The sequence below is a fragment of the Triturus cristatus genome, chromosome 8, assembly GCF_964204655.1.
Source record: "Triturus cristatus chromosome 8, aTriCri1.1, whole genome shotgun sequence".
Lineage (NCBI taxonomy): Eukaryota > Metazoa > Chordata > Amphibia > Caudata > Salamandridae > Triturus > Triturus cristatus.
The window spans coordinates 1,061,492,329-1,061,564,417 of record NC_140591.1 but is presented as its reverse complement, the minus strand read 5'-3'; positions in this window follow the sequence as shown (position 1 = coordinate 1,061,564,417).

Genomic DNA, 72,089 nt, shown 5'->3' with positions numbered 1-72,089 from the left:
CATTCAATTCATATAAGATGAACTTATGACTATGTAATCACAAAATGTTCAGTGCAAAATCAATATTTAAACATAGGCAACCAATACAATCTCTGTATCCGTTTATCTTCACGTTGTCTCAATGCTTGTGGGTTACCTTCCTTCAAATGGGGGGCTAGTATGTCAATTCCAAACAATTTCAATTTTATAGTGTTTTGACCTTCTTCATAATGAAATCTGATGCCTAATTCATACCTATGTTAATGCTTTGGAATTTTACAGTGTACACGTCCAGTGAACACACTGTGCATTGACCATGGAGAGTGACAAAGTTGCAAACGTTTATATATACTGTATACATTCAAAAAATGTTACAAAATGTAATTTAGAATGTTCTTCATAAATTGCTTTTAAGTTATGCACCTACTTGCACCTGATCAACATAAACAACCTTTAAATATGGAAGGAAGCAACATATTCAAATGAGTCTTTAATAGTTTTTATCAGTGAATGTGATGTGTGGGCGAACTTGTAATATTAAATAGCTGCCCATGTCAAACAGATTACAATTATTTTCCTCTGTTTACCTGATATCCTGATACCAATAGTTACATTTTACTACACTACACAGCAATCAATTAGTGGAATATCAAGCAAGCTAATCATGTGAGTTCATCTCTGAGATGTTTTCCTTTCAGCATTTCAATACATTTAACTCTATGTTTAAGCAGCTTATGATCATACCCACGATCCAAAAATCTAATCAAGGTCACTTCACTTTCAAGATCAATTTTTTGTGTGCTACAATTTCACTCTGCATATATCCATTCACCATAATGTGTGGTTCTCTCTAGTGTGGAATGACAACTATGAGTGGTGTGAAGTCTGCAGTTTCTTTACCAGAAATGGTTGCTACATGACAGTTTCCTTCCCTTATCTGTTTCAGATTAAGACAATTCAGAAAAGATTGTCAAAAAGTGCATGGTCAGACAAATATTGAGATTGCTGTTTTTTTTATATATTCACAAATTCAAGTAAGAATGGCTGCTGCTTTAAACAACAAAAATTTAATCATTTACCTATATAGCCAAAGATAGACATTTTCTCAGAATTGGTACAAGGCAAATGCTAGGCTTTCAGGGAATACTTTTCTATTTATGATATTACATTTCCTGAAAAGTTTCCTATAGTAGAAATTGTTGCTCTACCTTTAGTAAGGCTTATACATTTGCATTAACATGTAGCCATTCTCATTTGTTTTTATTTACAATGAGCCTATGCCCTGCCAGTTAAGCAAGACCATTTTACACCACCTCACTAGTCTATGTACAAAATATGGATCTTTTCATAATTTCTCATATGTAATGGGGTCTGCTAAATGTCTAGTTGTCTCCTGAATAAAATCTGTCCATCTGGAAAAAAAACAGATTACCACACTCAGCCGTTGCCTTTACGACTAAAAAAAAGTATGGTTCTTTTTTAAATCTTGTAATTGGTACCACTCTTTAGTGGGAAAATTAACCAAGACTTTGCTGTTGACCTCACTCATATCAGAAATGACATCACAGTGGTATCACTGAAAGTGTCAACAAATCTGCTATGACAGCTCAGGCACGCAGTACTGGATTTAACTGAAAACCAGGCCTGTGCCAAGAATGTACTGGGCTTAACCGAAAATTTCTCAATTCGCCCATTCTTTCAGCTGGATTTGTCTTTCCTTCTACAAAACCTCCCCCTTCAAGATAAAGGGCACAAACTTTACACACACTTCTGCAAATTTGAAAGGATCTCATCAATGATTTCCCTTTTTTTGCAGCCCTTTTCCACTGTGCATTTTAAATTAAATAATACAGATGGCAGGTTTCTACTCAACTTCTGTATTCCTGTTTCAGGTTGTTGAACTTGAGCTAAGTATCCTTTTCCCTGCCTATAACCAAAAGAGTTGTCAAACCAACGACCTATCCTTGGTTCTCAGTCTTGTTTGGGCTGGTGTTCTCGTGGTGGGATGGAAGGGGCCAACAGTCCTTCCCCTCCTCATCTTTGCCATCCTCATCCTGTGCTTTACCACTATTATCGGTGGGAACCAAACCAGTTCACTGTTTGGATTTTTGTGCATCAGGAAGAGGTGCTTCTCCCACGTGCGTAACGAAACTTGAGGGGGGCCCCCTGTAAAGTACATGGAGAGGGCACCCCATGCTAAGTAACTAGTCAGGTGCTCTTCAGCCAGGGGCCCGCTGCCTGTACACAGTGCCCGAGGGGGACCCCAGGAGTTCTGCCACCCTTCTTTCCCCACACTGCAGGGGCTGCAGGAGCTATTTTTACGCCACTGGCTTCTCCTCCATCTTCAGGTGTGTCCTAAAGTCAGCCTCTTACTATCCTTACTAGCCTATTGACATCATCTGTGAGTTTGAATCAAAAGTTGGTCGCACTCTGCTCGTCACACCAGCAAGTTGCCCCAAGGAACTGTGGTCAATGTAGTGGCGACGGCGAGTACGCCTATGCCACGATGTATGTAGAAAAGTATGTGTCGCATTAGCCATCCCTGGACACGTGTTTCGAGGTAGTTGCCTTTCGTCAGCAGGGAGCAGGTCAGTGTAAAGGGGTGCCGCGTGGACTGCCAAAATGTAATTAAAACAGGTAGAGTACCTCTCATGGCGCGCAGGTGCAGGTCCAAGGCTCGTCAGCCCGTTGGCTCAAGGGAGCCGTAATAAATGAATCAAAAGTTGGTCGCACTCTGCTCGTCACACCAGCAAGTTGCCCCAAGGAACTGTGGTCAATGTAGTGGCGACGGCGAGTACGCCTATGCCACGATGTATGTAGAAAAGTATGTGTCGCATTAGCCATCCCTGGACACGTGTTTCGAGGTAGTTGCCTCTCGTCAGCAGGGAGCAGGTCAGTGTAAAGGGGTGCCGCGTGGACTGCCAAAATGTAATTAAAACAGGTAGAGTACCTCTCATGGCGCGCAGGTGCAGGTCCAAGGCTCGTCAGCCCGTTGGCTCAAGGGAGCCGTAATAAATGAATCAAAAGTTGGTCGCACTCTGCTCGTCACACCAGCAAGTTGCCCCAAGGAACTGTGGTCAATGTAGTGGCGACGGCGAGTACGCCTATGCCACGATGTATGTAGAAAAGTATGTGTCGCATTAGCCATCCCTGGACACGTGTTTCGAGGTAGTTGCCTCTCGTCAGCAGGGAGCAGGTCAGTGTAAAGGGGTGTCGCGTGGACTGCCAAAATGTAATTAAAACAGGTAGAGTACCTCTCATGGCGCGCAGGTGCAGGTCCAAGGCTCGTCAGCCCGTTGGCTCAAGGGAGCCGTAATAAATGAATCAAAAGTTGGTCGCACTCTGCTCGTCACACCAGCAAGTTGCCCCAAGGAACTGTGGTCAATGTAGTGGCGACGGCGAGTACGCCTATGCCACGATGTATGTAGAAAAGTATGTGTCGCATTAGCCATCCCTGGACACGTGTTTCGAGGTAGTTGCCTCTCGTCAGCAGGGAGCAGGTCAGTGTAAAGGGGTGCCGCGTGGACTGCCAAAATGTAATTAAAACAGGTAGAGTACCTCTCATGGCGCGCAGGTGCAGGTCCAAGGCTCGTCAGCCCGTTGGCTCAAGGGAGCCGTAATAAATGAATCAAAAGTTGGTCGCACTCTGCTCGTCACACCAGCAAGTTGCCCCAAGGAACTGTGGACCAACTTGTGTTCAAATTATTACGGCTCCCGTGAGCTATCGGGCTGACGAGCCCTGGTTCTGCACCTGCGCGCCATGAGAGGTATTTGACCTGTTTTAATTACATTTTGGCAGTCCACTCGGCACCCCTTTACATTGTCCTGCTCCCTGCTGACGAGAGGCAACTACCTCGAAACACGTGTCCAGGGATGGCTAAATGCAACACATACTTTTTTCTTTTTACACATCGTGGCATAGGCGTACCCGCCGTCGCCACTACATTCACCACAGTCCTTTGGGGCAACTTGCTGGTGTGACGAGCAGTGTGCGACCAACTTGTGTTCAAATTATTACGGCTCCCGTGAGCTATCGGGCTGACGAGCCCTGGTTCTGCACCTGCGCGCCATGAGAGGTATTTGACCTGTTTTAATTACATTTTGGCAGTCCACTCGGCACCCCTTTACATTGTCCTGCTCCCTGCTGACGAGAGGCAACTACCTCGAAACACGTGTCCAGGGATGGCTAAATGCAACACATACTTTTTTCTTTTTACACATCGTGGCATAGGCGTACCCGCCGTCGCCACTACATTCACCACAGTCCTTTGGGGCAACTTGCTGGTGTGACGAGCAGTGTGCGACCAACTTGTGTTCAAATTATTACGGCTCCCGTGAGCTATCGGGCTGACGAGCCCTGGTTCTGCACCTGCGCGCCATGAGAGGTATTTGACCTGTTTTAATTACATTTTGGCAGTCCACTCGGCACCCCTTTACATTGTCCTGCTCCCTGCTGACGAGAGGCAACTACCTCGAAACACGTGTCCAGGGATGGCTAAATGCAACACATACTTTTTTCTTTTTACACATCGTGGCATAGGCGTACCCGCCGTCGCCACTACATTCACCACAGTCCTTTGGGGCAACTTGCTGGTGTGACGAGCAGTGTGCGACCAACTTGTGTTCAAATTATTACGGCTCCCGTGAGCTATCGGGCTGACGAGCCCTGGTTCTGCACCTGCGCGCCATGAGAGGTATTTGACCTGTTTTAATTACATTTTGGCAGTCCACTCGGCACCCCTTTACATTGTCCTGCTCCCTGCTGACGAGAGGCAACTACCTCGAAACACGTGTCCAGGGATGGCTAAATGCAACACATACTTTTTTCTTTTTACACATCGTGGCATAGGCGTACCCGCCGTCGCCACTACATTCACCACAGTCCTTTGGGGCAACTTGCTGGTGTGACGAGCAGTGTGCGACCAACTTGTGTTCAAATCATCTGTGAGTTCACCTTTCTCTTCTGGCTGACTTCTTTTTCCTTGCTGGCCTCTCTTTATTGATGGTGTTCTACACCAAAGCATGCTTCTCCTTCTTGGCAGCACTCCTCTCCATGGTGACCTCAGTCCATTAGGAAAGCCTATTCTCCTTCTTTGCATCTACAGAGGTTGATGCTCCTATGTGAATTCCCTGAGTCCCTTCCTGCTGTGGGTCTTGGACAGTATGGTATCCCTCCCAAAAATGTTGAGTCTGTGTTCTTTTTAGCTACTAAGAAAAGGGAAAGTATAAGGGAAATATTAACAAGGGCTTTATCTCCGCTTTTTTGGCTTAAAAAAACAAAAAAGCAGAAATAAAACTATCGCCCTATTTACAAGAGAGTGCTAACATGCATAATCGCATGTTAGCACCTTTTTTCCAGACGCCTCCCTTTGCGTCTCTAATGAGATGCAAAGTGGGCGTCACTGGGCGTACCCTAATGGACTACCTTGTAAAATATCGCTGATGTTCACATCGCGATATTTACAAGGCAGCCCACAGGATTTCAGCAGATGTTAGATTTTGACGAAAACTGTGGTTTTCGCCAAAATCTAACGTCTGCTAAAATCCTGACTTAGCTATCCCTAACATAGGGGGTGGATTATGCTGATACGACCACAGGGTCGAATCAGCAAGGTTATTGCCGTTTTGCAGGGAACATCATTGGAAAACCAGCGATGTTCCCTGCAAAACGGCGATTTCCCCGCTATCGCAGGAATTTTTATCGCCTTGTAGATACGCGTTGCTAATAACGCGATATCTCCGCGATAAAAACCTGCGATAGCCGGCGTTAATAAAATGAGCGCTAAGCGCGTTTTGCGATAGTTATCACAAAGTGTTGCTAATATGCCCCTGAGTGTGTTACCTCTTAAATGCCACTGTCTGTTCATTTGGTTTAGTAGAGCTTTACAGGAGTTGGGGTGTTCTTTGAGGTGGAGAAATATGTTTTTTTATGTTGGGTTATATTTTGCTCTAAGATAATGTTGGCATTTGGTTGCAGGAAAATGGTATATTAAAAAAGATAAGGAAAAAAATTATATTTTTGAGAAATAGAAGGCTGTGATTCTTCTCTAGAAAAGGAAGATCTAGTGCGCCAGAAGATACTGGGATTGTAAGATTTTAGACAGATGGTCAAGATCCTTAGTAATGTGGTTTACGTGTTGTGTCAACACTGTAGTTGAAATTGCCTAGTACAGTTACATCATTGGTGTCTATGGACTAGAAATAGAGACTGAATGGAAAGGGTGAGATGACAGGCGAAGGGTAAAGGGTGGCGTGGTAAAGTGTTCGTGGATAATTCTGATGTGATTAGAAATGAGTTGGAAGGAGATATATTTGCAGTTGAACCCAAAGAGAGTAGCGAGGTACAGCCAGGTACCTTCAGTACAAACCTTAGGTTATGTACCGCGCGCTCCTCTTTACACTATTGCTCTTTCGGGAGACCACAAATAGGAATGTTTGGGACAATGGCCATCAGCTTTGCCTGCATGCAGGATCAATGAATAGCCCCTCAACTCAAGTTGTATGATTTAAATTCACTAGAGAGATGACTTGCAATATTATTTAAAGTTCAAGTACATCAGCGTTGTAATTTTGGTATCTTCATTTGCCGAATTGCCGCCGGTCACGCAACAGCTATTACATTACAAAAAAATATATACTAAAATTGCAGTTTAGACTAATTCTTTCACTGTGCCATATGTTGTAGTTGAAGGAAAAAAACACACTGAGGTTAATTCAACAATTGTTAAGTGCCCGATTATTTGCAAAACATTTAGAAAACATATTTCTGGCATTACTGAACTGCATATCATTGTTTCTGGTCACATGCACGAAATGAAATGATCTATAAATGGTAGAAGGGGATTTCTGCAAAATACTATTTCTTTACATTCCCAAGTAATGGGGTAGCACACGGGATCCGGCAAAGCTTAATTATTTAAATATGCAAAGCAAGACTTAACAGAATAACTATTCGCAGGGCGCAGCCCTTCCACACATTCTGGTAGATTTTCTCAATAAAAGTGGAAAATAACACATTTGGCAGAGTACAGATTGTTGTTTTTTTAAAGAAAAAATGAAAGAACATACGTTCGCGCAAGGAGGATACCTTTCTTAGGCTAACACATATTTGTGGATGCTAATTAAGGTATCATGCGTGCAAGATTGCATATTGCATTTTTTATGTTTTAAATAAAACAGTTCTTTCCATCTGTCCAACTCAGCATTCTTTCTGTGTTTTGACAGACACCATTTCGGTGCCATACCGATTGTTAGGGTCAAATACTGCAAATACAAACAAAGCCATGTGAGCTACTTAAAATACATTTCTCCATTTGTTTTGAAGCTGGGTTACTTTTACACATGTTTTTCTGATACGTATTTATTAATACCGCTTGAAACGTTTATTTTAGATATACATTTTTGCAGTCAACCATACGCTGACGCTTTAAAGTCTTCTTTAAAGTCTCCTTTCGCTCGTAATAATTGTAAGAATATGTGTTATTATCAATTACTATTAATATATTAATCGAACTGTAACTTTGTCTACCAGAGTGAATGCCATTTCGCGGTTGATAGGATCAGCGCCGCGAGGAAAATAGTAAGCGCTACATTGAGTGAATGGTAAAAAAATGTGTGTGGTAACCAGTCGCATGACGACGATGTCATAGGTTGCACTTGACTAAAATTGGCTTTTTTTGCGCTGCTAAACATTACACAAGCAACACAGAGGAACATTGTGCTGTGCAACATTTGTATCCGAATCCCACTCTCCTGAGATAAATTTCTGTGCAGCACAAAGGCCCAGATGTAGACCAGGAACAAGGATAATTTCACAGAAATGTCACGCTACGTGCGGGATTATCACGCAATATTCCGCTTGCCAATTGTTGGTGGCTGGTATCATTTAGTGCTAGGATTTCATACGAAGCCAGGTAATGATACTTTTGTTTATCTAGATTTCTGTGACTGTCAGGGGTCTCTGTGCTGTTCCTGCCACTTTGTATTTGTTATCGACAAAGCCATCAAGAGTTGCGACGTTTATGGCATAAAAAATATTTTGCACGGGAAAGTTGTTTCATGCTGTAGTTTGTGTCACGTTCTGTCGCTTTTCTCTTCTTCCCAAATAATATTTAATCATTAAGACTTTTTTCTAGCCCTACTTTTGTCGGATTCTCAACCAAATAAGTGGCATATTGCTGTGTTATAAAAACTCTTCTCTTGTTTGAGAGACCCTTGATACAGTTTGCTATCAAAGAGCCCAGCAATCAGACACATAAGCATGATGTCAGCAGGGACTGTATCTTTAATGTTCTTATTCTTATTAACAGCATGAAATCTCAGCCACTAAGAAGTTATTCATCTATCCATAGGAGGTGCGGCGTTGGAGTGCTTGTTGGGCCTCCGTAAGCGCAGAACAGCGCAAAAGGTTCAGTTGTGCTTCCTAGATTTGGCGCTCTTAGTAGCGAAAAGATCCACCACCATGCGCTGGAAATCAGCTAAAGCTTTTTCATTACATACATGGCACAGTGAACTGATCAGGTGGGCAAGAGCAGAAAGCGCAGCCTTGCGTACAGAGGAGGCCAGGGGACTCCAGAAAACCCAATATCCTTTGAGTGGGACACAACACTGGAGGCCCTTAAAGGAAGAAATCCAGATGACATACCGGATGCTCCACCTTCATAGTGAGCTGAAACAAGTTGTAGGCAAGCGGGAACACAGTATGATAACGGGAGGAGGACCCGTTAGGCGGACCGAGGCTCTGCCTCAATCAGGAGGTTGGAATGGGACGTAAATTTGACTTATGAGCCTATGTAATCAGAGCCCGGGGGAGGGTGGAATAGGGATGGGGGGAGTTGATGGGTCGAAGTTTAAATTACTGTCATATATATTGTTGATGTACCTTCGCGCAATGATGTGTACCATATTTGGGGTCCCGAGTCGGGTTGATCAAAATGTGTGGTATTGTTATCTGTCTGCGGACTCCACATAACTGATACATAATGCTTAACAGAGGAATAATGTTGGAGAGTATTAAAAATTGAAAAACCCAATAAAGTTTGTTTTAAAAAAAGACCTTTAGACCATTGAAATGCTTTGTAGTTGAACAATCCTTAAGCATTTATCCCTCATCATTAAATCTACTGTTGCTTAATGCGCTATGAATGACCAATCCTTTAAAAATATGGAATTAACTCAATTATCATAGATTATTTAAAAAATACAAATACATTTTGTTTGATCATTATCGTCATCCTTCGTTGTTTTGGGTTCTTTTCCATTTCTCTCTCATTTTCACTCTATCTCTATCTCACTTCCCCTTTCTTTTTTTCTCTCTCTCTCCCTCTTTCTCTTGCAAATCTCATAGGCTAATCTTCTCCTAGCTGGTGCATTCGATGGGTAAGTCAACTAAAAAAATCTTTACAGTGAATATCCTTGTAAAAGGAATACAGATTTAGATTTAGAGAGGAGGTCTCAACGGGATAACTACTGTGATAAAAATAAGTAAATATTGTTTATTTTTTTAAATTATGATTTTTCTGGACTCTGGCGGGTTCGTGAAGAGTAAAAAGGTGTAGAGAACTAAGTATTGTGTGCCACTGATATATATATAACAAAATATGTAATCAAATAACAGGTGATCTAGGCCGCTGTGCTGCCGAAACACGTTATGGTGGAAGACAAATAAAGGAAAAAATCAATAAGAGCGATTGTTCTTTTTAAGGAAGCCCCCAGTTAGGCCAAATACCAGGAGCACTGTTGTTTAATTATGCAGGAGTGCCCATGTGGGCAACCAATTGTAACAATGAGGGGGTTATGTGTGGCCCCCCAGCAGCCCCGTAGGAAACATCCCCTCGGGGCTCTGTGAAATTGAATCTGGGGGCTGCACACACCCCCTGCAGTCGTGGAGACCACCACCTTTCAGGGTTTTTTTTACATTAGGAGTGGGGGGCCATGCGGGCCCCCACAGCCCCAGGGACCAGGACCTCCCTGGGGCTTGGTAACATTGAATGCAGGGCCCACAGAACCCCTTGCAGCCCTGAGGAGAGTCACCTTACCAGAGCACTTTAAAATATGAATTCAGCAGTGCCAAAAACAAAAATTAACAAAACACATCCTCCAAAGGCATTAAACACTGCAGGAAAAACAACATGAAATACCACAAAAAAAACACATTTTTTATTTTAATCCAGTGCCAGCCATGCCCTAAAGGATGATTCAATTCAACAGACACCACAGAAACAGTTGTTTCATGCACCCATGCCTAGCACTGAACCTACTGGCTGAAAGTCCCATTGGCAGACTAGGCCACATATTACATTAAATCAATATGGCATATTTATCAAAAATCATGGAGAAAATGTAGTGAACTGTGCAACATTTCTCCTTCATAAAAGAAGAAAAATGACATAGAAAACAACAACCAGCAAGGTGGCATGGCCACAAATATTGAACACATGAAACCACACTGCCCGTCCACGCAAAATGGCCACCAGCCACACGTTCACAACAAGAAGCAGGAGGCCTTGAAAAAAGAACACATGCAGGCCTATGGGGAAAGCACATTGGCTGACTACACAAAATGGCCATCAGCCACATGCTCACAACAAGAAGAAGACTAGGCCCCTACTGAAATTACAGACCACCCATCACAATAAATTAAAACATCGATTAAAAGTGCAAATAAATCCAGGTGCATGCCCCCAATCAAACAAGCAACACACTTATCAACTTTTTCAACTTACTTGTAAAATCTCAAATATAAAGTCCTTAAATCCAATTGTATACATGCAGCAGACAAGGAGAGTGATCCTTCCAGCTCAAAAACCCAATGAAAAGTGACCAGGAGAGGGACAAAGCACTAGGAAGAGCCTGCTGGACAGGAACAGGAAGTTGGAGACTCTGGAGCACTTCCTTCCTGTTAGAAAAAGGTTTTAAAAAAAGGAATCCTGTGAGTTCGGGATCGCATGATCACAAAACATCTGCCAGGAGTCACTGGAATGCTGAAATCACGTGTTGGCGACTGCAAAATCTCACTGGAGCATGCAGCCAGCTAGCAAATCTCGCGGCACTCCTGAACGGCTCTAAAATCTCATGGGTGATTGCAATTGTGATTGAGAGCACTCTGCAAATCACTCCTGCGTGTACGAAATGACATTTTGAGCGTTGCGGAGTGTGGATTTTATCTGTAAATCTGTGTGTTTTATGTGTGACTATTCAGCTAACTATAACTGCTGAATTTCTCTGGTTTTGTACAACTGAAACCTAGCCTAACTATAATGTCTTGGTAACCTTTGGTTTTTTGAGTGAATTTCTAAGGTCTTTTTATTCTATTTTCTGTCTATAACGTCCCAGTAACCTTTGTTTTTTTCACTGAATTTCAAAGATTTTTTAAGTCCTAATTCCTAACTACAACGTCCCTGTAACCTTTGTTATTTCTAGTGAATTTTTATGGTTTTTTAGGTCGAGCCTAGAACAGCGCATGCGCTGTTGCTCGACATTTAGTATACGGGTTTCCAAAGTGCTGCCAGACCTCGCTGGCCTAACGCTTGCGTTCACGTGAGCGTGCACGCGCGCAGCCGCAAAACGCTGCTGCGCGCGCACCACTCGCATGCTTAACACACAGCGCGTCCTGCCCTCGCGATCACGATCACTTTCGCTTTCATCGCGATTACTTACGCTTTCACGCGCGGCCAATGCTTGTTTAAAAAGGCGCTTCTTTATGCTCTGAGCCTTTTTAGTAGGTCCCTTGGTCCATTTGTGAGTAAAAATGCAAATTGTGTGCCTGCAACACTTCTTGCACACGCACAAATTCTGCTTGGTAACGTACTCATGCACAACATGCACTTTTATCCTCATCTCCTTAGCATGCGTGAGGGAAATAATTTTGTGAAACTGTCACAAACTGTGTGGACGGCACAGATAGACTGCTCGATTTGCGCCCGTCCTTCTTGCACACTTAACATCACATTCGTCTGGTACTAAATGGCCCCTGAGAATGAAAACCAGACAGGCTTCTGCACTCTGCGCATGCCTGATGCCTTCATCGAACCGTGCATTATGCGTCCAATAAGTGTGTGATCGGCTTATGCAAATCCGCACGATTTATAAAAAATAATCATGCGTGGGATATAAAAAGTCTCCGGGAAATACATTAAACGGCAGATGGTGGAATTAGCAGCTTTTACATTGTCGGAAAGGTTGTCAAGCAAAACATAAATCAATGAATGGTTTCTAACCAAGTATTAAAGGGCCGGGCTCTGCGAGCTCCCGCTGTTCATAGAGGTGCGCCCGGGTAGGACTTTGAGCTCTGGGCCCGTGTCTCCTTAGTGAGTCGATGCTGACCTGCACAGAAGCCAAGCGGCCTCGGCGTGGCTTTACAAGGCTCACACTGGTCTACCCCTGCATGCCCTTTGCTCCCCATGTCACTGCCCACCCCCCTTGCAAACCCTCCCTGTGCTCAATTGTAAACAAAATAAGTACAAGCGGTCCAAAGCTGTTCGCCCGAGTTGGCATATACCAAGGGTGAGAAGTTTAGATTTCACCTTGTGCCTCTTTCCTGCACCACTCTTCTACTTTTTCCTTCTCCCTCTCTCACTTTTGCACGCGAGTTTTCGTGTCTACTTCCTTCCGCAATGTTCCCACATTTCTTTTTCTCCTTTTTCACTATTCTATCTTACTCTTTATTTGGGTCCAAACCAGATGAGGAAAAGCTAGTCCTCTACGCCAAAAATCAGTGCCGGTGCCCACCACCTGCAACCACTGACACAAGTTAAGCACTGGCCCCTTCTCTCAGGTGTCATATAAGCAGGGACAGGAATAGAATATAAGCAAAGCTGTCAGAGCTCTGGTTACTTTGTGTACTTTGCTCCCCTTTTCCACCCCAAGCATCTCAATAGCAGTTGTGAAGCTCTACAGGGGGTAAAGGCGGGAGAAAAGATCAACCCTGTGACGTCTTTATTGGTTAAAGAGAGTGTGAGGTCACCTCCACAGCTTGTAGCATTTTGGTAAATTTACTTCTATGCTTTAATTTACATTGAAATGCAATCTCATATGTTTAATTCCAATGTGATGGTGCCATTTGTTTATTCCCACATTTTTAGCTTTTCTTGATAGTTTTCCTGGTTTAAGTGGCTTATTAAATGGAAGTGCATATTCGTTTTATTGGCACACAAAATATCTAGAGTGAACGGAGAAAGAAAATCCATGTATTAATAATTTATTTTTGTGCTTTAATAGCAGACACATACTAATTCGAAGAGCTTTGTGGCCCCCAAGAAACCTAGGATGTTGGAACACAAGGCTAGGGTTTAAATATCATCTTGCCAAAATATTTTATCCAAGATAACTGTTGCCACAATGGATCCAGTTATAAGTTTGGCAGATTTATGTGCAGAAGTACCTTTAGTCCTGGCTCCTTAACATACCTCTGTGAAAAATTGTTGTCCAGAGATTTTCTTTTTTATTTGTATTTTTGTATCATTAGAGAAGTAATTTAGCTTGGGTAGACATTGCTAATCCAGGCCGTTTTTTCTGGGTGACATTTTTAACAAGCATTGGCATAGCCAATAGGTCTCGCCTTTGGGTCCTTATAAGTGTTTAGCTATCCAGCACAATATCCTTGGTGCAACAACATCAAGTGTTGCATGGCTTAACACTTATAAGGTCCCAAAGGCGAGACCTATTGGCTATGCCAATGCTTGTTAACTTTTGCAGACTGGTGGAGAAAGGGGGCTGGGTCTCCGACTAGCTCTCAGGTGCTGTGTAGGACTTACAGGAGGTACCAGGGATGCTTATTGGCCCCCTAGGTCCCTCGGGAGTAAAGTAGACTTCATCCCCCAACTAGTAGTGCACTACCAGCCATATTTGCAGAAGTGTGGGGAAAGGGGGAACGGCCTCCAAAGACCACTTAGCAATCTCTCAGTGTGGGACTTATTGGAGATCACATGAGGGGTAGATGGCCATCAAGGACGTCCTTGGGGGCCAACTACCTCTCCTATTTCCTCCAATAAGTCCCACACAGTGGGATTGGTGAGACCTGATAGGAGGCTGCGCTCCCTTTCTCCATCACTCTGCAAACTCACCTCCTGGTGCACCACTAGCAGGGGGATGAAGTCCGCATAGTTATTGAGGGTCCTTGGGGGCCAACTACCCCTCCTGTTACCTCCACCAAGTCCCACACAGTGTGTTTGCTTAGAGATTTTCAGTGGCACGCCCCCTTCTTCCACCACTCCTGGTGCACTACTAGTTGAGGGATGAAGTCCCCTTGGCTCTTGAGGGCCCTTGGGGCCCAGCTAGCCCTCCAGTTACCTCCAGTAAGACGCACACAGGTAGATTGCTTGGAGAACATCAGAGGTCAAGCCCACTTTCTCCACCACTCTGTAAATGCACCTCCTGGCACACTACTCGTTGGGAGAAGAAGTCCTGAGGCCCTCAGGGGGCAAGTGGACCTCCAGTAGTGCACTCAGAGGTGCGTTCTCAGAGTAGTGGGGAAAGGGGGTGTGGCCTCTGACCAACTCTCAGCAATCCCACTGAGTATGGATTACTGGAGGTAATATCAGGTCTTGTTGTCCCCTAAGGACTCTCAGCAGTGAAGTGGACTTCATCCCCTAACCAGGAGTGCACCAGGATGCATGTTTGCAGAATAGTGGAGAAAGGGGTTGAAGCCTTCGGCGAGTTGCCAGCTTTTTTTTTTGTTTTCTTCTTTTTTCTGAAGGGGACTGCGTGCCCCCCCTTTCCTGGATCATTTTGGGCTCTGAGCACTCCATCCCCTGAGGCTTGATCTTTTTTAACTTGTCTAATATGAAAAATGGGAGGGGGGACAGACAGCCCCCATCTCAGGCCAATTTCAGCCCAGGGGACCCCATCCCCAGGGCCTACCTTTTTTTAGTTATTTTTTTTAAAAGTGTGGGGGTCTCCTTCTCCATCTACCCTCCCCTCTCCATCCGTGTTACCCTCCCCCTCTGCTCCCATCCCTCCCTATCTCCCCCCAACTTTCCCTCCCCCTTTTTGGGCAAGGAGACTGTCACCTCACTCATCCATTGCTACTTCATGTCACCACTTGCTTCCCCCTATTCCGAAGATACAGACTTACCTTCCCCAAATCTAACCCTGTCTGACTCACCCTATGACTTTATACGCTGAGCGGTGCTGGATGTTATGCACAGCAAGTTCCGTACCCAGTTTAATCTGACAAGATGTCTGTCTACCCTGACGCTCCTGGGGATATATACCACCTCCATCTACTGCACAAATGTATGATACCCTCGATGGTTGGGGAACCCCTCCCACTGATTATCTACAATCCCACAGACTCCTTTATTCTTACCCATAGACCCCAATATGGAGGTTTACCCCTGCACTACCTACCCCAGTGTAAAATTTTACAAGCATCATCTACTTCTCCGATCTTGATTTTTAATTCATCCTCCCCACTTTATCCTCCCCCTCCCCTTCCCTTCTCCTACATTCCTCTTGCCTTTTGCGCCCTCTTTCGGATATACCCTCAACTTCCTCACGCCTTTCCCTTACTATGGGTTGTTTTTTCTTCTTTTAGCAACACACAGGTACCTGTAATGGTGATAGACCATGAGAGTTTTTTATACTGCGTGTTCCCTAGCTTTGCATGTTCTTTAATTTCCAATAAAAAATTACAAAACAAAAAATAAAAAATAAATAAAAATAAAAATAAAAGGGAGTGGGGTTGTGTGGCCCCCCTCCCTGGGCCATTTTTTGGGCCTGTGGATCCTGAGGGGGGAGTCTGAAGGCCCTCATGGTCCCTGCTGGCATCCCACCTCCTGCGGGAGTCAGTATTGCTTTTACACACAGGGAGCTGCTGACATGCAGCTCCTTGTGTCTAAAAGCAAAGTGCTCCACTTTGAGCAAGCTTGAGCAAAATGCTCTCACTTGCTCAAAGCGGAGCACACTGTTTGCTATGGCAGGGTGGGAGAAGTGCTTCTGCAATGCCATAACAAACTGCAGTATGTAGGAAGGTGGAATCTGACTATATGGTTGCCCCCACTTTTTTCCTGGTGTTTGAATGGTTTTTGACTAGTCTGGCTGGAATCCTGCTATCCAGGACCCCAGCCTATCTGCTTACTCCCTTAAATGATTGGTGTGCATATTAGATGCACTAGTGATTGGATACTGTGGTACCTTATGAGCCCCTAGTATATGGTACCTTAGGTACCTAGGGCATTGGTACTTCACAGGCCTACCAGGGGCTGCAGCATGTATTATGCCACCCCTGGGAAGCATTCACAATCTGACACCACAGGCCTGCTACTGCAGCCTGTGTGAGGTAGTGTTAGCACTCCTCAATGAGGTATAGGTTCCTATATCTCACCATACACACACATATAAACCTTTCAGCCACCCCTACTGCAGGCCCTATCAATCCTGAGGGCAGGGTGCTTGGTTTACTATGTGAGGGGGTGCTTCTGCATGAGCAGAACCCCTCTGCAGCTGGCAGAGTCTATTCTCTGCTGCTGTTTGTGGATGCGGTTAAACCATATACTCTTAAGTGCATTATAACCTCGCGGTAAATGCTAACTTTGGAATGACTGCATCAAAACATGTCGTGTTTGGTGTCAAACAACTTGGAATCATACCCCCACACCAGTAACTGGTGTGGGAGTATGATCCCACCCTTCTAGAGGGGATGACATGTACCCACTGTACTAAACGGTAGAGCCTAGAGCCCTGGCATCACAAAATGGATGCCACCAGTACAGACACTGGGCTGCCCTCCTGCTGCTGACTGAAACTCGCAGTGGAGGAAGCCCAACAAAAGGCCTCCTGTCACAGGGAGGTGTCACCACCTCCCAGACAGGATTTAGTGTATTGGAGCTGGGTGGGTGCACTCTTAGAGTGCTTTGAAGTCCTGCACTGGGGGAGCAGTAGGCTCTTCTGTGCATATGCCAGCTCAAACCGGTTCAGGGGCTACCTTCCCCTGCTCTGGGGTGAAACTGGACAAAGGGAAGTGGGTGTAACCACCCACTACCCTGACCCTCCTAGAGGAGTGGTCATAGAGCTTGTCCCTCCCCTATCTTCACTATAAGATACCAAGCATTGCCAATGCAATTCAGATTACCCTGGACGATGCTCTACAAAGAAGAATCCTGGCCCTTCGATGTTCCACTATCTCTGGAAGACTGAAGAATCTCCCTTGGAGTCAAGGAGTGACTCCCCTGCTTGGCAGGCACCTGTAACTTCAATTGACGGTTGCAAACTTCACCGCTCCCGCCAGGGTCCGAAGACCCTGCGTCCCCTGAAGCAGATTTCCTGACCTCTTGACAGCCATTTTGAGTCCCCAGTAAAGCTTTGGCATCTGGACCATACGAATGACGAGGAACAGCAATACCAAGGAACCCTGCACTGATTTTGAGTGCAAAGCCTAAACAACATTCTACAAACTTGTGCTTTGGATCATTTGTAGTCCAAGTCCCTAGCAGGTCTGATACCGAAAATCAGCAGCCTACCCCATCCCGAACGACCGTGGGCTCCTGTGGAACTTTTCCTGCAAAGGCTTCTTCACGGTTACTTGCCCATTGGCTAGGGACTCACCCGAAGACTTTCTCATCAACTTCAAGGGCTCTCCTGGTTGCTCCGGGCCTGCCCTCACTTACCCTTGCTGGGTAAGTCCATCAGACCTGGCTGGTCTGCATCACCAACTATCTTCTATCCACACAATACTTGCAGTTGCCAAGGCTTGTTGGCGCCAATCCGGTTGCCAACACCGTCATCAGCTGTAGACGTTGGGGGACACTCCGAATCCAGCTGCTGGTCATCGTCGATCCCTCCTGGACCTCGTGAGCGAAGAGACAAATCACCATCGATGACCTGAAACGACGCAACATCAGTGGTCATCCATCCTGCTGGCCACCGGTCACTGGCAAGTGACTTTGAACACTGTCCCCTCAATTTTCAGGTCCTCTCCATCTTCAATCCACCTTCGGATTCCAGCGGACACCTCTTCAGTCGTCTCAAGCAGCAAGTCTTCGTTGGTCTCCATTGAAAACAGCTAGCGACCCGACACCAAAAGACACCTATGCACCCGTCTTCCGTGGGTGAGGTAACTCGTGCACTCCGGTGCCCAAGTGTGTGTTGGCCCTCGAAATACTTACCCTGTAAGTGGCTTGCTTGTTGACTTCTTCGAAGTGCCCTAAAACTTTAATATACAAACCGCGACTTGCTCCATTGTAACCTATAGGAAACCCACGGCTGTGTTTAGACACTGCACGCGTCTCCCGTGGGCTTGTTACTTACCTGCTAACACTGCAGTAGTGAAGCCCCAGCGATTCCCAAGGCCCTAGGCTTTGTCATTTTGCAAGTCGACTTTGTTAAACCATTTTCTTAGTATATGGTCTGGTACGCCCCTAGGGCTACAGCCATATTTGTGCTTAATTTATTGAGAACTGTTGACATTTGAATGTGTATCTGGGTTCTAATCTCATAAAGAGATTAGTAGAGTGTATCTAGAAATAAATACATATATCTTTGATATATATACCTGTGTGGTGTCCTTTTCATTTGGTAATTCAAGAGATTATAAGGTAAAACAAGCTGCTTTACATTCCTCAGAGACTTAGCCTGAAAGCTGCTCTCCACAGCTACCACTAGGCTAGCTTTCTTTAAAAGGTTGTCTTAAACCTATCTACCATAAGAGTCGAATTGGACTGGTGCAAGGTGGCCGCTATAACTAGTGACCAGCATATGCCAGGCCAACTTCTCACACAGTATCCCTGGGTTGGGCACCCAGGGACATTGCTAGAGCCGGCCTTGGGAGTTGATGCTCCTCTGGGTCATGTCGGGCTTCTGGAGGGGAGCCACATATCCCCCTCCTTTGTTCACATTTGCCCCCGGGAGGTGGTGGTCCCTGGGACTGGGGATCCACAATGAACCCCCTTAATTATTGCATTTGTGCCCCGGAGAATTGGCAGTCCCTGGGTTAGCGGGGAAGGTCCTACTGCCTCCCCCACTTTACTTTTTTTTAAAAAGTGTTTTCCAGGGGGGTCGTGATCCCTGGGGCAGGGGGGTCCATGAGGCCCCTGTTAATATTGAAATTACACCCTAGGGAGGTGGGTGTCTCCGAGGCCATCATATTGTTTTAAATAACCCCGAGAAGGTGGCAATCATGGGGGCATGGAGCTCCGCAAGCCCCCCACATGATTGGAAATAGCCATGGGGAGTGGCAGTCCCCAGGGCTTTGATAAGCCCTAGGAGGTGGGCTCCATGATCCTCCCTCCTAAATTTACCATATGCCCCTGGGAACTGGCCCACCTGGGGGTTATTTACAGCAAGTGCAGGAGCCCAGCCTAGGTGTGTGAGAAGTTCTATGACAGTGTGTGAGTGGCTGTATGGGTGTATGAGTGGATATATCAGTGCCTGTATTAGTGACTTATATATGGGAGGCTTTATGGGTGACTGAGTGGATGTGTGTGTAGACTTATGAATCAGTTATTGGGTATGTAAGTACTGGTATGGTACTGGTATGGGTGTGTCAATGAACAGAGAAAGAAACGTTATTGCATGATTTGTTAAAACCCTTGCAAATCACTACAAATAAAAAATGTTGCAATATGTAAAATTAATAATAAATCCCAGGTTCCTGTGGCTAAAAGCACCCGACATCATAACATATACATCTCTATTGTAAGTGTACTATCCATAACTCCTATAGTAGTGTTCCCATGAGGAGGCGGCAGTCCTATTTTAAAATAACATTTGAGACCCGGGTCAGCTAGCCTGTGAGCAACTCCCCTTCTGATGACAATTTTATTTTTAATTTTATTTGTCCAAAACTGTCCGTGTGCCAGTCTGCTCTGCAAATGGAGTTAGTACAGCAACTGAAACAGGTAAGCAAGGGGTCTAGGTCAGGTCTCACCTTCGCTAGGTTTTTTTACAAAGCGATCCATGAACCTATCCAAGGCAAAATTTAAGATGGTATTCCGGGGATCAAAGCAGGCCAACACTGCGCCTCTAGATGATCTGGCCTCCTTGTTGATCCAACCCCTTTGAAGTAGAGCCCTTCTTTCCTTCAAGAGGTTAGGGCACAAACACAGTACGTGCAAATGATCTTCCCTATGTTGGCCGCAAATCCGGCATGTTTCCAGGGCACAGCCTCCTTTCCATTTGGGAAGATGGCAAATCGTTGGAATCACCCCCATTCTCAGTTTTAAGAAGCGGAGCTTAGTGCGTGCACTGAAGGGGAGAGTTCGATAACTCTGAGGTTTCAACTGTGCATAAGTGCTGAGAGTCATCCAGCCGTGACTTCTAGCAGAGAGGCTAGCCCTGTCTTCTACTGAGAAAAGTCTTTTCAGGCTGAGTTTTGCTAGCCTCTTAAATTGATTTTGGCTTGCATGTAAGTCCCAGAGCTCGCTCAGGCCGAGAATACTAAGCCCACAGGACAAGTAGCGGTGCCCCGCTGGCCATCGTCTTGTGTTCAGCTGGGCCCATAAGTGGTGAGACAGACTACCCTCCTTTGACGCCCTCAGCTTGTAACAGCTCGTTAGAAAAGTCGCCATTCGGCCCATTGACTGTCTGCAGATGCCAAATTCCAGCCTGATTTGTGCCGGTGAAGTGTAGGAAGGTAGCTGGAAAGTCGTTCTAAATATGTTTGCGACTAATTTGTCTATTTGGCCACTGTCTAGCCCTTTTAGCACCTTACTTCCATAGATTTGAGTTGGAATAACCTTTGCCTGGGCTGCCTGAAGGGTTGGAGCGAAAGCCGGGCCAAATAATTTATTGTTAATGGAGCTGAGTGCAAATCCTAATGCACTGCCTTTCTTTTTTTGTTCACCCAATTGGCTCTTGTATCTGCCATTGTTATTAAAGAAGACTCCTAAGTACTTGTGGCAGCTGGTTTCTTCTATTCTTTCCAAGTTAAAAACCCATGCCAGCTTCTTGGGCCTTCCTGAGCAAACCGCCAGGATTTTAGTTTTCTTGTTGTTAATCTGAAGCCCATTCCTGTTTGAATATGCGGCGGTTGCATCCAGGAGCCATTGTAGTCCTATCTTTGTGTGGCTTTAAAGAACCACGTTGTCAGCATACAATAGGTTTGACAAGTGGAGACTACCTATTTTGGGTGGGTGCGAGTTAGCTAGAGTCAGGGCTTTCAGGAGTTGAGATAAAAATAAATTAAAAGGTGTGGGGGCCAGAAAGCACCCTTGCTTGAGGCCTTGCCTTGTTGAAATTGGTTGTGACAGTCTTGAGCGGCCATTCACAAATATAGTGAAAGACGATACTTTCACTATTTGAAGGGCGAAGAGGAACTCTAGAGGAGGAGTTCACCCTCCCGTGTAATAACACTGATCCACCAAAAAGTACTCCTCTAATGTCCTAACCATGTAATTCGGTTATCGCTACCAATAGATACAGAATAACCAGTGGTGGAATATCGCTATATGAATCTGTAGATTTTAAACCACTCTGAAGTGGCAAAGGAGGAAAATCCTTTTATTTTATTTTCCCTCACATACCCTAGTGGTGTCGTGCATCATCATCGGGACACCCTGACGTCTATAAGTCAGGGTGGGCTCGACCGTGTTTCAGGGAGCTCTTGAAGAAAAGTTTTGCCAGGGGGATAAAGATTAAAAATCCACAGACAGATCCCAGTTTCTCTTTAATCTTGGATCTGTCAGGGATATTAAAATAGAAAACGATAGGGTCATTGGGATTTTATGGTCCTAGGACCCTAGAGCCAGCATGTTTCAGTCCAATTGTTGCCCAAAAAATGGTGCTGGACTTGCTTCAGGGTGATAACGTTCTCCCCTCTGGAAAGATAGTAATATGAGAATTTCCCTATACTATTTATGAGAAGGGCAGATAGCTGCTCCTTTATTTTTCTCACAACCTTAGGTTTCGTTTGATCACTCCATCTGCAAAATGACAAAGATATAACAAAAGACAAGAACACACCATTGTTTTCAGCGTATATACAGTATCCATAATCGCATGTAGTGAAGAGTGACGTCACCCTCTGTGTTAATTATGCCCGAGGGTGATTAACACAACAACAAGCATGCTTATAGAATATGTGTGATGTATGCTCATTCGTAGATCCATATCACACTATAGTATGTGTGCAAAATTGTGTCATGGCTGCTAATTGTTGCATACTGACAGTACCCATAACATTGTGTGTGTAGAATATATGTGAAACAAACGTGTCTTCACTCGCACTCAAACTGCTATAAAAGTTGCCATTAAAACGCACACAGGACTCTCAAACTCCCATTTCTAACCCCATTTTAGGAGAGGCTAGACTCCTCGTGGAACCTCACAGAGTATGGAGTAGCCCTGTAGTCAAACACTGTTGCCATAAAAATTAAGGTCGACCAGCACACAGTTAAAATGTCTAATGATGTAAATGAAAGTGGGAGACACAAAACGAACAACAACATACGTAAGTATTGGCGGTGAAAAAGACTCCTTTTCGGTGATGCATGAACTCATACCTGCTTCCGGCATAGTTTCAGAGTTTTTACTCACGTCCTCAAGGGTCCTCTTTCACTATATTTGTGAATCACGCTTTGTGCAGCGCACAGCTGTGAGGCATCCCAGCAGAAAGTGTGTTCATAAATTCGAAACCCAATAAAACACTGCTTGAATAATTGTGGAATTTTCGTAAGTGCTCACTCACCACTTTTTACCATTTTTACTTAATTTCTTCATTATGAGTATGCCGGGATCATTGACAACACCATAGACCCTTGGGATAGGGTACACAGATGAAATGGCATCTGCCATTTTGGTTGGCCCATCATTATTCCCAGACACAAATATCAATCACAGTCTTAACCAGGCACAGAACTGGGACGAACTAAAGGAACTGAAACATGCCCAGATGAAGATCCTGCTTCACAGGGCCATTTTAACGGAATATCTGCACAGGAATGCAGCACCAAAAGGCCTCCTAGTAACTAACGTCCCAATGATCTTAGATGATTTGTTGTTCAAAAAAGAGTGCTCCCTAATCGCGTGGCGATGTACACGCGATTGGTTGATCTTCATTATAAACACTGCAATACGTCTCTCAGAAGCCATTCTGGTTAAAATCAAGACTAGCGAAGACGCTCTTTTGACGGAGATAAAAATCACACTCTACAAGAAAAAGTTAGAGGAGGTTAATAAAGAGATCGGGGAACACAAAGGGCCATATTATCAAGAACGGCGCAAATATCATCGCTGCTTTGGTGGCAGGAAAATGCCGCTAAAGCGGCGATAAGGGGCTTGATAATATGCCCTAGAGGATTCCAATAGAAGCCTAGGTTTGATGTCCTTGACACCAGAACCTGGGTTTCTATTGGAATTCTCTAGGGCATATTATCAAGCCCCTTATCACGCTTTAGCAGCTGTTTCCTGCCGCTAAAGCAGCGATAATATTTGCGCCATTCTTGATAATATGGCCCAAAGACTTTCTGATGCAGAGTAAAGTCAACAAGCTACAGAAAGATCTCAAGAAATTTTCTCATGAAAAAGTTCACCCCTATATAAAAGACGACTATAAAAATCAAGATAATTCAGAATCCGGATCCTCATACCAAGGGGACTCAAGCAACTCAGAGGCAAAACAAGAAGATTGGTCAAGTGACGGCTCCAGCAAAAGTTGGAGAGGCAGACCAAGGAAACCAAGAAGAGGGAAATTCAATCAGGGATACCAACCACCCCAGATGTATCCATGGCCTAGTCTGAAAACAATGGTGTGCTCTTGTCTTTTGTCATATCTTTGTCTTTTCGCAGATGGGGTGATCAGACGAAACCTAAGGTTGCGACAACTAAAGGAGTAGCTATCTGCCCTTTTCATAAATAGTATTGGGAGATTCCCATATTACTATCTTTCCAGAGGGGACAACGTTATCACCATTTTTTGGGCAACAATTGGAGTGAAACATGTTGGCGCTAGGGTCCTAGGACCATAATATCTCAATGACCCTATTGTTTTCTATTTTAATATCCCTGACAGATCCAAGATTAAAGGAAAAATGGGATCTGTCTGTGGATTTTTAATCTTTATCCCCCTGGCCAAACATTTCTTCAAGGACTCCCTCAAACACGGTCGAGCCCACCCTGACTTATAGGCGTCGGGGTGTCCCGATGATGAAGCATGACACCACTAGGGTGTGTAAGGGAATATAAAATAGAAGGATTTGCCTCCTTTGCCACTTCAGAATGGTTTAAAATCTACAGCTTCATATAGGGATATTCCACCACTGGTTATTCAGTATCTATTGGTAGTGATAACCGAATTACACGGTTAGGACATTAGGGGAGTACTTTTTTGTGGGTCAGTCTTGAGCTGTCTCCAGCTATGTGGGTGTGTCAATGGTTTTAAGCATGATAGCGTGGAAGTTGGTGTGGGTTTATGAAAGGTTATATAGTTGGATGAGAGTGGGTGCATCAGAGATTCTGTGGATGATGTCATCAGTGATGTCATTTGAGATGCCATCAGTGATATCATGAGTGATGTTACTGACCATGTTATGAGTGATGTTATATGTGAGGTCATAAGAAGTGCATTTCGGGGGCGCAAGTTATAGTTAGCTCAGCTAACTATAACAGCTGAATTTCTCTGGTTTTGTATGAGTAAAATCTGACCTCATTTTGACATCAACTGACCGAAACACACATTCACACAACCAGTCACTCACCCATACATTCACTGAGACCCCTAATCACTCACTTATACAGTCAGTCATGCACCCACTCAGTCATCCATACAGTCACTCATACACCCACTGATTCACCAATACACCTTGGTATATATATTTAACACTCATAAACTTTTTAAAAACACTCACATCCACTGGATGATGTCATCACTGATGTCATCAGTGCTGTCATTTGAGATGTCATCAGTGATGTCACTGACCATGACATGAGTGATGTAATATGTGAGGTCATAAGCAGTGCATTGCGGGAGTGCAAGTTATACTTATCTCAGGTAATTATAAGGACTGAATTTCTATGGTTTTGTATGAGTAAAATCTGACCCCATCTATAGCATCCCTGTAACCTTTGTTTTTTTTGTGAATTTCTATTTTTTTTTCTATTTGCTTTTGCTAACTATAATGTCCTTATAACCTTTGATTTTTTCAGTGAATATATATATATATATATATATATATATATATATATATATATATATATATATATATATATATGTACATGTACTGATTTTTGTTTTTGCATCTTTTTGCATCTCACTTAAGCCGTTTCATTAAAGTAAGTTGTTTTTTCCTTTGTTAGCCCCAATTACAAGCCCTAATGTAGAAATGTTTCTTTCAGGTGACATCAATTTTCATTCTTTAAGGAAAATTTTGCCTTAAAGAAAATTCCATGGCTATTTATGATGCTGTTACTTATCAAAAGTGATCAATTCTGGTGTCATACAAAGGACCTAACCGGCCACCGGCCTCAGGTTTATTTGGTAGAAATAAAACTGCCTGGGCAAATTAGATCGTTCTATGGTTAATATTGTGACATATTTATAGGAAATACAACAAAGATTTACATCAAAACTATGATCAGAAAAAATGCATAACATTAATGTCACCGCCATGTTCTTTGTCATGCGTTGATGATCTTCACCCACTTTGCTATACACCCCACAGCTGAAGGCAGTGCATTAACGTCCTGGTTATTAATTTACTAAATATCATTATTTTAAAACAAAATGAAGTTTCTGACTAAATATCACAGTGTTTTTACATCATCACTCTTCTCTCCACAATGATGGCATTTTATGCTCTTACCAAGACATTAGATCGCTCTAAGTTTGGATGTCAAAATCTGCGCTTGCAGAAAAGAAAGTAACCTCATTATGCAAATCTCTCTCCACTGATAGGCATGTTCTGTTTTATAAATTACATCCTCTTGTCAGAAGTCAAATTGTATTTGAATAACTTCAAGAAAATTGTCACCCAGATTTTAAATTGTACGCCTTGAATGCCATTGTTGATTTAGTCAGTGACCACAAAAAAGGACATATGTTGATTTTTAAATGTCCGCATGATTGTTTTGTCACAAAAGTTATTTAAATGAAGCCCAGATACATACATAATCTCCCCTGTATATTTTTGTAAATTTTTGCATTTTTTACATATATAATATATTTTAATTTTTCTATTTTAATTTTTATTTTCAATAAAATATGCTAAACAACACTAGTTACTGTATATTTTAATGCCAACAAGTTTGTCTTCCTGCAAGCATACGTGGAATAGCTCCTGTAGGGTAAAATAAATATACATGTCCTCATATAAATTATTGAAATCAAATTATTTTAATATAAACTGTAATACAAATTATGGAAAACTTTTATGCATTCTTGAATGCATTTACTTGTTTAAATATCAAGGGAGACCTGAACTTTTTCAGAAATGTCAGGGGTTCCAAAACCCTGGATCGTTGTGTTCCTATGATTTTTAATTTTTTCCCGTTCGTTGCTGAAGAAATTTCCGGCAAAAATTTGGCGTGAAAGACTGAATCAATACATTGTTATGAAACGTTCATCCTGATATTTAAATGCATGTTTCGTGTTATATTATGGGCTCGTGCATTGTTTTTCGTTCCATTCCGGAAGCATTAAAGGCAAAGATGTGTGCACGGGCTTGGCACCATTAGCTAAAAACAAACTGCTTTTTGTCACTTTCTGCAAAACGGGGACCTCGCGCGCTGTGAGCTGTGTATGTTTGTGTCATGCCTCGCTCCTGCAGCTGCCGAGTGTCATCCGAGGCTATTTGCTCAGACCTTAATGCGAATATTGAGAATTTTCTGTTAAGCTCTCTTAACATTTCAACAGAGTTCCAAGCCCCTGACAGCAACAAACACAAATTACACCAGCCCAAAAAATTGTTGAGGCTAATTTTAATATTAATGAATTCTTTACAACCTCAGTTCAGTAGTTTCGATTAAGCTTTAATTAGTAGCCAGAGGGTGATCCAAAACAAAAATAAGTAGCTGAATTGCTAATTAAGTTAGTTTGATGAGGTGGAGTTTTAGTAAACGACTACTTGTTTTTTCCCATTTTTTTGGCAGTGCTTGTTCTGACAACCCAATATAATGGGGATTATCATTATGTTAACTAATGCCCCACATTACACCCAATTTCTAGAAAGAGAAGACAGTTCATTAGAATACAACACTTTTTTCTCTGTCAGCGCTAGCATGAAAGCATTGTTAATAAGAAACCCGCGCACAGGAAGAAATTCTCAAGGAAGGCACCCTGGGTTTTAACTTCGATTGCTGAAACAACCTCCAGATTTAAAGGGAACATCAAGTGCACAGAAAACACAATTCCCTGGGCGCACTTCAGAGTCCATAGCTAGCACCATCAGTATGCATTTTAGTACTTTCGTTTGTTTAATTATGTAATTTATGGTTTTCGATCTGTTGTGACATCATTCACGGAATGGCCCCTTTATCTCCTTGCAGAATCTCACTGAGTCTGTGTACTACGTTTATCAAATTGCTGCTTCTTCTCAATCAAAGCCATTTCGCACATAAAATTCCATTCATTAAAATGCCATTGCAAGAAATCTCGATTTTGATTGGCTTGTCTTCTTCCCTCCCAATTATATATATATATATATATTTTAGTTTTGAAGGTTATAATGGCTCATATGCTGTAAGAGAATCCTAAGGATTCACTAGAGAATTAATACTTACACGAGGCTAATTTTTATGTATGAGTAAAATATATATTTATTAATGTTAAACCACTTGCTTTAAATTAAGGAATTATAAGGCCTGCTTCTCCCTCTTGCCTTGTATAGGACGCAAGAGGAATCGTGCTGGGCAAGTATAATGCAGGTTCAAATGCCTCATTAAATGTGTGCCATCAGTTTCATCTTAGGGATTTGGGGGTTCCCATGAAAGATATATTTTGGGAACCCCTGTTTGGATCAACTTTGAATTTTATTGCCTATTTTGTTTTTTTACTAATTTAAGCCCTATGCTGCCTGACAATATTGAATTATATTTTAAGGGATATGACAGAGAAATAAACAGAGGTGAATTTGCGAGAAAATTTAATTTTCCAGGGGCTTCATAGAAATTGGGGGCCCTGTGCAATTTCCCACTTTGCCCATGCCTTAAAACATCTCTGGGTGCCATTACATATGCTTTTGCCAGGTTGAGACTCGATAGCCCAGGAATATCCTGCCTGCATGAGCTGGGTATGTTGGTGTGCCTGAGAGCCCATTAGGTCTTCACAGTGGGCTTGAGGTTACCATTCATGGACATCCATCTTGGGACTGCACCTTTTCTCCAATCTCATGAAGGCCTATGGGTCTAAGACCAGTAAGGGCGGATTTGTCAGAGGTATACACCGAAGACCTCTTGGTGCCTACTTTAATATGTTACTGCACCACCTAGGATCCATGGAAATGCCAGCTGACCTCCCACATTCTACTGGACAGCTGAAAAATTTAGATCACACAATGGGTTTCCTGCAATCTGTGCTATTCCTGGTAGGTGAAGTTACATTGGTGCATGGTCTACAATGGTAAAAGCACCAAGGCAGTCAAGGATTTCTTCATTTGCAAGCGTTGAGATATACAGGCAGTTTCACTTACCCTGAATGTGCCTTGGGAACATTTATCCCACTACATTGAGTGTTACAAGTGGGGCTGCAAGTTTCATTCTCGTTTAATATCAATAGTTTTAATTAATTATGACTAACGAGGCAGGCATAAACAGATTTTATACGATGCACGTCATTGACAGTATTACAAAATTATCTGTCATTTTATTTAAAACAATACATTTGTTTTTATTATATCGGTTATTATCAGGAATTCATTTGAAGATTTTCAGGAATACTAGAATCACGAGCGAACCTACAATTATTTTTTAGGCAAATTTCACCTGCTAAACCCACCGTGAAATTTGCAAGGGGAAAGGAAGTCGGAAAGGGAAACTGAATGTAAATAAGATAGGATGTCACACCTCCAATTTCAGCATGTGCATTTGATTCCGCTTCAAAAAGCTTAGAACATGCAATAAACGTGCGCTGAAGAAAACCAACGAAGGGGGCAGATTTACTTCAGTGTCACACAACGCAGTGCAGCAGCCAAAAATGATGTTCTGCCTTTTGTGACAGGGAGGGAGCAGGAGAGCGTCATTTCTACAGAGTTATGGCTCTCTCCTCCTGTCTACCTAGTGCCGACGCAGAATTTAGCTGCCGTGCCGCACTCATACACCTTGATACCAAAGGGGATGATGGACGGAGCGCTTGAGCAAATCAAACACTCACCCCCAGTCAACTGATATTGGTTTAATCCATCATCATTCTTTAGCTCACTCCACCACCCCAGTTCAGACATGGCCTTACGCAAATCAGTCTGACCCAGTGCCTCATGGGAACAGTCCAGCCCGAACTGCCAAGCCATGTCTTCCCTGGACCGGAAACAAGCAACTTGGGACCAGTTTCGGGTTCATAACCCTCATCAGCCAGCCTATCTTGAATCCAGGAACAAAGTGAGCAAGGGACCCACGTCTGGGCATACCCTGCCAACTTAGGGCGAACAAAGCGATACCAAAGGGGATGATGGATGGAGCAGTTGACAAAATCAAACACTCACCCCCAGTCAACTGATCCTGGGATGCTTGTTTCCAGTCCAGGGAGGACCTGGCCTGGCAGTTCGGGCTGGACTGTTCCCACTGGGCACAGGGTCAGGACTGATTTACATATGGCTGGGTCCAGACTGGAATGGCATGGTGAGCAAAAAAACGATGGATTTAGGCCCAGATCTCTGTACTGGGGTGAATGTATGACATTGTTCTGCATTCTGTCCATCAATAGATCTTTTTGCATTTGTCACCCCGAGTGGGACGGGTATGCTCAGACGTGAGTCCCGTGCTCTCCATGCAACTGGAATCAAGCTATCCTGGCTGAAGAGGGGTGAAACCCCGAAACCAGTCCTAGGATGTTTGTTTCCTGTCCAGGAAGGACCTGGCCTGGCAGTTCGGGCTGGACTGTTCCCACTGGGCACAGGGTCAGGACTGATTTGCATATGGCTGGGTTCAAACTGGAATGGCATGGTGAGCAAAACAACTATGGGTTTAGGCCCACATCTCTGTACTGGGGAGAATGTATGACATTGTTCTGCATTCTGTCCATCAATAGTTCTTTTTGCATTTGTCACCCCGAGTGGGACGGCTATGCTCAGACGTGAGTCCCGTGCTCTCCATGCAACTGGAATCAAGCTATCTTGGCTGAAGAGGGGTGAAACCCCGAAACCAGTCCTAGGATGTTTGTTTCCAGTCCAGGAAGGACCTGGCCTGACAGTTCGGGCTGGACTGTTCCCACTGGGCACATGGTCAGGACTGATTTGCATATGGCTGGGTCCAAACTGGAATGGCATGGTGAGCAAAACAACTATGGTTTTGGCCCACATCTCTGTACTGGGGTGAATGTATGACATTGTTCTGCATTCTGTCCATCAATAATTATTTTTGCATTTGTCACCCCTAGTGAGACGGGTATGCTCAGACGTGAGTCCCGTGCTCTCCATGCCACTGGAATCAAGCTATCCTGGCGGAAGAGGGGTGAAACCCCGAAACCGGTCCTAGGATGCTTGTTTCCAGTCCAGGGAGAACCTGGCCTGGCAGTTCGGGCTGGACTGTTCCCACTGGGCACTGGGTCAGGACTGATTTGCTTATGGCTGGGTCCAAACTGGAATGGCACGGTGAGCAAAAAAAAGATGGATTTAGGCCTAGATCTCTCTACTGGGGTGAATGTATGACATTGTTCTGCATTCTGTCCATCAATAGTTCTTTTTGCATTTGTCACCCCGAGTGGGACGGGTGTGCTCAGACGTAAGTCCTGTGCTCTCCATGCCACTGGAATCAAGCTATCCTGGCTGAAGAGGGGTGAAACCCCGAAACCGGTCCTAGGATGCTTGTTTCCAGTCCTGGGAGGACCTGGACTGGCAGTTCGGGCTGGACTGTTCCCACTGGGCACAGGGTCAGGACTGATTTGCATATGGCTGGTTCCAAACTGGAATGGCATGGTAAGCAAAAAAACGATGGTTTTAGGCCCAGATCTCTGTACTGGGGTGAATGTATGACATTGTTCTGCATTCTGTCCATCAATAATTCTTTTTGCATTTGTCACCCCGAGTGGGACGGGTATGCTCAGACGTGAGTCCCGTGCTCTGCATGCCACTGGAATCAAGCTATCCTGGCTGAACAGGGGTGAAACCCCGAAACCGGTCCGAGGATGCTTGTTTCCAGTCCAGGGAGGACCAAGCCTGGCAGTTCGGGCTGGACTGTTCCCCCTGGGCACAAGGTCAGGACCGATTTGCATATGGCTGGGTCCAAACTGGAATGGCATGGTGAGCAAAAAAACGATGGATTTAGGCCCAGATCTCTATACTGGGGTGAATATATGACATTGTTCTGCATTCTGTCCATAAATAGTTCTTTTTGCATTTGTCACCCCGAGTGGGACGGGTATGCTCAGACGTGAGTCCCATGCTCTCCATGCAACTGGAATCAACCTATCCTGGCTGAAGAGGGGTGAAACCCCGAAACCAGTCCTAGGATGCTTGTTTCCAGTCCAGGAAGGACCTGGCCTGGCAGTTCGGGCTGGACTGTTCCCACTGGGCACAGGGTCAGGACTGATTTGCATATGGCTGGGTCCAAACTGGAATGGCATGGTGTGCAAAAAAACGATGGATTTAGGCCCAGATCTCTGTACTGGGGTGAATGTATGACATTGTTCTGCATTCTGTCCATCAATAATTCTTTTTGCATTTGTCACCTCGAGTGGGACGGGTATGCTCAGACGTAAGTCCTGTGCTCTCCATGCCACTGGAATCAAGTTATCCTGGCTGAAGAGGGGTGAAACCCTGAAACCGGTCCTAGGATGCTTGTTTTCAGTCCAGGGAGGACCTGGCCTGGCAGTTCGGGCTGGACTGTTCCCACTGTGCACAGGGTCAGGACTGATTTGCATATGGCTGGGTCCAAACTGGAATGGAATGGTGAGCAAAAAAACGATGGATTTAGGCCCAGATCTCTGTACTGGGGTGAATGTATGACATTGTTCTGCATTCCTTCCATCAATAATTCTTTTTGCATTTGTCACCCCGAGTGGAATGGGTATGCTCAGACGTAAGTCCTGTGCTCTCCATGCCACTGGAATCAAGCTATCCTGGCTGAAGAGGGGTGAAACCCCGAAACCGGTCCTAGGATGCTTATTTCCAGTCCAGGGAGGACCTGGCCTGGCAGTTCGGGCTGGACTGTTCCCACTGGGCATAGGGTCAGGACTGATTTGCATATGGCTGGGTCCAAACTGGAATGGCATGGTGAGCAAAAAAACGGTGGTTTTAGGCCCAGATCTCTGTACTGGGGTGAATGTATGACATTGTTCTGCATTCTGTCCATCAATAATTCTTTTTGCATTTGTCACCCGAGTGGGACGGGTATGCTCAGACGTGAGTCCCGTGCTCTCCATGCCACTGGGAATCAAGCTATCCTGGCTGAAGAGGGGTGAAACCCCGAAACCGGTCCTAGGATGCTTGTTTCCAGTCCAGGGAGAACCTGGCCTGGCAGTTCGGGCTGGACTGTTCCCACTGGGCACTGGGTCAGGACTGATTTGCATATGGCTGGGTCCAAACTGGAATGGCATGGTGAGCAAAAAAAAGATGGATATAGGCCCAGATCTCTGTACTGGGGTGAATGTATGACATTGTTCTGCATTCTGTCCATCAATAGTTCTTTTTGCACTCATACACCTTGGCGCCATAGTGCAAGGGTGTGCGCAAGAGTCTAGCATAGGTTTTATACTGGAAGAGTTCCCTTACAGTCCAAAATATTATGCCTGAAAATCATTTAAGCCTTTTCCTACCTTGTATGTGTGCAGCACACATACAAAGTCGGAACATAAAGGAGAAATTAAAACATTTCTCCTTTTAGCGCCTGGTTTCAAAAGGTCTTATTTTTTTTACGCAAAGCACACCTCACATTTTTGGTAGATAGGGTATTGTGTCACAAAGTGTGGGTAGTTGCATAGGAATGCCCCCTTAATGCTAAGTAATGCAAACTTTTAGTTAATTACCCCAAAAACATTTTATGCTGGTTTGTGTCACTTTTCTGGCGCAAAGTCAGTGCAAAATAGTGGCGTAACAATAGCCCCCACAGCCTCTGCAGTGCAGGGGGGCTCCTGAGCTCCAGCGGCCCACACCCAGCGCTGTGCACAGGCAGGCATGAAAGATCCTGACTGGGTCCGGAGCATAGGGGTCCCCTCCATGCACTTTGCAGGGGGGGGCCCTCAAGTTTCGTTACGCCACTTGTGCAATATGTTAGTAAATCACCCCCCACAGTATGTTAATGGATTTGCACAAGCAAAATTATTGCCCTGTTAATTCTCCTAGTGATTTTGCATTGCGAAAAGTGCTGCCCTAACTGCACCGCTCAGGGCAATAGACTGGCAATACCCAGAATGTGGTCCTTATCCATCAAACTACCCTGCTCTGCAATCTTAATAACTTCCTATCGTCTTAATTATCCGTCTGTAATGTGTTTTTTTCAAAATTAATTTAATTATATTTAATTTCAAAAAGAAAATTTTAAATATGGGACGGAAAAGGGCTGACACTTTAGTACAATAAACGCTTTGTTCGAGCAATCTGTCAATGTGTAGTCAGTAGTTTGTGGGCAAATAACTTAGCAATCACTTTTCTGTAAATATCTCCTCCCATGTAGATCTCAAAGCGGGTTTATCTTTCGCTTGCAGACCCATCCATGACCAATATAGAGAACAGACCAGGGTCAAACACTCCTGAAGGTGATCAAACTGCAGGAGAAAAGTTATATTCAAAGGAATACCAAGCTGCATCACTCATGAGGACATTATGCATTCCCTGCACATGCACGTTTTCAGCCATAATAATCTATATTTCCCGGTGCTGCACATATTACAACTTTACAACCACCACAGGGCACGCAGAGACAGGATTAGGATTTATCAAGTTACATTCATGCACTATTCTGGAGAAAGCTAAGACGTTATGAAAAATAGACAAAATTCTGAATTCAGCAAGTCATCATTTGTGTAGATCCTATGCGATTTCCCCCAAAAAACTGTTGAAAGAAGCAAAATGAAAATGAGTGGGAAAAATCAGGGAAAATAACAGCAATTTCTGGCAACATTTTCATGTGTAACTTGTTGTTATGATGTCCAGTTTGCAAAGCAAATTGCCATGACATCTGACAGACCCTTTTTGTCATAGCAATGCATACGGTTGGCAGGTTCTCTAAAAACACAAGTTACCCAGAGTCAACAAATGAGCTGCAATTTACAATTATTTTTCATTGTGTACTGACTGACAATAGAGTGATTCATATGGTAAAATAGAAAGAATAGAAAAAGGCACAAAGGGAACCTATGTATTTTGAAAATGTTCCCAAGATACTGATAGTAGGAACAGGGGTTATTAGTACGCCTCCGAATTTAGGGTTATCTATACTATCATGTGAAGATTTAAAGGGCATTTAGCAAAATGTCTTCTATCGTGCACACTGGCTTTCACTTTAAATGAACAAATGCTGAGAAATCCAATTGGCAAATCTAAATGTTCTACTAGTTTATGTTTCCAAACATCTACCAAAAAAGGAACCACACTTGTGTAGCTCCTGCAACATAAAATGCCCCAAAACGTGATCTGTAGACATCACATTTCGCCCAGTAAAATCCATGCTTTTTAGGTCTCGCCTAGCGATGCAGCGCATGCGCTGACGCCTTGGCGAGATCTATTGTTGTCGTTTTTTCATCGGAAGGAGAACAGGACATGTGCACGCGTGCAGAGGACAGGAGTTGTGCACGCGTACACACATCTCCTGTCCGCGCTCGCGGCATTTGAGCAGAACATGCGCATGGCGTGATTTCACTCTCACTGCGACAGCTTGTACAGGAGTTGTGCACGCGTACGCACATCTCCTGCCCTGCGCTTTCACTCTCATTGTGATAGCTTGTTCTTACCACCAGTCATCCATGTCCCTACCCCCTTCCTGTCAAATCCTTCACTCAGATCAGTGCCCAAGAGGCTGGTAGTGGTGGTGCATGATCAACCTCATGTTACCGACTCTGCCTCAGCACTCTAAACACATTAGAGGGATGATGTGTCCGTACGACCCACATCCAACAACATTTCCCATGCTCCCTTTTCTGCAGAGTTGCCCTCTATGCCCTTTGCTGAACTGGCACACTACTACTACATTTTGCCTCCCACTGTGCAAAATTCATACTTCTGGAAACAGTGCGTTAGATACGGCCTCACGGTAAAAGCCGAAATTACCAGGAAAAAGACAACAAGAGCAAGCTGAACCCGCAATGACTGTGATAAAGTGGTCATTTTCATGGTGTGGGTTAAAGCTTGTTTTGAGATTCGCTTTATATGAAGTTGCACTTACTTGATAATCAGCTTCTAAAGAAAGGTCCCGGCCAGGCACCTCACCCTTTGAAGACTACTAGTATACATCAGGCATTTGCCCAATTGTCTTTGCCACTACCTTTGACGTTGTTACTTCAGTCCCCATACCTGCCTTTAAGCGCCAAACAACAGCACTGAAACATTCAGTGACAAATACTTAGCAACTTTCTCATACAATCCCAGAGTCTAACACATTTTGTCAAGCTTGACATAGACTACGTGGATGAAACAGGGGAGAGGAAAGTACATAAAGTAAAACTCACTTCTACCTACACATGACTGTGCTTTTTCACCAATATGACAGAAGAAAGAGACACTAAAGTGGCGCTCAATTGTATTTCACCAGAAATGGCGATAATTTATAAGAGCACATAATACTATTGCATTTACACATTTTCAGTGTACATGCCATTGTTCGGCTTTCCCGATTAAAAAACCTCCCCGTTTTCCTGAGTATTAACTGACGTTAAGGTGTTCTAACATGTAATTACAAATAATGCAACACTTTGGGTGTGAAGTTCTATAGTTCGGGGGCTGGGAAACCTAAGAATATTAATTTTTCTAATTTTATTTAATAAACAAAAAATTACCATAAATTCAACGAAATTTTAACATCCATCATCTGTGAGTTCCTTTGCTGAAGGACAGGATAGATTTGTCTTTTAAAGACCTAACTAGCACATGGTCCAGCTGTCTGTCAACTTTAGTGCAAAAACCTTTGCCTAAAGCAGAGAGGATACCGACGACTTCTAAGAAGAATTTATATAAAAGAACTGTAATATAAGTGGGCTTGTATTGTTTCATAGCTTTCTGAAGGTGTTGTACTGTTCCCTAAAGTGCAAAATCCTTTGTGGTGAAAGAAGCCAAAGCTGGAAAATCATTTTAAGTTTAACCAAATGCAGTCACGTGTATGTAGCCCCAATACATTTAAAAATAAAAAGTGCTGATCCTAGTATTGAAATTCAATGAGCAACACACGGAATTCTAAACTTGCACGCGTATGGTGGGTGGGCACCATACGTGTGCACATCGCCTGTCCGGGTGCGGCGCGCTTACGTCAGCTGCACGTCAGCTGCATTACTTACAAGACTGCACTGAGGAGAGAAGAACACAGGTCGTTGAAGGGTCAGAAGCGCTACAATGAACGTTCTGTCTTTTGGGTGCTTGGACAGCTGGGAGACGCTCACCCTTCACTCAAATAACTCTCACCTGATACTCATGCACTGCTCATCCTCCTCAAACATTCTGTTCATTCTACACATAGTCACTGCTTGCCCTGCATGCACACATGTCTCCATACACTTCTCAGTCTGCACTCGCACCGTTAACCCTGCACCGACCAGGCGCACGTATCACTCACATTGCAATCACTTTCCTCAAACACCTCACGCCATGCAGACATCCACCCTGATTTCACACTCCAGTCTATCGGAAACAGCCTGCGTGTTACATCTGAGGGTGAGGTAAGCCGTTGCTGCAGAGACTTGGAATCTCTCCTGAGCATGATATCCATCAGAAACCTCGAGCCAGTACAAGCAGAACAGTGTTCTGTCCCTGCAGCATCCTGAGAACATAATTCTCAACAGTGAGGTAAGCTTAGTGAGGCATTCCTTTTTAAATACCACTCCTTCATATGCCTTAGAGTGCTATTGCTCCATACCCTGCTGGTGCCACAGCCGAGCAGCTAGTAAGCCTGTCATCAACTTGCTTAAGCCCCAAAACCACGGCAGTAACACATGCAGCCATTGGGCATGCTCAGGCGCGCAACACCCATTAGACTCAAAGGGCTTCAGCCCCCCCCCCGTCGTGTGTGGCAGCCCGGGATGAGACACCTTCCTGGGCAAAAAAGCAGCCGCACCGGAGCACTTCACAGGTCTTTAAAAGACCATTTGCATGTTAATGAGGCCTTGCTGTTGTTTCACCCCTTCTAAGAGCCCCTGCAGCTCCACTCTGCCTATTGCTTAAAGTTCAGCCCCCCCCCAAAATATTTGCTCAGCCCCCCCCGAAATTTGGCTCTAGTTGCGCCTCTGGGCATGCTCACACAGACTGTTTAGGCTGCCAAAAGGACCATGTGATGAGTCCAGCTGTCATTCACTCTCACCCCAGAGGTCTGCCTCACTCTAAACTTTTGCTGCACCCTCTCTACATCATGCGTGACAGCAGCAGAGGGACTGCCTGGGTCCAAATTTGCTGCCACCGCCCAGTTCCAGTTTAGGGCTTGGTTCAGGTCTGACTCATGTTAAGCCATTCACAAGCTAGGTCCAGGTGGAGCACAGCAAAGACAGTGTGTGCACACCACAGAGGCATGTTCAGACTCCACAGCCAATCGGCACTTCAAAATTATGTGCAGCGTGCTAGGATTGGCTGGGGTTCTACTAGTATGCCAAAATCACACCCAGCGAGTCATTCTCACTCCCAGACGATTCTGATAATCTGTCAAGCCATGTGATTGACTAATTGGATGTACTGAAATAACCAACTAGGTCTGTGTAAGTATCAACTGGCATGCACAGATGGACATGCACTCAGTTCAGTGCCTCATCTAGTCATGGGAAATCAACAGTAGTGCAGCAAGTATTAGTGCAGCATGATGGAGAGTTTAATCCCTTGCACACCACTGCATCATTACTTTGGAATGTGGCAGCCATGTTAGGTGAGGCAAACCCTCCACCATCCAATTCAAGTGCGATATAAGTACTTTTTTAGAGGAAGCACACAACTCCCATCCAAATGAATTCATAGTCTCAGGGCAGCCAAAATTAGCAAGCTCCTTTATCAGTACTCCTTTTGAAAGCTTTTCTGTTTATCACATCAGGTCTAGCGACAGCTGTGCTGCCAAATCCGACCTAAAAATTATAAAGAATGGAAAGAAAAAAGTACAGACCTGCATTTTTTGTTAGTTGGATGAACATATGTGATCAGAAAAATGCTGTCACTTGCAGTGTAGGAAAGCCAATAGCTCAAGTTGGCTTGCCTCTTGGCCCAAACTGCATTCTGTGGTTGGCAAATCGATATCTGAATGGCAGTCAAAGAGGGCTGGCCCAAGGCCCCTTTCTGTATGTATATATGGTGGTATTAGGTCGAGCCTAGACAGCGCATGTGCTGCTTTGCGAGGCATGCTGTATTTGAGTATGTACTTGAAGCCCCCGCCAGTCTCGCCTATATTTGTCATTGGCTTGTGTCATTGTCCTTCGTAAATGATGGCTTCTGATTCGTTAATAGGCTTGTTAGTCCCTCCTTAGTACCGCCTTGTCTTCATTTGTAACCTTTCATGAGGACTGGCCTTTTTACTTCTATTGTTACACTGTATGTCTTAGCTACTGCAGGCATGACATGCTTTTCTGCAACATTCAGCGTGCCATGCACGCCTTCACTTTCCAAGCCGCCCAGGACAATGGCAGCCGCTTCTTTGAAATGCAATAGGTATGGCATTTACAAGAGTTTGAGCTATTGGCATTATAAATGACAATGCCTTTTATTTATGTGTTAATTATCAAAACAGATAAATAAAAGGAATTGTCATTTACAATGCCAATAGCTTAAACTCTCACAAATGCGAGACCTATTGCATTGCAAATGCTTGTTTTACAATGTGGACAGCCGCCGATTGTGGGCCCTATCCCAGACACTACCTAAGGGACCCTATCATATGCAAACATTTGGAAAACTAGTTGTGAGAAAGTGCCCTCTTTCTGCATGGCTGACCCCACTTTTTGCTAAATTGCTGATGTACTTTGACTGAGTCTGCCCTGGGCTCCTGCTAATTAGGTACCCAGGGCCTATGTTCTTTCCCAAAACCTGCATTGAAGCCTAAACTCAATTGTCATCTCTGGCCACAGGTCAGCTCCTCGTAAATGGTGCCACAGGTACCCAGGGCACTGTGGCCAGAGAAGGCCTCCAAGGGCTGCAGCACTTATTGTACCACCCTTAGAGGTCCTGTACCACTACACTCAGACACTGCGATTGCAGGCTGCGTGTTTTGGTGCAGAACAAAGTGAAGAGTCGACATGGCACGCATCTCTGTGAGCCATGCCTACAACCCACTGCCCTGGCAGAGGTCAGTCACCCCTCTAGCTGGGTGCCCTATACCAGTGGTGAGGATTCAGGTGCATGAGTCCAGTACCCCTACAATGTCTACCTCCATTCTAAGTTCAGTGCTGCCATTAAGAGTAAATGGTGCTGCAAGTTTGTCATTACGAACTCCACAGCACCATAATGGCTACACTGAAAACTGAGAAGTTTGGTATCAAACTTCTCAGCACATGAAACCCACACTGATGCCAGTGTGGGATTTAATACAAAAATGCACACAGAGGGCATCTTAGAGATGCCCTCTGAAAACTAACCTACCACTAGTGTCAAGGCTGAGTGGCTGCTTTCAGCTGCCATCACCAGTCATGTTTCTGGACCCCTGGGTTGAGAGCCTGCTGCTCTCTGGGGCCTGAAACAAAGCAAATCCTCGGATGAGGTGCCAAGCCTCCTCCCCAGGATGGGCAGGGTTCACGAAGGGGAAGCTTCAAAGGTCTGCCGCCTTTGTGAGCTTCCCCAGGCCACTTGCTGCTCTTAGCAACTGGTCCCCACTGGTTCTGACCCTCACTTTGGGTGGGAGAACCGGTGGGATAAACAAGTGAGGAATAAAGGTGTGGCCACCTCTGCCAACTCCACCCCTCAGGTGGGAAAGGCGAGGTGAAGCACAACTCTCAGTCCACGCCATCTTGGAGATGGGGGAACTTAGCCAACCCGGGACAGGCTCATGCCCCCTCCCACTGGAGGGTGGCATAATAGGGGGTGTACCCACCCCAGGGAAAGGACCCCTTGGTTCCTGCCTTTTACCTATCTGTAATGCCCCTAAATCTAGTATTTAGGGGCACCCCGAACCTTGCTTGCTCAGGGAAGAAGAAACTACAAGAAGAAGAAGAAGGACCAAACAGCCGTGCTGAAGCTAACAAGAGGAAGACGCCCACTGACTTGACACCAGCCCTACCGGCCTGTGTCCACCTCGAACCTGACCTGTGAAATCCCGGTGTGTCCTGCAGCCAGCAACCTTGAAGACCCCGGAGGACCCGCCTGCCTTCATCCACAAAAACTCTGTCTCCCGTGAACACCGGATTTGTTCATCTGCAACCTCTGGCCTTGGCAGGAAACCGCAAATCCGCACCACTCTGCACCCGCTGTCCACGACCCAAGCTCGATTGGGCAAACACCATGAGGAGGTCACCCCGGTGATCCTGACCCGAGATCCGGTGACCCCTGACCTGCCTTAATCCTCCAGCCGACGCCTGCAGTCTAAATCCAGAAGGCTCCCCTAACTGCGACCAGGAGATGGTAATGAGATCTGACCCCAAAAGGGACTCCTGCAACTGATGCCCCACACTTCCCAACTTACCTCTTGAAGTGGTGGTCACACCCAGAAGACCTTCGTCCCCACGCCTGCAGCGTCTGTACAAACTGGAGGTTCTCCATTGAAAACAACAGGGCGCCCGACATCGAAACAGCACCCAGCACCCGGACGCCCTAGTGCCGCTGAGGGTGCACCTTTCATGCTAATTTGTTTTCCCATTTGCCCTGAGCTAAAGTCCAGGAGCTTTGCTCCGACAGCCAAGTGACTTGCTTGCCAGCAGCCACCAACCGGAGGCCCCCTATTCCTCTTTGGATAACATTGGGCCTCAGCACTATGCACCTGACTGCCCTAGTGCCACTGAGGGTGTAACTAGAGTGCATGCTTGACCCTGGGGGACCCCTGAGTCTACCCCCAGAACCTCAACTTCCACTATCAAATACTTACCTCAAAACCGATAACACTATTTTCCTCCTTAGGATAACATTGACTGTTTTTCTGTGAAAAGTTTCTAAGTGTGGAGTTTGAGAAACTAAGGAAATTCCTTAAAATTGCATAATCTAACAAAAACAATTTTATTACCTGTTTTCAGGAAATGTCCCAGAGTAGTATCTAGGTATACTACTCTGTGTAAGCCTAGTAATCACAAAAGTTACTTACCTGCTATTTTACTGAAAAGCCTATTCAAGTCTATGTACTACAGTTACTAAGTATTGCATTTCTCTGCATCCATACTGTAAATCAAACCAAAGTGCATATTCAATTATCATGCAAACTGTATTCCAATTGCATTACTACTGTAAAGTATTTATTGCTTATCTGTGCCAGGCTTGCTTGGTTGTAAAAAAAAAAAATAACTAAAAGAATATTTTTATACTAAAACAATTGGTCTGAAGTTCAGTTTTTGAGTGTGTGAATTCATTTGCTGACTGAGTGTGTACAACAAATGCTTAACAATGTCCTCTGATACTACCTTACTGCTTGACCACACTACCACATATAGAGAATAAGGTTATATCTAACTTTGGGGTTCCACTGGACTCTGTGCACACTATACCTCACTTTGGTATAGTATATACAGTGCCAGCTTCCTACACTAGACACCCGGAAGAGTCCACGGTGGTTTGACTTGTGAGGTTCTCACAAGGTTTTCTTACCCAGAAGCTCTTGCAAAGCTCTAACTTTGGCTAAAACACATAGTTTCCTCAGATTTCTGCTACAGAATGTTTAGGAATCTTCAGCAATCCACACATTTTCCTTCACCCACCATCCTCCCATGTCTCCCTATAAAAACAGCGTCCCACTTGTGTGGGTGAGTCTAGTGCCCTTGAGAGTAAAGGTCGCAAAGATGACATGGCCAGATCACGTTTACACTCAAAATCAACCCTTTTTTGCAAAGTTGGTAGCTGCCAACTTTGGGTCCTCGCTCTGTTGACACCAAGGGCAGTCATTTTTGAAAACTAGAAACTCTGGGAAGTCATGAGTGGTGTCTCTTCTGTGGATCTCATGAGATTTTATTTACCCAGAAGCCCCTACAAGCCTCAAATGTTAGCTAAAAACACACATTTTCATCATATTTCTGTGATGGATTTTCCTGGAATCTTCAGGTTATCCACAAAATTCATACCATTCAGCATTTTCATATGACTTCTGAAAAAAATGGTTTCCCATTTTTTTGGTGGGCTTAGCATTCGAGATAGGAAATGGTCCAAAAGGCAACCTGGATCAATCATATTTTTGCACTGAAGACTGACCCCTTTTTTGTAATATTGTAGCTGTGGATTTTGGCTCCTAGCTCAGCCGACATCTAGGAAAACCTACTATACCCACACATTTATGAAAACTAGACACTTGAGGAGTCCAGGCTGGCATGACTTGAGTGGATCACACAAGGTTTTCCTACCCAGAAGCCCTTGCAAACCTCAAACCTTGGCATAAACACATATTTCCTCATATTTCTGTGAGGGAAAGTTCTGGAATCTGTGCCGATCCACAAATTCCCTAACACCCACTTCAACTTTGAAAATATGCAGAGATCCACAAACTTCATACCACCCAGCATTCCTTCCACTTGTCCTAGTAAAAACATCCCCTCCTGGTGAGGCTGGGCCTAGTGCCCGTGTCAGGAATGGATGAAAAGAGTGGCAACGTGAGTACTTGGTGAGAACTCCTAGTGTTCCTGGTTTGGTCCTGGGAAACATTTATCCCATTGGTCAGTGATTGGCCAGTAGTTTTACCCACCCACATGCTAGTGCCAGGTCATAGATGAGGCACCCCAGTACCTTCTTCAGAACACTATCTAAACCTGTGGAAAAACAGAAAAATTCTGGGCCTGAAGTCAGTGATCTCAGAAGAGAGTATAAGACTGTGCCTGCTCTCTCTCTTGTACCCAGAACTGAAGGGAGACAACAAGCTACAAAAGGCCTTTTTCTACAACTGCCTATCTGACCACTTGCAACTGGACCTACCTGGGACACTGCTGCTGGCCTCTGATGGTGTGAGTCTTGATTCCCAAGTGCTGTCCCCAAGCTCCTGGACTATTGGCTAGTATTATGTGTGTTCCTCCTAACATATCCTGCACCTACAACTTAGAAAGGTTTTGGCTACAAAGACTTCCAGAGTACCAGAACCAACCTCTCAAGATGGTCCAACAAAGGTGCATTGCTAATGGGACAAACATTCAGGTTGTTCCCACACGGAGATTTGCTGCAGCAATAAATCTGATTCAGTGAGATTTATTTGAGTAGATGTCTGGCCTCAAAGAGCTCTCTTTGGCTACAGTCTGAATATTTGCTCTGCAGGAAGACTCTGAGCTCATAAAAAGTGACTAATTCCAAGATAGTAGTCATCAGATTCACAGAGACCTCATCCAACCGCTAACCAACGATGTGGATCCCTCCTCGGCCACAGCCTCCTGCCTTGCCCCACTGATGATTTTTGACTTCCATTTCAGAGATTAAGTCTGAAGATATAACTGCCCACCCGGTCGAACATGGCTACTGATTCCAATGTGCACTCCATCACAGTTGTCCTTAACGTGCATTTAGGTACTAGTCAAGCGCAACCAGATAACTGTGGTTGGCACCTAATGCTTTTTAGCACTATTTTTACATTTACAGATTAAAAATGTATAACTACGGTTTCACTCATTGGATTTTTGTTGTGTTGGTGTTGTTATATACAATATCTTTTACTCTATCTTCTAAAATGGTTTGAGATTTTTCTTGTGTTGTCATTTGACTTTATTACTATTTTGCTATTTCATAAATACTTTACACTTTGCCTCTAAGTTATGCCTGTCTGCTCTGTATCACAGCTAGCAGGGGTTGGAGCTTAGGTTAATTTAGTGGCATTAATGTTTCACCCTGACATGGGTTCTGGTTATTACTTCAGCTGGGCACCCCCCCCCAACTAATCCCTCAATTTCTTACAATCAGCAACGGCCTACAGTTTCTAGCTTGGCTAAAGCAGAAAGACTTCATTAGAAAAAGTTAACAAGTACAGAGTGGTGGCGGAGCATGGCCACAGGAGATGACTGTTCTCGCATAGAGCTACTTCAAGTGTTTGCACCAGGCCTTGGTGCTCCATGAGTGTGGCCAACTATGAGCTCAATAGATGGCAGATCTCAGCAGCAGAGACCACCCTCCCCTGAGTAACTAGACAGACTTTGGTCCTCTGTGGATAGCTGTGCCGCTGCCGGTACTGGGAGGGTTTGGGGTAGGTCCACCGAGGGTCTTGCGGTGAGAGCACAACACTGCACCACAAGGTGTCTTTACATGCCGGGAGTTGATGTTGTGAGCCAGCAACCCAACTAGGGTTGGCTGACCATATTTACAGGTAACACACCTAGGGTGATGTTTGTCGTCTATACATCGTTACCTAACTAGACAACCACAAGTATTGTAGATAAACAGTTTTTTTGGTCTTGAAGAATTGTTGTCAAACTGACACGATGGCAAGAAACATGTGGACCACATTTTAGAGCGCGATATCCTGTAGCATTATAACAGGGGCGTGTCACGTCTTTATTTTTAATCAGGTTAGAAGCCATTTTCATTCAAATTATCTTGACTGGACTTCTAATTCCTGTTTTATTCCTTATACGATCTAGTGACCCACATTCCACACATCTACACCCTTTAGGTCCCTCACACCCACTGCACCAAATGGTATGGAATAAAAGATTTCAGCCAAAGAGCCCCTTATAGGGTGCCCATCAGGTATTGCAGCGCCAACCTGACGAGGAGCAAGCCCTATGATGAAGCATGACACCTAGCTGGCTAGGTGTGTGAGGGTCCTTATTCCGCAAGGAGGAATTACCCTTTTTCCTCCCACCACTTAGTGAACACAGCCTCACACTTAGCCAACCTTTCCCTTTTACATCTTGCCTGTTAGAAACTGCATACTCATTTTGTTGGATTCATCCATGAATCCCAGGAAATGGTTAAGCACCCTCTCACACTTCATGTAGATTGATTACAAAATCTTGAAATTTAAATATGTATTATATATATACCAATCTGAATTGAAGATTGAGTGGATATATAACTGTCTGGATGGAGGATTTAGTAGCTGTCTGACTGTCTAAGTGAGTAATTAAAAGTGTCTCACTTAATACATGGATTAGTAACTAAACTATGTGAATGTGTGCAGCACTGTCTCTGTTGTTGTATAACATACTGCATCAGTTGGTCACTAACTACATGAGGTTGTATATTAGTTATTGGTTAGTTGGGTGAGTATGTGTATGGGACACTGAGTTTGTGTGTGGTTGGATGGGGTGTGTGTAACTCTATCCATAGATGTGTGAATGGTTGATTGACTAGGTGTATAAGTTTAAGAGTGCATGTGGAAAAAGTTGTTTGGGTGACTGAGTGTATTTATTTGTGTGTTGGTGAGCGAATATATGTTTTAGTTGTACATCTTCAACAAAGTAAAAAAATAAAAAGCACTGTATGTGAGAGTTGGTGTATATAAATAAGTATGTGTAAGAGTCAGTGATTGTGAGAGTAACTATATAAATGAATGTATAATTGTAATGGTGATTTTTTTATATATGAACTATGAGTTATTTTTATCCAATGGTCCGAGCCTTTAGGAGTCACTCGACAGCTTTCCCGTCTCCTCTGCATTCCGATAATTGTTGTGGTAGCCCTACGCGTTTCGAGGCTGATTTGCCTCTCGTCAGGGGCTGGCTGCCATTTTCTGACGCACAGAAGTCTCTTATAGGCGTGCATATTCAGTTGATTGCACCCTGGTGGGCCGCGCTGAGCGCGCTATGAATACAGATGCACGCTGGGACATGTAGTCTTTAAGAGTCATTTTCACCATTAGTGGGCTCCATGCGCCAGAATTAAAAGCAAGTTCTCTTCCTTAGTAGGATCGCGATGTAGAGGAATTCCTTGGTAGGTTTAGGGTCTGCTGTGCTGTCCGGGTTGGGCATTGTCCTAACCTTCAGCCTTGTTATTTATTAACAATGGTGCTCTCCTCACGCCGGGACAGGCGTGTTCAATATTTTTATCCAATGGTCCGAGCCTTTAGGAGTCACTCGACAGCTTTCCCGTCTCCTCTGCATTCCGATAATTGTTGTGGTAGCCCTACGCGTTTCGAGGCCGATTTGCCTCTCGTCAGGGGCTGGCTGCCATTTTCTGACGCACAGAAGTCTCTTATAGGCGTGCATAATCAGTTGATTGCACCCTGGTGGGCCGCGCTGAGCGCGCTATGAATACAGATGCATGCTGGGACATGTAGTCTTTAAGAGTCATTTTCACCATTAGTGGGCTCCATGCGCCAGAATTAAAAGCAAGTTCTCTTCCTTAGTAGGATCGCGATGTAGAGGCATTCCTTGGTAGATTTAGGGTCTGCTGTGCTGTCCGGGTTGGGCATTGTCCTAACCTTCAGCCTTGTTATTTATTAACAATGGTGCTCTCCTCACGCCGGGACAGGTGTGTTCAATATTTTTATCCAATGGTCCGAGCCTTTAGGAGTCACTCGACAGCTTTCCCGTCTCCTCTGCATTCCAATGATTGTTGTGGTAGCCCTACGCGTTTCGAGGCCGATTTGCCTCTCGTCAGGGGCTGGCTGCCATTTTCTGTCGCACAGAAGTCTCTTATAGGCGTGCATAATCAGTTGATTGCACCCTGGTGGGCCGCGCTGAGCGCTCTATGAATACAGATGCACGCTGGGACATTTAGTCTTTAAGAGTCATTTTCACCATTAGTGGGCTCCATGCGCCAGAATTAAAAGCAAGTTCTCTTCCTTAGTAGGATCGTGATGTAGAGGCATTCCTTGGTAGGTTTAGGGTCTGCTGTGCTGTCCGGGTTGGGCATTGTCCTAACCTTCAACCTTGTTATTTATTAATAATGGTGCTCTCCTCACGCCGGGACAGGCGTGTTCAATATTTTTATCCAATGGTCCGAGCCTTTAGGAGTCACTCGACAGCTTTCCCGTCTCCTCTGCATTCCGATAATTGTTGTGGTAGCCCTACGCGTTTCGAGGCCGATTGGCCACTCGTTAGGGGCTGGCTGCCATTTTCTGACGCACAGAAGTCTCTTATAGGCGTGCATAATCAGTTGATTGCACCCTGGTGGGCCGCGCTGAGCGCGCTATGAATAGAGATGCACTCTGGGACATGTAGTCTTTAAGAGTCATTTTCACCATTAGTGGGCTCCATGCGCCAGAATTAAAAGCAAGTTCGCTTCCTTAGTAGGATCGCGATGTAGAGGCATTCCTTGGTAGGTTTAGGGTCTGCTGTGCTGTCCGGGTTGGGCATTGTCCTAACCTTCAGCCTTGTTATTTATTAACAATGGTGCTCTCCTCACGCCGGGACAGGCGTGTTCAATATTTTTATCCAATGGTCCGAGCCTTTAGGAGTCACTCGACAGCTTTCCCGTCTCCTCTGCATTCCGATAATTGTTGTGGTAGCCCTACGCGTTTCGAGGCCGATTTGCCTCTCGTCAGGGGCTGGTTGCCATTTTCTGACGCACAGAAGTCTCTTATAGGCGTGCATAATCAGTTGATTGCACCCTGGTGGGCCGCGCTGAGCGCGCTATGAATACAGATGCACATTGGGACATGTAGTCTTTAAGAGTCATTTTCACCATTAGTGGGCTCCAAGCGCCAGAATTAAAAGCAAGTTCTCTTCCTTAGTAGGATCGCGATATAGAGGCATTCCTTGGTAGGTTTAGGGTCTGCTGTGCTGTCCGGGTTCGGCATTGTCCTAACCTTCAGCCTTGTTATTTATTAACAATGGTGCTCTCCTCACGCCGGGACAGGCGTGTTCAATATTTTTATCCAATGGTCCGAGCCTTTAGGAGTCACTCGACAGCTTTCCCGTCTCCTCTGCATTCCGATAATTGTTGTGGTAGTCCTACGCGTTTCGAGGCCGATTTGCCTCTCGTCAGGGGCTGGCTGCCATTTTCTGACGCACAGAAGTCTCTTATAGGCGTGCATAATCAGTTGATTGCACCCTGGTGGGCCGCGCTGAGCGCGCTATGAATACAGAAGCATGCTGGGACATGTAGTCTTTAAGAGTCATTTTCACGATTAGTGGGCTCCATGCGCCAGAATTAAGAGCAAGTTCTCCTCCTTAGTAGGATCGCGATGTAGAGGCATTCCTTGGTAGGCTTAGGGTCTGCTGTGCTATCCGGGTTGTGCATTGTCCTAACCTTCAGCCTTGTTATTTATTAACAATGGTGCTCTCCTCTCGCCGGGACAGGCGTGTTCAATATTTTTATCCAATGGTCCGAGCCTTTAGGAGTCACTCGACAGCTTTCCCGTCTCCTCTGCATTCCGATAATTGTTGTGGTAGCCATACGCGTTTCGAGGCCGATTGGTCACTCGTCAGGGGCTGGCTGCCATTTTCTGACGCACAGAAGTCTCTTATAGGCGTGCATAATCAGTTGATTGCACCCTGGTGGGCCGCGCTGAGCGCGCTATGAATACAGATGCACGCTGCGACATGTAGTCTTTAAGAGTCATTTTCACCATTAGTGGGCTCCATGCGCCAGAATTAAAAGCAAGTTCTGTTCCTTAGTAGGATCGCGATGTAGAGGCATTCCTTGGTAGGTTTACGGTCTGCTGTGCTGTCCGGGTTGGGCGTTGTCCTAACCTTCAGCTTGGTATTTATTACCAATGGTGCTCTCCTCACGCCGGGACAGGCGTGTTCAATATTTTTATCCAATGGTCCGAGCCTTTAGGAGTCACTCGACAGCTTTCCCGTCTCGTCTGGATTCCGTTAATTGTTGTGGTAGCCCTACGCGTTTCGAGGCCGATTTGCCTCTCGTCAGGGGCTGGCTGCCATTTTCTGACGCACAGAAGTCTCTTATAGGCGTGCATAATCAGTTGATTGCACCCTGGTGGGCCGCGCTGAGCGCGCTATGAATACAGATGCACGCAGGGACATGTAGTCTTTAAGAGTCATTTTCACCATTAGTGGGCTCCATGCGCCAGAATTAAAAGCAAGTTCTCTTCCTTAGTAGGATCGCGATGTAGAGGCATTCCTTGGTAGGTTTAGGGTCGGCCTCGAAACGCGTAGGGCTACCACAACAATCATCGGAATGCAGAGGAGACGGGAAAGCTGTCGAGTGACTCCTAAAGGCTCGGACCATTGGATAAAAATATTGAACACGCCTGTCCCGGCGTGAGGAGAGCACCATTGTTAATAAATAACAAGGCTGAAGGTTAGGACAATGCCCAACCCGGACAGCACAGCAGACCCTAAACCTCCCAAGGAATGCCTCTACATCGCGATCCTACTAAGGAAGAGAACTTGCTTTTAATTCTGGCGCATGGAGCCCACTAATGGTGAAAATGACTCTTAAATACTACATGTCCCAGCGTGCATCTGTATTCATAGCGCGCTCAGCGCGGCCCACCAGGTTGCAATCAACTGATTATGCACGCTTATAAGAGACTTCTGTGCGTCAGAAAATGGCAGCCAGCCCCTGACGAGAGGCAAATCGGCCTCGAAACGCGTAGGGCTACCACAACAATTATCGGAATGCAGAGGAGACGGGAAAGCTGTCGAGTGACTCCTAAAGGCTCGGACCATTGGATAAAAAAAAAAAAAAAAAAAAAAGAAAAATTAACTGAGTTACTATGTGTTTGAATAAATGAGGTGTTGTTGGATAATTGTGTAAGTGAGAAAATGTAAGTGTGATTAATTGTTTTCATGAGTGAGTAGGATGTATGCATAAATGACTAAGATGAATGCTGATGTGTCAATGTCTATATATGTGTATAAGTGCATTTGATAGTGTTCTATTAATTAGTGACTGCATGTATAAATGATTCTGTTGTTGAATGGGTAGTTGTGTGTGTAGACTTAGGAATCAGTGAGTGGGTATGTAGTAACTGGTATTGGTGTGTCAATGGTTTCAAATATGGTACTCTGTATTTTACAGTGAGTGATGAAAGGTTATACTAGAGCATGATGAGGTGTATCAGATTAGCACGTGGATGATGTCATCAGTGATGTCATTTGAGATGTCATCAGTGATGTCATCAGTGATGTCACTGACCATGTCATGAATGATGCAATATGTGACATCATCAGCAATGAATTGGGGGCGCGCGAGTTATAGTTAGCAGAACTAACTATAACGGAGGAATTTCTATGGCTTTGTACGAGTGAAATGGCCAGCTAAATTTAACACCCCTGAAACCTATGTTTTTTTCTGTGAATTTCTAAGGTTTTTTAACTACTAATTTCTAACTATAACGTCTCTGAAACCTATGGTTTTTTCAGTGAATTTCAAGGGTTTTTTAAATGCTAATTTTTAAGTGTGATAGTAGTTATACCTATTTTTTGTACTGAATTTCTACAGTTTTTTAACTGTTTATTTATAAATATTTTATTCATTAAATAACATTATATATTTTTCTGAAAATTGCAAAAAAAATGTTTAAACAAATTCAAACTGAAATATTGATTAATTTTATTGTTTTCATTTTAATAAATTTTTATTATTTAAAAAAATCAATTTTTTTTCGGAGTCATGCACTCAAAGCGTACGCATCACGGTGGGTGCATGCATTCTAGTTGCCATTTTAGAAAAGTCGTAAAGGATCCGCGTACGGTGTGCGACGGCTGCGTGTTTTTCAATTACATCATATACATTTAATATTACGTGATGTGCGCAATTGGTATGCGACCAGTCCACGTCTCCTGCTCCCGCACATTTGTGACACATGCGCATTACGGTACGAGATGCTTGCGCAGTTGCAGGTCCCGCATGATGTCATATACATGCTGGGGCACGCTGGGTGCGTGACTCCCGCAAAAAAAAATTATGTTAACAAATGATATGTATGTGTCTTTAATATACATATTAGGGCAAGAGATTATCTAAGATATTCATAAAAATAATATATTTGTATTGATAATAAACTTATATTATTTTTAAATATATTTTCGGGAAGTCGGGTGCGTTTATCGTGAGTGCAGAGTAGGGGTGGGTGACAATTTCCGTTCCGCTCGCGGAAATTGCGACATTTCAACATTTTCGCGTTCTGCGCGGAACGCGAAAATGTCGAAACTTCCGCGATCCGCGGCCGGAAAGGACATATGCAGGTGCAGGACAGGATTCATTCTGGCACGATGCTCCTGTCACAAAAATTAAACCTCAACAGGAAGCACTTACAGATATAAATGAAGCAGGGGACTTAGTTGAAGCTCAAATTCAGTAACGCATTAATCAGCACAAAACATTCGGGAGCTAGGTCGAGGCTGGGCAGGTGTGCTTTTCTCCCCACATCTACCGTCAAAAATTAGCTGTGATCCTTGATGGAGCTCTGTGCATCCACGACTTTCTCGAGCGCAATCCCTGTATAGCTCCTGACGCCAGGAGCTTCTGTCTCCACATCTGCTGCTCTGATCGGTCTCTGGCCCTTTATAAACAAGAGGCATGTGAACTGCGATGGACAGCTCACTCGAGGGACCCCGGGGCCCGTCGGCGTGGTGGCAACGTTAGAGACACACATGGTCACCGTAGACAACTCTTCTGGCCCTTTACGCAGCTGTAGTGTGGGAAAAGCACTAAACATTTACCCAACGAGGTAGCACTTACTGATTAGCCAGTAGAAAGTGCTCCAGTTGAGTAGAGGTATTGCACAAAACGGTGGCATCTTCTTGGGTAAATATGCAGGGCAGGATTCATTCTGGCACGATGCTCCTGTCACAAAAATTAAACCTCAACAGGAAGCACTTACAGATATAAATAAAGCAGGTGCCCGAGTTGGAGCTCAAATTCAGTAACGCATTAATCAGCACAAAACATTCGGGAGCTCGGTCGAGGCTGGGCAGGTGTGCTTTTCTCCCCACATCTACAGTCAAAAATTAGCTGTGATCCTTGATGGAGCTCTGTGCATCCACGACTTTCTCGAGCGCAATCCCTGTATAGCTCCTGACGCAAGGCGGTTCTGTCTCCTCATCTGCGGCTCTGATCGGTCTCTGGCCCTTATAAACAAGAGGCATGTGAACTGAGATGGACAGCTGACTCGAGGGACCCCGGGGCCTGTCGGCGTGGTGGCAACGTTAGAGACACACATGGTCACCGTAGACAACTCTTCTGGCCCTTTACGCAGCTGTAGTGTGGGAAAAGCACTAAACGTTTACCCAACGAGGTAGCACTTACTGATTAGCCAGTAGAAAGTACTCCAGTTGAGTAGAGGTATTGCACAAAACGGTGGCATCTTCTTGGGTAAATATGCAGGGCAGGATTTATTCTGGCACGATGCTCCTGTCACAAAAATTAAACCTCAACAGGAAGCACTTACAGATATAAATAAAGCAGGTGCCCGAGTTGGAGCTCAAATTCAGTAATGCATTAATCAGCACAAAACATTCGGGAGCTAGGTCGAGGCTGGGCAGGTGTGCTTTTCTCCCCACATCTACAGTCAAAAATTATCTGTGATCCTTGATGGAGCTCTGTGCATCCACGGCTTTCTCGAGCGCAATCCCCGTGTAGCTCCTGACGCCAGGAGGTTCTGTCTCCTCATCTGCTGCTCTGATCGGTCTCTGGCCTTTTATAAATAAGAGGCATGTGAACTGCGATGGACAGCTCACTCGAGGGACCCCGGGGCCCGTCGGCGTGGTGGCAACGTTAGAGACACACATGGTCACCGTAGACAACTCTTCTGGCCCTTTATGCAGCTGAAGTGTGGGAAAAGCACTATACATTTACCCAACGAGGTAGCACTTACTGATTAGCCAGTAGAGAGTACTCCAGTTGAGTAGAGGTATTGCACAAAACGGTGGCATCTTCTTGGGTAAATATGCAGGGCAGGATTCATTCTGGCACGATGCTCCTGTCACAAAAATGAAACCCCAACAGGAATTCAGTAACACTTTAATTCAGTGCACAAAAATCTCCGCGATCACGCGAAATTTCGCGTGATCGCGTAGATTTTTTGCCGTTTCGCGATATTTTGTGAAAGGCACTTTCGCAAATTCCGCCCACCCCTAGTGCAGAGAACCAGGTCAGCAGAGCTGCTGTAGAGCCAGAGAAACCAGGTCAGCAGAGCCGTTGTAGAGCCAGAGAACCAGGTCAGCAGAGCTGCTCTAGAGCCTAAGAAGCAAGTCAGCAGAGCTGCTCTAGAGCCAGAGAACCAGGTCAGCAGAGCTGCTCTAGAGCCAGAGACCCAGGTAAGCAGAGCTGCTCTAGAGGCCGAGAAACAGGTCAGCGGAGCTGCTGTAGAGGGAGATAACCAGGTCAGCAGAACTGCTTTAGAGCCAGAGAACCAGGTCAGCAGAGCTGCTCTAGAGCCAGAGAACCAGGTCAGCAGAGCTGCTTTAGAGCCATAGAACCGGGTCAGAAGAGCTGCTTTAGAGCCAGAGAACCAGGTCAGCAGAGCTGCTCTAGAACCTAAGAACTAGGTCAGCAGAGCTGCTCTAGAGCCAGAGAACCAGGTCAGCAGAGCTGCAGTAGAGCCAGAGAACCAGGTCAGCAGAGCTGCTTTAGAGCCGTAGAACCAGATCAGCAGAGCTGCTCTGGAGGCAGAGAACCAAGTCAGCAGAACTGCTTTAGAGCCAGAGAACCAGGTCAGCAGAGCTCTTTAGAGGTAGAGAACCAGGTCAGCAGAGCTGCTTTAGAGCCAGAGAACCAGGTCAGCAGAGCTGCTCTAAAGCCAGAGAACCAGGTCAGCAGAGCTGCTTTAGAGCCATAGAACCAGGTCAGCAGAGCTGCTTTAGAGCCAGAGAACTAGGTCAGCAGAGCTGCTCTAGAGCCAGAGAACCAGGTCACCAGAGCTGCTGTACAACCAGAGAAACCAGGTCAATAGAGCTGCTTTAGAGGTAGAGAACCAGGTCAGTAGAGCTGCACAAGAGGGAGAGAACCAGGTCAGCAGAGCTGCTCTAGAGCCAGAGAACCATGTCAGCAGAACTGCTTTAGAGCCATAGAACCGGGTCAGCAGAGCTGCTTTCGAGCCAGAGAACCAGGTCAGCAGAGCTGTTGTAGAGCCAGAGAACCAGATCAGCAGAGCTGCTCTGTAGCCTAAGAACTAGGTCAGCAGAGCTGCTCTAGAGCCAGAGAACCAGGTCAGCAGACCTGCTGTAGAGACAGAGAAACCAGGTCAGCAGAGCTGCTTTAGAGGGAGAGAACCAGGTCAGCAGAGCTGCTTTAGAGCCAGAGAACCAGGTCAGCAAAGCTGCTCTAGCTGACACTGATTGACTGACACTGACTGACTGACGCTGACTGACACTGAGTGACTGACACTGACTGACACTGATTGCCATAATTGACTGACACTGACTGACTGACACTGACTGACACTGAGTGACTGACACTGACTGACACTGATTGACTGACACTGACTGACTGACACTGACTGACTGACACTGACTGACACTGACTGACTGCTCTCTACTACTCTACTACTCACTCTCTACTTCGCTCTACTACTCTCTCTCTACTACTCACTCTCTACTACTCACTCTCTACTACTCTCTACTACTCACTCTCTACTACTCTACTACTTTCTACTACTCACTCTCTACTACTCACTCTCTACTACTCTCTACTACTCACTCTCTACTACTCTCTCTCTACTACTCACTCTCTACTACTCTCTAATATTCACTCTCTTCTACTCACTCTCTACTACTCTCTACTACTCTCTCTACTACTCACTCTCTACTCTACTACTCTCTACTACTCACTCTCTACTACTTACCATCTACTACTCTCTACTACTCACTCTCTACTACTCTCTCTCTACTACTCTCTACTACTCTCGCTCTACTACTCTCTACTACTGCTCTCTACAATTCACTCTCTACTACTCACTCTCTACTACTCTCTACTACTCACTCTACTACTCTCTACCACTCACTCTCTACTGCTCTATGAATCACTCTCTACTACTCTCTCTCTACTACTCACTCTCTACTACTCACTCTACTACTCACTCTATACTACTCTCTCTACTACTCACTCTCTACTATTCACTCTCTAATACTTACTCTCTACTACTCACTCTCTACTACTCGCTCTCTACTACTCTCTAAAACTCACTCTTTACTACTCACTCTCTACAACTCGCTCTCTACTACTCTCTACTAGTCACTCTCTACTACTCACTCTCTACTACTCTACTATTCTCTACTACTCTCTCTACTACTCACTCTCTACTACTCACTCTCTAATACTCTACTACTCTCTCTACTACTCACTCTCTACTATTCTCTACTACTCACTCTACTACTCTCTACCACTCACTCTCTACTACTCTACTACTCACTCTCTACTACTCTCTCTCTACTACTCTCTCTACTACTCACTCTCTACTACTCTCTGCTACTCACTCTCTACTACTCACTCTCTACTGCTCTCTACTGCTCACTCTCCACTACTCACTCTCTACTACTCACTCTCAACTACTCTCTACTACTCACTCTACTACTCAATCTCTACTACTCTACTACTCTCTTTTACTCTCTCTACTTCTCACTCTTTACTACTCTCTCTACTACTCACTCTCTACTACTCTCTAGTGCTCACTCTACTACTCACTCTCTACTACTCTTTACTGCTCACTCTCTACTACAATCTACTACTCTCTCTCTACTACTCACTCTCTACTACTCTCTACTACTCACTCTCTACTACTCTCTACTACTCTCTCTCTACTACTCACACTCTACTACTAGCTCTCTACTACTCGCTACTTCTCACTTTCTACTACTCTCTCTCTACTACTCTCTACTACTCTCTACTACTCACTCTACTACTAACTCTTCTACTCACTCTACTACTCACTCTCTACTACTCACTCTCTACTACTCTCTACTACTCACTCTCTACTACTCACTCTCTACTACTTACTCTCTACTACTCTATAATACTCTCTGTCTCTGCTACTCACTCTCTTCTACTCTCTACTACTCACTCTCTACTACTCACTCTCTACTACTCTCTACTACTCACTCTCTACTAATCTGTACTACTCACTCTACTACTCACTCTCTACTACTCTCTACTACTCTCTACTACTCACTCTCTAATACTCACTCTCTAATACTCACTCTCTGCTACTGTCTGCTACTCACTCTACTACTCACACTCTACTACTCACTCTACTACTCTCTACTACTCACTCTCTGGTACCTTCTCTACCTCTTTACCTCTCTACCTCTACCTCTCTACCTCTACCTCTCTACCTCTACACCTCTACCTCTCTACCTCACTCTACCTCTCTCTACAAGCACACATATGGACATATATATATGCATATATATGCATATGCATTTATATATATGTATGTGCATATATATATATATATATACATACATAAACATATTTATAATCTGCATATGCATGTTATGTACATGAAAGTTTGAAAAACACTAATAAAAGCAAAGCTAAAAAGCCACCTAATTACAAACAGAATTGCTTTAACTTAAACGAGGGCGAGACCTATTGCATTTTCATTGCTTGTTTACTTTGGTTCCATCAAGAATGCATTCAGATCTGTCACAAATTTGCCATACATTCTGAATGGTAGGACTCTAGTTGCTCATTAGATCACTGTAGTAAAGCAACTGCTCACCAGGGAAGTCTGCTGCTGGTATTCAAAGTGCATGTTTCAGTCTGCATGTCAGAATCTTTTAATGAAATAGAAGAGGATTTGAGAAGTCAAAATGTGCCCTCATTTTTCTTTCTGCAGCACTAATCATAATTTCTATGGCAAAATAAACCCCCTCATTTTGTTCCTTTGCAAATTAAATGTTTTAAGTGTTACCACTTTATTCCAATCAAGATGGCTTGAGGTGAGCCATACTTTTGTCATAAGTAAGACTGTTAGCGCTCTAGTTGTTCTTTAGAACACTCTGGGACATTCTGTCATTGGGCTATACTTGGGCTACATCTGGGTGATATTTGTGCTCCTTTTGGGCTCTTTTGTCTCTGGTGGCCATCTTGGAAGACTTATTTGTTATAAGGTTTCCTAATTTCCTCATTTACTACAGTCTCCTCAGTAGGAAATACTTTCAGGATTTTTACTTTGATTCCATCAAGAAGGCATTCAGATGTGTCACACATTTGCCATAAATTCGGAATGTTAGCCCTCTATTTGCTTATTAGATCACTGTAGTAAAGCTACTGCTCACCAGTGAAGTCTGCTGCTGGTATTGAAAGGGCATGTTTCAGTCTGCTTGTTAGAATTGTTTATTGAAATAGAAGAGGATTTGAGAAATCACTCAAAATGTGCCCTAATTTTTCTTTTTTCAGCACTAATCATAATTTCTATGGCAAAATGAACCCACTCATCGTGTTCCTTTTAAATTAAACTACTCACTGTCTACTACTCACTCGCTACTACTCTCTACTACTCACTCTCTACTACTCACTCTCTACTACTCTCTACTACTACTCTCTACTACTCACTCTCTACTACTCACTCTCTACTACTCTCTACTACTCACTCTATTACTCTCTACTACTCTCTACCACTCACTCGTCACTACTCTACTACTCACTCTCTACTACTCTCTACTACTCTCTCTACTACTCCCTCTATACTACTCATTCTACTACTTTCTGCTACTCACTCTCTACTACTCACTCTCTACTACTCGCTCTCTACTACTTGCTCTCTACTACTCACTCTCCACTACTCACTCTCTACTACTCGCTCTCTACTACTCTCTACTACTCACTCTCTACTACTCACTCTCTACTACTCTACTACTCTCTACTACTCTCTGTACTACTCACTCTCTACTACTCTCTACTACTCAGTCTACTACTCTCTACCACTCACTCTCTACTACTCTACTACTCACTTTCTACTACTCTCTACTAATCTCTCTCTACTACTCACTCTCTACTACTCACTCTACTACTCTCTACTATCTCACTCTCTACTACTCTCTCTCTGCTACTCACTATCTACTACTCTCTACTACTCACTCTCCACTACTCACTCTCTACTACTCTCTACTACTCACTCTCCACTACTCACTCTCTACTACTCGTTCTCTACTACGCTCTACTACTCACTCTACTACTCAGTCTCTACTTCTCTACTACTCTCTACTAATCTCTCTACTACTCACTCTCTACTACTCTCTCTACAACCCACTCTCGACTACTCACTCTCTACTACACACTCTCTACTACTTGCTCTCTACTACTCGCGCTCTACTACTCTCTACCACTCACTCTACTGCTCACTCTCTACTACTCCCTACTACTCACTCTACTACTCACTCTCTACTACTCTCTACTACTCACTATCTACTACTCCACTACTCTCTACTACTCACTCACTACTACTCTACTACTCCCTACTACTCTCTCTCTACTACTCACTCTCTACTACTCACTCTCTACTACTCTCTACTACTTGCTCTCTAATACTCTCTGCTACTCACTCTCTACTACTCTCTCTACTACTCACTCTCTACTACTCACTCTCTGCTACTCTCTACTACTCACTCTCTACTAATCTCTATTACTCACTCTCTACTACTCACTCTCTACTACTCTCTACTACTCACACTACTACTCACTCTACTACTCACTCTCTGCTACTCACTCTCTACTACTCTCTACAACTCACTCTCTACTACTCACTCTACTACTCTCTACTACTCACTCTCTGCTACTCTCTCTACTACTCTCTACTACTCTCTACTACTCACTCTCTAATCTCTACTCTGTATTACTCATCCTCTACTCTCTACCTCTCTACCTCTCTCTCTACTACTCTGTACCTCTGTACCTCTACCTCTCTACCTCTACCTCTCTACCTCTACACCTCTACCTCTCTACCTCTCTCTACCTCTCTCTACACGCACACATATGCACATATATATATACATATATATGCATATGCATTTATATAAATCTATGTGTATATATACATAAAGGTTTTCCTCGAACCTGCGCTGGTCTGAGTGCGCTTCAGTGCATGGGCACACCTGTTTTTTTATGTATATACGCGGCTGCCCATCCGCGGGAAGTCGCACCACCCAATGATTGAAGGGGGCCAGAGGCTCTGGCTTTTCGCAGTCCTCTGGAAGCGGCGTGATGGATGGATTACAAACTGCGGTGTTCTGGTGAGGCCCATTCAGGGCTGAATGAGGAGAATTTCAGCAGCGAGAATATGGAGGCATTAAATGAATGCGCACTGCAATTCCCAGAATACATCTGGGTGAGTCCACTTACCTGATTGGCCCATTGGAGGGCTTATTTAACTAAAGGCTTTCCTCGAACCTGTGCTGGTCTGAGTGCGCTTCAGTGCATGGGCACACCTGTTTTTTGATATATATATATATTCATAAATATATAAACATGTATATAATCTGCATATCTATATAAATACAAATATAAATGTATGCATACATATACTTATACATATATGCATGCATTTGCATGTTATGTACGTGAAAGTTTGAAAAACACTAATAAAAGCAAAGCTAAAAAGCCACCTAATTACACAAACAGAATTGCTTTAACTTAAACGAGGGCGAGACCTATTTTATTTTCATTGCTTGTTTACTTTGGTTCCATCAAGAAGGCATTCAGATGTTTCACACATTTGCCATAAATTCTGAATGGTAGCACTCTAGTTGCTCATTAGATCACTGTAGTAAAGCTACTGCTCACCAGGGAAGTCTGCTGCTGGTATTGAAAGTGCATGTTTCAGTCTGCATGTCAGACTTTTTTTATGAAATAGAAGAGGATTTGAGAAGTCACTCAAAATGTGCCCTACTTTTTCTTTCTGCAGCACTAATCATACTTTCTATGGCAAAATTACCCCCCTCATTTTGTTCCTTTTTAATTTAAATGTTTTAAGAGTTACCACTTTATTCCAATCAAGATGGCTTCAGGTGTGCCATACGTTTGTCATAAGTAGGACTGTTAGCGCTCTAGTTGTTCTTTGGAACACTCTGGGAAGCTGCAGTAGAACACAAAGGAATCAACTGACAGTCTCCTCCCTTGTTGGATGTACATGTTTTACTGAGAATGTCAGACTTCATTCTCACTTGACTGAGAAAGATAATGTGAATTTACAGAAAATATGCTCTCAGTTTAGCTTATAGATCACCTTTCAAACCTCTGTGGGAAAAGCATGAGAAAATAGTTTTCTCTCAAACATGATTCATGATATTCCAGCAGAAGGCTTGTTCACATGGTAAAATCACCTTAGAACATACGACAATTCATTAAATGAGTATGGTACCATCAACAAATGATTTATAATGTAACTAAAGTCTTAAAACCTTCTATTAACTGCAATGTTTTTTAATGCTATCATATATATTGGTCCCAAGATGGCTGCCAAAACCTCTTGGATGAAGTGCTGACAGCCAATCAGATCTCACGATGAGATGTGAGGTTAGGCTCTGCCCAGATATATATGTGATTTTACTTTTGATTTTCTCAGGAACTACTGAACGGATTTACACAATTTAAGCAAAAGGCATGACTCTGAACCAAGGTCTACCTTTTTGCCAAATTTGGTGTAATTCCGTTCAGCAGTTCAGGCTGTAGCTGCGACTAAAGGTCCCTTTGGAAAATTGCATGGGGAAAATGCGTTTTGGGACCCCCCTTTTTGCTCGGCCCCCGCTTGAGGAATCACCCCGAGACTTTCAGGATAGGAGCAGACTGGAGCGGGCCACGAGTTTTGAAACTTTCGCGAAGATTCGTCAACCGGCGCCAAAGTTATTCTAAATAGAATGTTGCGGATTTCCTATGGATAATAGGTCCTAACTATAACTACCTACTGGCGGCCGCCAGTAGGGAATATATATATATATATATGCAAAATATCTATGTTATATGCTTTATTATAATTGTTCGAATTCAATTGATATTAATTGAGCACTTGATTAATGTTTTGTGGTTTTGGGATTTAAACCTGTTATTTAATTTATTATATACATTGAAGTTTGAAATGTATATGTTTGGAAAACAGACTAATGTAATTCTGAATAGTGTGTCTTCACTTTTTAAAAGTCACATGGTGTAAAAAAATAGTGAAAAAAATTTAACCAATGGAATACCTTATAGTATTTAAGGGGCACATTTTATCCAACTGACTGTCTGTGAGCAAGGGCGGATGCCCGAAACGCGTCAGATTGGTGAAACTCGGCTGTAAATAAACCAACAACAATTGTGCCTTACCTGGATTTGCGTGGTTTCCATTCTTCGTCACTACGGATTTTTGGGAGATTACAAGTGTGAGATTTAAATATCGGAAGGTGATTGCATCCGAGGCATTTCCACTCCCTGAAAGCCGGCTGCTGTGTTCAATCAACTCGTTTTTGTTTCCTGAAAGGGATTTCTTCAACAGCAGCCCCCGTGATCGTTTGGTTCGTGAAGCCAGGCAGAGGTGATTTACGAGAGGCGGCTGTTTTCAGCATTAAAACAACGTCTTGCAACTAAAATACCCTTTGCGGTGAGTGAACCGTAACTATAGACGCGGTGGGGAGGTTTGTTTGGCACATAACGCTGAAAGCCTGGAAGCAGAAGCTTTGCTCAGGTCGGAAAGCATTTAAGTAAATGTGTAGCAATTCGAGTGTTTCACAATGTCAGAGGAAATTCTGCGTGGTAGAGAAGCGGCAGCGGCTGCACTCTATTCTATTCTGCCCAAAATAACAACAAATTCCGGAAAAAAGAACACTGCCGAATTGAGTGGGAGTGATAACACTGATGAAACTCAAATTAAAGCGATGTTAAAAAGATTGGAGAAATGCATGTACCAAGAAATGTCGAAGTGGTGGGAACACAAATCGTTAACAATGTATTTGGAAGAGAAGCGTGTGCCTCGGGGGCTTCGGATACTTTTGGCGCCAAGTTATGAGAAGCCGAATCCAAATATGCTTAAAGAATGGGGCCATACTAATTTGGAGTCTTCGGCTAAATTACTGCAAATATTATTTAAATATGCGAGCATTGATAGAGAAGCGCTAATGAGTGAAATTGAAGAAATCAATGTCCTATTGGCAAAGTTTGAACCTAATGTTTTGATTACTGAAACGCGCAAACAAATAGATGAGAGACTTGCCAAACAGGAAGAGAAAATCAAAGCGCGAAAGGTTTATAAATTTGCCCGTGATAAGGAGGACTATGCTCAGGGTCGCATTTATACCTTTGCGAGAAAGTTCGACAATGCTAAAAGAACTAAATTTGCACAACAGGCACAACAGATAAAATCAACGAAGCCAACAAATAGTGCAGTTTCAGCTGCTATGTTACCGAATGAAGAAAACAGCACCAACCAAGAATCAAGTGATATTGAATCATTGACAAGTGGGCCTTCATCGGATGAGGAAGGCTGCAGCACATGGGACCCCAACACTATTGTTCTGGATTTGGGAGAAGAGGTTGATTTTTTAGTGTCGGACAGGCTCCAAACACTACGGCCTCGGACCAAACCACCACAGAAAGTTCAACAGCAAAAAGAGCAAGATGTAACAAAAGGAGTGGTGAACGCCGGAAAAAACACAAAATCGCCCAAAAAACAAAAAAAGCAATTTTGGCGAAAAAAGTATTAACAAGTAATGAAATTATAAATCTATCCACAATCACCCTAAGCGAAGCCGAGAAACAACTTTTAAGGCTTGGGCTGACATATTGTCCGGTTTCGGATTTCAACTATACAAAAACGAGAGTTGACATTTATTTGTACATCAGGAAATTGAAATTAAAGAAGTTTTTTTGTGTTAAGGATGGCCAAAATGAACATGAAAAGGATTCATCGATTAACACTGCTGCTGCTACAAACCCTTTGAACTTACAAGCTAAAGACACTAAAACTTTATTGGCAATGCATCAACTGGCGACAAATGACACGATTGATCTTGATATGACATCCACACAGGAGGAATTGAGAATGGCCTCGGTTGAGCAGCTGGGAGCAAACCTGAGCCCATTCAAACCAAAATCAAAATTTATTCCTACAATGCCTAGGGATTCAATTGATGTTTTCCAAGACGTGGTTGTGGATGATCTTAAAAAACTATACCACAGGATAAAACATAAAAAAGATACAAGAGCCAGCATGAAAAGGACTATTTATTGCTGACTAAAAAATTGGGTGATGATCACAGGATTATTGTGGCCACCGCGGATAAAGGAGGTAACGTGGTTATTTGGCCACAAGAAGCCTACATCAAGGAAGCAATGAATCAACTCAACAATCAATTATGCTATTCAAAGAGTACCATCAAAGAGTTTAATCATGCCAAAGAGACACTAAAAAAGTTACTGTGGAAATGGAAGAGAGAAGGCATGATTTCCAAACAGGAATTTGAGTTTTTGCATGTTGTACATCCCCTATTACCCAAATTGTATCTTTTACCCAAGGTCCACAAACAAGTTGTTCCAGTGCCTTTGAGACCAATTATTTCCGCCATTGCAGGAGTAGCGGAGCATGTGACTGAATATATCGACTACTTCCTGCAGGATTTGGTGAAAGGTCTTCCTACCTACATTAGAGACACTGGGGACTTTATTGGTAAGATCAAAAATGCTGGATGGAGTGACGATATGCTATTTATCACCTTAGATATCGAGTCGCTTTATACAAGTATTGACCATGCATCTGGGCTCAGAGCTTTGGAATCTTTCCTGGGCAAAAGGCCCATTAATTGTTATAATCATAACAAATTACTGATGGAACTTACCAATTGGTGTCTTAACAACAATTTTTTCTTGTTTGGTAGTGACATCTACATCCAAAAATGGGGTGTTACGATGGGGGCATGCTTCTCTCCTAGCTATGCATGTTTACATGTAGGCTGGTGGGAGGAGCATGTCCTCAGGCAAACACACTATGATATTTACAACAAACATGTGGTACTTTAGATGCGTTTTATAGATGATGTTTTTGTTTTATGGCGTGGTGATCATGCCAGTGCAACTGAATTTGTTACTTCCATTAATACCAATCAGGAGAATCTTAAATTCACCTCATCTATTAGTAAGTGTGAAGCTGAATTTTTAGATGTTAAAGTGTTTATACATCAGGATCACTTGGCCACTAAACTCTTTCGGAAAAGCACTGCTGGAAATAATATTCTTCATGCCAGCAGTGCGCATCCTAGACACATCATTGATAATATTTCGTTTGGGGAATTATTGAGACTCAAACGGATTTGCAGTGAAGCGAGTGATCTCGAAATTTGTATAAAGGAGGCACTGGAAAGGTTCCGACAGAGGGGGTATAGGGAATCAGTCTTGAGGGAAGCAGTTCTTAAAATAGAAGCTAGAACTCGTGAATCACTATTTTCATCTACATCTAATACATCTTTAGATAGTGAGTCCACCAACACTAGCCAACCCCCCAGGCTTATTACAACCTATAGCAAACAGGCAAGACAAATCAGGTCTATTATTCAAGAACGTTGGCCAATTTTGAAAACTGATCTAGTCTTAAAACCCAGACTACCGGATGGGCCAACGATAACTTACCGGAAGGGGCCCTCTCTAAGAACGCATGTCTGTCATGATTTTCCTGAGCTTAAAAAACAAGAGGAGTGGTTGAAATCCCGGCCGGGATTCAAACACTGCACCACATGCAGAGCGTGCAAATTTGGAAAAAACACCACCCAATATTGCACACTATTTAGCCCAGATCCGTTTGACGTACGTGGATCTTTCAATTGCAAAACTGAATTTGCTGTCTATACATTAACGTGTACTTGTGATCTCAGATCCGTTGGGAGTACCCGGCAACCAGTACATGTTAGAATTCTTCAGCACTTACGTGCTATTGTAAACAATGATGCATCTTATCCGGTGGCGAGGCATTTTAAAGTTTGCCATAACAATAATTTGCAATGCCTCAGTTATTTTGTTATCGCCTCGGTTCCAAAAACCAAGAGAGGGGGTGACCGTGATAAAATGTTAAGAAGATTAGAGTCTGATTTCATTTTAAAATTAGACAGCAGATTTCCCAATGGGCTAAATACAACGAAGGATTTGCATGTGTTCCTTTAAGTCTTTAAGATACGTTATTTGTGGTCAGATCTTTTTTTAGAGTGTATTGCCATGCCTGCTTTCACGTAAAAAAACATATTATGAAAAAATTATATTATGAATTTCCATTTGTTCCCCTTTTTCTTTTTTTACTTTATATTTTTATTTTTCCCTGTGTGTGCTTAATTGCACAATTCAGGGATACACAAACATTTTTTCACTTTTCTTATTTTGACATAGATTCAGTGATGTGTCTGTCCAGACTTTAAAAATCGATACCAACAGTAAATTCAATTAGTGTTTGTGTTTATAAGATTTCAAAATTCAAACAGATTAAGTGCCATATATATTAACATTTGTGCTCCGATATCGTACATTATATTTTAGGCATATTAGACAAATTTTATTATAACATTCATGGTTAGGCATCTTTATTTAAATAACTAAAAATTGAAAACTAGCATAATTTGCACAATTTTTTCCTGTGTTTACATATTTGCGTAATTTGCACATTTGATATAATGAATTTTAATCTGATATATTTGCACTTTATTGCGTCATTTGCACAGTCAATTTAATATTGATACCATCATGTTATACATTTTTGGATTATTGCATTATATGCAAAATATCTATGTTATATGCTTTATTATAATTGTTCGAATTCAATTGATATTAATTGAGCACTTGATTAATGTTTTGTGGTTTTGGGATTTAAACCTGTTATTTAATTTATTATATACATTGAAGTTTGAAATGTATATGTTTGGAAAACAGACTAATGTAATTCTGAATAGTGTGTCTTCACTTTTTAAAAGTCACATGGTGTAAAAAAATAGTGAAAAAAATGTAACCAATGGAATACCTTATAGTATTTAAGGGGCACATTTTATCCAACTGACTGTCTGTGAGCAAGGGCGGATACCCGAAACGCGTCAGATTGGTGAAACTCGGCTGGAAATAAACCAACAACAATTGTGCCTTACCTGGATTTGCGTGGTTTCCATTCTTCGTCACTACGGATTTTTTGGAGATTACAAGTGTGATATATATATATATATATATATATATATATATATATATATATATATATATATATATATATAACTCAATATACTTCTGGACCTGTGGATACACTGCCAGGAAGAAGGACTGCTGTGCTGCTGAAGGACTGCCACTCTGCTGGACTGCTGCCTTGTTGTGCTGACATGTTGCCCTCTTGCCTAGGGAGACAGACTGGATCATCATTTGTGACTCCAAGGGCTGGTTAGCTGGCCTCCTGATCTGAAGCCTCTGGGACATAACAGTCTTCCAACAACCTTGCACCTGCACTTGGACTCTACCATCTGAGAGTCTTCCATTCTAAATGGGGCCACACCAGTCCTGGACCCTTAAAAGTGGACTTAATGTGCTCTGCCAGCCTCTGTGAATCCAGCAGAGCTGACGCATCTCCTCTGCTGTGCAGCACAACCGTGAGTAGAACTGAAACACTGCTGCTATTGCGTGGATCGGATCCACTGCAAAGACTCACATCGCATTGTATCACTGCATCAGAACCACTGATGTGCGGTGTATCCACAGAGCAGGTCATCGCATTCCTCGAGGAGGACACCGGACTCCACATCACCGCCTCTCAGCTCATTAGAACTGACTAATCGCCCAACTGCGTGAGCATTCTTGACGCAGTACTTTGCATCACAAGCCCTCGTTAAAAGGATCCTCGATGAAGCAGCAGGATCTCGCACCGAAGCCTTGCAGCATCTCAGAACTGATGCATAGCTTCAGCTTCACAACACATTTTAGACACAGCTCCTTGCAAAGCTCTGCAAACCAGTATTTAAGGTAGTCTGTTCAGCGGGCCTAACTGGGGCCCTGTAGCCATCTCGCACTCTATCGCAGTCAGCCTGAACTTGTACTTTTTCCCGGTCCAGCATGACCAGAAATTCACATTTGGCATTTTATACCTTTTGGCGCAATTTTCACTGAAGTCTTGAATATCTACTGATTCAATGTTTGTCATTTTGGTCTTGCTTTCTTTATTAAAAATTACTCTATTTTTCTAACCTTGTGTGTATAGTGTCTTGCAAGTTAGAAATGACATAACCCTTTTGGCTCCTGATGGACACCGTACACCTGTGACATAAGTTGAGAATGCTGAGTTTGCAGTTACATGCAGAAGAATAAAGACATGTAATACTAAGCTCTGTGTGTGGAGTCATCGGCGGGTTTCCAGGTTGGGGAAGACACTACAACTGGCCATGATATAGGGGGTAAGTAATCCGAAGATTGACAGTACTCTCTCAGATAATTTGCTGTGGTCCAAGCAAACTGCTTGTGCATGCCACGTGTGCTGTCGTCCAAGTACTGAATCAACACTTAATGAATGTGTAGTGAAAGCGCAGCTCCAGCCACAGTAAAACAATTAAAGATAACAAAAGCATTGCAGAAAATCTGCAAATCATTGGCCAAGAACCTGCTGGTCAAGCCATATATAAAGGTGCTGCATTGCCATGCAAGATAAAGATGTAAGTATACGGAGTGTTACCGCCGAAGATGGATACAACCAGGTCTTCAAAGAGCAGTCATTGATAATTACAAAATAATAATGAGAACAGAAGTGTTGCAAGGCAGAGATCAACCAGGTGTCAGAGAGAACAAATTGACATTTAGAAAAGAAGAAATAATTGGCTTCCTGAATGCTCAAAGAGAGTCATCATGCTGCTGTACTCAGTGAAGTGGCTCAAAAAGAGGTACCCAAGGTTGTGCTTACAGAGGCATCCATACCCGAAGTGGCGAACCACTAAAACTGCTGAGTGGGGCTCAGAACAACTTCGCAGATCTTCGGACAATAAAGAGCAGATAGTGACTCTCTGAACATTTAAGTTTTGCAGATGGCAGCTAAAAAAGCGACTTTGCCAGTCAATATCAAAGATGACCCCGAGGCCAGCACATCACAAGGCCTCAGACATAGTTTGCACAAACAAGCCTGCAGTGATCAGAGTCATAAAGAACACTACTTCCCACCTCAGTAAGTTCGACTCTAGTCTGCAATGCTGCTATGTTCCTCAAACCACCACCACCACCTTTCAATACCGCCATAAAACAAAATATTGGTGATAGATGGATTGTTTGGATAGAGACATTTGAAGATTTCCTTGATGCACTTGAGGACACTGATAAAAAGATGATCAAATACTTCAAAAATCTTGCTGGTTATAGTGTAAAAGAAGCCATAGGGAAAATGTTGTGAATTGATGAAGAAGTAGCATACCATCATGGATGCTTTTCAGATTTTTTCACAATACGAATGCTGAGAGAAACTCTTAAGGCCCAATTATGATGTTGGGCGAATGCCACCAACAGGCTGTCGGTAGCAGTTTGTTTGACATCTGTGGGAAGTGGTCCGACTGAAGGATTATGATCCTGGCGGCAGGAGTGCAGCAGGCAGGGGAAAGACCGCCGCTTCAGACAGGCTCAAGGAGCCCGTCAGGGGTGTAGTCAGAACCTAATCCCTACAATGGAGGCAGTACCTACAGAGGCACCACCGTAGGGTTTAGGATTTCAGTTTCTCACAGCCTTTTTATGCCGTCTGGCCTTACGGCTAGAGCGGTTGACCTCGAAGCTGGGGAAGTGGGTTTGAGTCTTGGCAGGGATGCTCAACATCCTGGCAAATTACTTAATCTCCCTGTGCCCAACAAAAATGAATGTGTCCATCTGTACTGCAACTGGTGCTCATGTAAAGCGCTCTGATACCTTTGGGTCAAGTTTACGCTATACAAAACTCCGGGCAAAAAAAATGGAAAGGCTGCCGGATTTGGACTTTGGGGGCCCCCATCCCCATAGGCCTCCATCAGATGGCCAGTGGGGCACATGTGGTGCCCACCCAAACATCCATGCACCATGTGCCAGGCAGACATGTTACCTGGCACACGGTAAATGGATGTTTTCAAACTGCTTTTTACTGTTGCGACTTGTGCAGCAGCCCTTTTTCTGGGCTGCTGCACAAGGAGCAATAGTAAAAAGCATTTTATGACTGCCTGCATGATGGTCGTACATTAATTGGGCTGAACAAAGTTGATTGTCATCTATATCATCTTCAAACAGTCTTTCTATATCAGTACCAAATACAACATTGTTGGCTTGGGGCCTAGCATAAATTCACCCACATATCAACTATTCATTCTGCCACATCAACTTGACTAGCATTAATAAACAATGTCAAAGACATTCCTGGATTGTCTGAAAATACTCACAGATGGTAAGCTATCTTCTTAGCTGCTGCAAAACTCTGCATTCTTCACCAAGGTTGGAAGCAGACCTTACCTCAAATAGGTGAATGGCGTACAGAGCTGGGTAGAATTGGATACACTGAACAGATCATTTACAAGATTGCAGTGAAGGTATTGGTATTGAATTAAATTTGGGCCCATTTCTTGAAAATTGTGCTTTATCAGGATTAAGGGAGCCTATACACTCTCTACAACTCTCAAAGCCTCTTGAAGGATTTTCCTTATACTAGGGCATAACTCACCACCTTGTATCTAATGATAGATCCAATTACATACATTTACTTTATTTATTTGATAGACACTGTACTTAATCAACTGCATACACACTGATGTGAATATTCAAATTCTACCTATTAGTAAAACATTCAAAGGCATATGCACTGTATGCATTTACACCAAATGTCACTGCAGCCCTGCCCCAGGGATGCATCTGTCCTAAAGAAGTTTTGTAACAGGTGTCCTGTAATGTATACCTATCGCAATAAAATGCCGCACTGTTTTTGGTAAATGGATTCACTAAATATGAGATCGAAAATTTTGAAATCGCACGAGTAGAGACATTTTATTAGTCAAGTCTGACCCTATAGAAAACAGGTGCACCCAATATGATATGCATTAGTTAACCAATATTACAACTGCCATCTTTCTTGGCAGGGTACGCCCAGACGTGGGTCCCTTGTTCATTTTGCCACTGGATTCAGGCTAACCTGGCTGATGAGGGGTGTTATGCCGAAACCCGTCCCAGAATACTTGTTTCCGATCCAGGAAGGACCTGGCCTTGCAGTTTGGGCTGGACTGTTCCCATGAGGCACAGGGTCAAGACTGATTTGCATATGGCTGGGTCCAAACTGGGATGGTGAAGTGAGCTAAAGAACAAAGATAGATTCAACCCAGATCTGTCACTGGGGGTGAGTGTCTTAAAAGTTTCAGCACTCCGTCGATCATCTCTTTGCGTCTGCTTTGTTTGCCCTAAGTTGGCAGGGTATGCCAAGACGTGGGTCACTTGCTCATTTTGCCACTGGATTCAAGCTAGCCTGGTTGATGAGGGGTGTTACCCCGAAACCAGTCCCAGAATGCTTGAGTCCGGTCCAGGAAGGACCTGGCCTTGCAGTTTGGGCTGGACTGTTCCCATGAGGCACAAAGTCAAGACTGATTTGCCCATGGCTGGGTTCAAACTGGGGTGGTGAATTGAGCTAATGAACAATGATGGATTCAACCAATATCTGTCACTGGGGGTGAGGGTCTGAAAAGTTTCAGCACTCTGTCCGTCATCTCCTTGTGTTTGATTTGTTTGCCCTAAGTTGGCAGGTTATGCCCAGACGTGGGTCCCTTGCTCACTTTGCCACTGGATTCAAGCTAGCTTGGTTGATGAGGGGTGTTACCCCGAAACGGGTCCCAGACTGCTTGTTTCCAGTCCAGGGAGGACCTGGCCTCGCAGTTGGGGCTGGACTGTTCTCATGAGGTACAGGGTCAAGACTGATTTGCATATGGCTTGGTACAAACGGGCGTGGCGAAGTGAGGTAAAGAACAATGATGGATTCAACCCAGATCTGTGACTAGGGGTGAGTGTCTGAAAAGTTTCTGCACTCCGTTCATCATCTCCTTGTGTTTGCCATCTTTACTATATTGCCATGTATTTTTCATTGTGTAATCAAAATCTACTCAAAGCATCAGATAATCCTAGCTCAGCTAAGGGTGCCCAATGATATTTTTTCAAGGTGTATCTCCCCATAGTTAAAGGAGTTGGATTCATAAACCCCGGGCAAGGATTTAGTCAGTATGCCAATATGAATGAGAAATCTTGTTGACCTGCAATCCATACACAACTCGATGAGCAATACTGTGTAGGAAGTGTTTCCTGGTAATGATCAGTTCAACAAGATGAGTTCAGGGACACACTGGGAATCCGAATAATCTTTCACTCAAAGATGCCAATAAGAGTCAGTACATGTATTTTAAAGTGTTTTGTTTTAAAATCCTAGTCTAGTGCAGAAAATATAAATGGTAACCATAAAAAGTATGAATATGAAATGCATAATGAAAGCAGAAAGAAAAACTTTAACACTATTACTAATTTGACATTGTCCTAACACAAAGTTGATGCTGCACAATGATGTGTCCTCTGTCTCAATAGTTCCTGAGCAAAGTCCCTCACTAAAATATGTTCTCATAACTGGGTTTTCATAATATCTGATTATTCATTTTATTCAAAATTTTAAAAATGATGATGGGACTAGCAGACTAAACCAGCAATAAGATGAAACAATTGTGCTGATAAATGCATTAGTTTCATTATCCTAAAGATAAAGCATATTCCTGTGATGCAGACATTTCTAACATTTCTACGCATGGTTAAAACCTTACTATTTCTATGAAGAAGACAGAAAAGTCTGAATAAGCAAGAAACATTAATAGAAGAGACTGGAAGGAGAAAATAATTGAAATGGAAACATCGAAAAGGGAACCGTGTTCATACATTTCCATGGGCTATATTAATGTTTAGTTGTAGTTGGTCCACCTGTTACAGCTGTTGCTCAAGACCCAATATTTTACAACAGGCTGCCACAGAAGATATGTTCCAAAGAGGCTGAGTAAGCTTTACTGGCAATTCTTTGAACCGTCTGCCTTTCTGGGTCTT